This window comes from Eschrichtius robustus, chromosome 3 (assembly GCF_028021215.1).
Source record: "Eschrichtius robustus isolate mEscRob2 chromosome 3, mEscRob2.pri, whole genome shotgun sequence".
Lineage (NCBI taxonomy): Eukaryota > Metazoa > Chordata > Mammalia > Artiodactyla > Eschrichtiidae > Eschrichtius > Eschrichtius robustus.
The window spans coordinates 148,721,377-148,782,324 of record NC_090826.1 but is presented as its reverse complement, the minus strand read 5'-3'; the positions used below and the strand labels follow the sequence as shown (position 1 = coordinate 148,782,324).

The 60,948-nt window shown below is 49.1% G+C and overlaps 2 protein-coding genes across 2 annotated transcripts; one reads left to right on the top strand and one right to left on the bottom strand.

The window, feature by feature from the left end:
* Nucleotides 1-976: 976 nt before the first annotated feature.
* On the bottom strand, nt 977-33,171 carry PACC1 (proton activated chloride channel 1). The gene is made up of 8 exons (XM_068541470.1): nt 33,012-33,171; nt 28,795-28,891; nt 14,067-14,276; nt 12,497-12,648; nt 7,481-7,623; nt 6,126-6,270; nt 3,583-3,690; nt 977-1,922 (listed from the first exon to the last, which is right to left on the bottom strand). The coding sequence occupies exons 1-8, from the start codon at nt 33,045-33,047 to the stop codon at nt 1,761-1,763; spliced, it is 1,053 nt and encodes a 350-aa protein (XP_068397571.1). The 5' UTR covers nt 33,048-33,171; the 3' UTR covers nt 977-1,760.
* A 5,667-nt stretch (nt 33,172-38,838) lies between these two features.
* NENF (neudesin neurotrophic factor) lies at nt 38,839-48,913 on the top strand. Its single transcript, XM_068541469.1, has 4 exons — nt 38,839-39,051; nt 46,496-46,556; nt 47,559-47,662; nt 48,614-48,913. Exons 1-4 carry the CDS (start codon nt 38,875-38,877, stop codon nt 48,788-48,790), a joined length of 519 nt encoding a protein of 172 aa, XP_068397570.1. The 5' UTR covers nt 38,839-38,874; the 3' UTR covers nt 48,791-48,913.
* The last annotated feature ends 12,035 nt before the right edge of the window (nt 48,914-60,948 follow it).

Here is a 60,948-nt window from a genome sequence, read left to right as displayed (position 1 = left end):
TCTAGGCGTACATTTCTTTCACTGAAGAGCAGCCAGAGTAGATTTTGGCAGGCTGCAGCTAATAGTTGTTGTCGAAGAAAGAGCTAGAAATGCCCACTTCCTAATTAATTAATTAGCTACTCACTCAAAAGCACATTCAAGAGGTCTCTCAACTTTCTACAGTACAGGAAGTACAGTTTTAATATGATGTTCATTGGAGCAAATTTTGTTAGCTAATATTAAAGTGGTGTGTCATCTTTAGAATTTAAAAATACACATACCTGTTTTTCAGTGCTGCGGTTAATGTAAGCTTTAATGCCTGGCTTTGCATTTGCCTTACAATAAGACTTTATAGAGACAGGACCTAGGCTAAAGTTTGAATGTACCTGCTTCTGTGCCATAGAAAAATAGCAGGGAATATTTCCTTACACAAAAGTTCACTTTTAATAATTCAACCAAAAACCACAGTTGCTTGCTGCTAAGTTAGACATGAGATGATTGAAACTGCCCCACTCATACATTTGAGCTGTTCTCTTTGAATTATCTGAAACAGGGTTACAGAATTGAAGAAAGGCTACCAAGTCCTCTTTGGAGGCAAAGGGCATGTAAATAATTCAAAACTCTGGAAATAAATAATCTTCATAACCTTAAGTCAGCCAGTGGCTACCATGTGAAAAATACCCAGAGGGTACTCATCTCTGTCACAGGCTGGGCTGAAAGCTCTGAGGGCCCCTTTCTCAGATGGGTGGGGGGGTCTGTAGGACAGGAAGAGCTAACACAGCTTATTCATGGGGCTTTATTGTCACTTCCTGACCACCTGCCATCTATCGCCTGCCCACCTTGCCCTTCCCTGGACGTGGTCATGATGTACCTCGGGAGTCCAGACCCGTCCATCGTGGAAGTCCAGGCTCACACTCCCCTTTATTTGGAGGTCACGGAATGAAAGCATACTGGTGCCTATTGATTTAGCAGATATGCATACTGGCACACTGATTCCTTTTGTATTAACCTAACTTTTATTCACCTATTAATGAAATCATCAAAATACACTGAGTAGGCACCTACTATGTACACATGTCCTAGTGTTTTTGTATGTTAATCAGTCCGAACTCATACCTGCATCAACCAGTATTCTAGCCAGACAGGTAGGTGGCTAGTCAGTCCACAAGAGATCTAATTACTAGTTTTTCTAGTAGCTTTAAAAAAAAGTCTCATTTAATATTTAACAAACAAGAGAGCGTGTCAGGGGCTGGCAGGTGGCGCCAGAGACATGAGGGGTTTTGCGTTTCTCACATACCGTACACCGGTTCCACAGCATGACCTCCACACCTGAAGAATCACTGGTGGGGGAGAAGAAAATCACACTCTCCTCTGTCCATTTAAAAACATCTCAAGAAAAAAACCTAAGGTCAGAGCCTTAATCATCCTGTTAGACCTTAACTATACACCAAACCGAGAAAGGAGGCAGCTTCCAAAAACCTTCAGGAAACTGGATTATATCTAATTCCATCTTCCACAAACCCTATTCATGTCATATGTCAAAAAATGTTCATTAATAATTTAAATACTTAAATAACGGTTAGGTCATCCATTGGATCTCTTCCATTGGGCTCTAGACAGTCTCTCTGAGGACCAGTTAGAAGCTGCAGTGTGACAGGCAGGCCCCCAGCAAGGCTCGTTTCTTCAAGTGAGGACAGGATTGCTGGCAGCGAGGTTTACCAAAGCAGAAGTGATGAGAACTTCCATGAACTCGGGCAGTCCTACGAACAACGCAGGCGACTTCAGCTTATGTGGTTCGTTGCCTGACCTCTTTTTTTAAGGTATCTCTTCCTAATTTTGATCATCCACTTCACACTCAGTTTGGCAAATTCTGCAGCTTTAAATAATGCCAAGAAGGCCCCACAGAGAAGAGCGATCGTGTTCCAAGGATTGGCGGTGATTATCTGCAAAACAGAAACAAACACAAGCTTCTCTGTTGGTTTCCATTTTTGATTTTCAGTGTTATTGTCAAAGAGCCCCTCCAATTATTGAGGCAACAAGAAAAACAACTGGTTTCTAAAACTGCCGTAACTCCATACTTTGTCCATAGCTCAGTTTGAGGAGAAAAATACTAATCCCTCCCTACAATAAAGTGATCCTGAAAGAAAAAAAAATTTTTTCAAAAAGCTCTGCACATATAAGGTACTCAGTCCTGAGCTTTAAATTTCTGGCCTAACTCACAATGTGACTGACCTTGCTTTGAGACAGATCTCCCCCCCAGCTATACACCCCATCTGTACGGTCAGTTCCTGTTTGCTTCCCATCTCACAGTGACTCCCACCTCCCCTCCCATCCAGTCCAGCGACTGCCCGTCCTCCACTCACCTCAGGGACTCCTGCCTGCAGGTGGGCCCCTCCAGTGTGCCCTGCCCGGGACGCTTTCCTCCCACCTCGAGTTACTAATCCTTCCAGGCCCCTCACAGCTTCCTCTAACCACTGAGCCAAAACTCTCTCGACTTGAGCAGAGAGATTTATCCCACAAACCCCTCTGGCAGGTCCTTACTGTCTGGAATTACTACCTTTACAGCCCAGATTGTCTTCTCACTGACTGCAACTCCTTCAGGCCGAGGTCATGGCTTGTATGTCTGAGTTCCCCGCTTGGTAAACACACAGCACTTCTAAGACCCAGTTCAGCAGGGTGACCTCAGGCTCACATATGAAAGTTACACCACCACCACCATTTAGGACAGTTGTGAAGCTGAGGGACGATGCAAGTCAGTCGGCCTCGAGCTCAGGGCTTTACTTGGCCCATAATAAGACTTCATACTGAACACAGTAGGTTAAAAAACGTTGGATCACACGTTTTACGTGTGGAGCTGAAGGCGCTCATTCTTCCACGTGGAGTCTTGATTCAGGGAGTCTGCACACGCCTACGTGTACACGGCCCAGCCAGGCCACCACTAACAGCGGTGGTGGGATCATGGGGCACATCCACATCACAGAGACACTCCCTGTTTGAGCCTCAGGTTTGAAATGTCTTCCCCCAACCCACAAGCACATCAGGACATTTTGTGATGATCTAAACAACAATCAGTATCAGATCTGGGACTGGCTCTGGTAAATGGCGTCTCACGAATGTTCTTTTGGCAAAGCCGTCCCATCACCCCTCCCCTTCTGAGATGGTGAGTCTGGGATCTGGCATTAATTGATGCTCTCAATTTCTGATTAGTACCTTTCTGCTCTGATTTATGACAAATAAAAAATGACTCTCATCCTACAGAGAACCAATAAAGAAGAATGGCTTCCAACATTGGTAATCTAGATTATTACCTTAATGCTTTCTACTTAGTTCATTCACTATCACTACACAGCGGCTACGCTGGACTAAGCACCGGGCCGGACGCCAGGTAAATGGTGAACAAAGACAAAGCCCGCACATTCACAGCGACGACAGTCCGGGGTTAAAGACGAGATCAATTAAACACAAATGATATAGAAAATGAATGTCATAAATACAAAAGACACAGAGATCTGCGCTATGACAGAAGATGAGGATGGCCCGCAAGGATGCACCAAAACGCCTCGGGGTGGGAAGTTCCCTCTCAAGGTCGGAGATAATACTCACGTCTTGGACTTTCTGGATGAAAGGATCTTTCCACTCAAAGACCACAAAAAACAACTGAGCACTTTTCTCGGCCGCTGGCCTCTGGTCAATGTAGTTAACCACGCTGGTCTAGGTAGAGAGGAGAGAAAACAGTGTTACAGCGCTTCTGCGTCCCTTCCTGGCCAGGGCCACGGGCAAGGAGAGGGCAGTGAGCGGAGCTGAGACCTCAGCTCTCCTCACACCATCTTCTGGAGGGAGAGAGCCAAAAACCTCTACACGATATCCCGAGACTGGTCGCAGAGCCAAGGCTTTACTCTGGTTTCCATCGTTCTTGGAGGAAATGGATAGGATCTGAGGTGCACAATAGGTGTTTTGGATTGTCACTGAAATCTGTCGCTAGGTATCTGTACTCCTGATTAAACCATTTTCAAAGTACTGTGTAAGACTCACAACTAAAAGCCATAAAAATCCCAAATTTCAAAATACTTGACCTGAAGAGCTGAGTATTTCAACCCTTCCGGTCTGCAGGGACCAAGTACAGCCTCGCAGTTCTGCCCAGCTGAGCACTCCCTGTAAACACACGGTGAGCAGGCGTGCTTGGTGAGGCCTGTTTACAGTTTCTACAGGGGCTGCGAGGTGAAATGGAGAGCAGACGGGTTCCAGAAGTCTGGCTGGGCCATCAAATGGTCTGAGCCTCTGCTTTGCTCTCATAAAATGGGGGGACAAAATGCCATTTTGGGGGACACTTTTTGTCTACTGAGTTGTAGAGAGGCTCTCATGAAACAACACAAAGGAAAAGCATTTTAAACTTTAAAACATGATATAAAAACATGAAAAAAATATTTTTTAATTTTTGTCCAGAAGAGTTCACATCCCCCACCAAAGACTTCCAATGCAGATGACGCTGAGTGGCACACAAACATTCGACAGTGCACAGGCTCTCGGGGGTCTGGCCCTCTGGTTTCAGATCACAGCTGGAGCTACCAGGAGAGCCGGGGTAGCCTGGGGAGACCTAACTGTAAGGTGAACACACTGAGTCTCCTTTCTCCGCTGATTTGGGGGCCGGATGAGAAAGAACTTGGAGAAAAGTGTGGCGTAAAAGTCCAGGAGATGACAGTTACCTTACAAAATACGAATATTTTAAGGATCTATTGCCAGGGGGTCGTCACTGCCTAAGGCAGGAAAAAAAGCCCCGTCCCCTTGAAGAAAACTGGCTTCAAGCCTTTCGCAAAGGCCTCCAATCTGGAATCGTCCTAGGAGCGCGGCGTGGGGAGGGGCAGACCCGGACGAGAGTCCGGCTTCCATCCGCCCTGTCGGTTGGAGTGGGTCCTTCTCCAAGCCAGCCCCTTCCTAAAGCTGCCCCTCGGAGTCCAGCCCAGATGGAAAACCTCCAAGGAGGAGCAGGGGATGCGAGAACAGAGCTGTCTCCCCGCTGCCTCTGCAGGCACCCAGCCACCGACACGCGGGATGGCCGGGCCCCGGGCAGGGATGCTGGCAGGATGGCAGCACCCCTGCGGAGGCGGAAGCCCCACAGGCAGGGGAGCGGCCTTGCTTTGGGTGGTGGCTGCCTGCCAGCCCTGCTGAGGCAACCAAAGGTCCCGCCCCTCCACCCCCCCAGCCCCGGTGCCACGCCTTCTTCCAACGTCCTCTCCAGCTGCCCCAGGATCACGGCCTATCTCCCGGCCCCAGGTCAGGGGGCTGAAAGCTTTTTGATCACGCTTCCCATTAGTAAAGAATTCTGAGCACGTCCCAACATATTTATAACTTTCTTATAAGTGACATAATATTACTATTATCGTTCTAATGTTACATGCATTTTAAAACATTCAAAAATAGAGAAAGGATGAGGTTTTAAAAATTAGTACAAAAAGAGGGGCTTCCCTGGTGGCGCAGTGGTTGAGAGTCTGCCTGCCAACGCAGGGGACACGGGTTCGAGCCCCGGTCCGCGAAGATCCCACATGCCGCGGAGCAACTAAGCCCGTGTGTCACAACTACTGAAGCCTGCACGCCTAGAGCCCGTGCTCCGCAACAAGAGAAGCCACCGCTCATGCAACTAGAGAAAGCCTGCGTGCAGCAACGAAGACCCAACGCAGCCAAAGATAATTAATTAATTTTTTAAAATTAATACAAAAAGAAAGCTAGTATTTTCCTCCTGCGTCCCAGTGGATCACCATGCACCCCGCACTCCAGAGGCTACCATATCCAGTCTCTGCCCTGCAAATAATCAACGTTTGTATGCAGCCGCCAGCCTCTCAGGGCGCGGCGGGCTAGGGGAGTAGAGCCAAACTGAAAACAGGCATCAGATTCAGCCGCGTGAGGCGCCACTCTGTAAAACGCTCCACCGTGTGCACTGTGAGGGCTGCAGCGACAAAGGGAAAGGGCCTGGGGTGTGCCCTGCCTGAAGAACACGCAGACTCCCGGGCACCGGGTCCGCTCTCATCCTAGCGAAGGCCTCCTCACCCCAAAGACCCTGTGCACCGGTCACCCCCTCTGCGAAGCTTCCCTCCACCCTGCACTCAAGGGTGGAGTCAGTGGCCGTGCAAAGCGAGCCCAGCGCCACCTACCTCCTGCCGGAACTCCACCGCCTCCCGCCCGTCCTCCTCCTCGGTCTTCACCAGGGACATCTTGACCCAGGTGCGGAAGCCCCCCGAGAACTTCCAGCCGGAATACGCGCTCTCGCAGGCCTGCATGAAGCCTACCCTGTCTGGGCTTGGAGGGCAGAGAAGAAAGGTCCACGTTAATCAGGCAGGATTCGAACGTGGCCAGACTCCAACTCCAGCCCCTACGTCAAGCCGGTTTCTCTGCTGGTACCACCAGGATGCTCCCACTGCCCACTCCCCCCTTCCTCAAAGGCCTGCTTTTTGGCTTCCAGACGGAGGGGGAGCTGTCAGCTGCCTCAGGGCACGAGCACTGTCGCTGAGGCTCCCGGCAGGAGAAGCCCTCCCCACTCCCACCCCCGCCTCACAGCACCTGCTCCCGGAGCAGCCGGCACCGTGTTCTGCAGACGCGCCCCCAGCGCCTCAGAGAACTCTGGGTTTCAGCAGCCCTGGGGTGCCCTCACTGGCCCTCAGAGAAGGGAAGAGGCTTCCCCAGGGAGCTCTCAGCCAGGCAGGACACCACAACACCCACTCAGGACGGCGATCATAACGCGCGCACAGGCAAGTGGCAACCGCATGGCGGTACTGAGGACCCACGCAAGAGGAGCAGAAAGGGGCTGGGCAGGCAGGGGACACGGCCAGCTTCAAGCAGGGAAGGGAGAGGGAAGTCTAGGTGGCAGAAGGTGCCGAGGAGGAGGCCCCGGGCTGCAAGATGGGCAGGATTGGGGCGCTGGGGTGTGAACGGCGGTGGCGGCTCACGGCCTCATCAGCTGGGGGAGCGGCCTCCTCTCTGCCCTAGCTGCCGCCCGGCTTCCTTGAAATGGAGCCCCAGGGCCACGCAGGACCTGCAGGGACTGAGTCACCCTCGCTCAGGCCCGTGCCAAAAGCACCCCCACGGCCCACGACATGAGCACTCTAGGCCCCAGAGGTGGCAACACACACGAACAGGAAATTTCATCCTCCTGCTAGAAATGCGTGGCAAACAGGCACTGAGCCCTCACGCAGGGCTGGACCCAGTTCCCGGACACCGTGGGGAGCCAGGCCCAGGGGAGGGGCTGCCCTCCAGGGGCTCACAAAACCCCGTCCTTGGCAGCCCCGGCCGGAAGCGGCGGGCCCCACCAACCTCCCTCCAGGACTCAACCAGCGCTGCATGTCGGAACCCCTCCAGCGGACTCGCCTGACCTTGTGTAGAGGCCCTCCTCCAGGCCAGTGGCTCATCCACAGCCCTGCTTCCCTGCACCCTCTGCCCCAGCCCAGCGATGGGCACGGCCGGAATGAGAGAATGAGTGTCGAGCAAGCCCGCCCTGAGCTCTAAAGGCCACCTTTGCAGGAACTCCTGGAAAGAAGAGAAGAGGAGGTAATCGATGGCGCTGAAGTCCTCGCTGCTCTGGTTCAGGCGGAACTGGAGGAAGACCAGCTCCCGCTTCTTCACCTCCCGGGGCCCCTTCACAATCAGGGCGGATTTCTGTGGAGACAAAGGCCAGAGTCTCAGCCGGGAGAGCCGCGTGGGTGCTGACCTCGCCTCGGGCACACAGGGCTCCTCGCCCCACCCCACGCCCAGGAACAGCGTCTGGACCAGGCCCGACGGCAACCTGTCCTCCCGCCACGAGCCTCACTGGCTGGCCGTGCCGGGGAAGCTCTTTATTTAGAAAGGGTACTAACTTCCATCTGGTATAGGTACAAGTGTTTTTTTTCCAGTCTGTCACTTTCCCATTAACTCTGTTCTAATGCCATTTGTTATATGAAGTTCTAAAGGTGATGTAGTGAAATTTGTCAATCTTCTTCATGGCTTCTAGATTTTGCTTGCTAAGGGAAACCAAAATTATACCAATATTCTCCTGTATTTCTTCACAGCACTTTTTAAAAAACTTTTTTACATTTAGATACACAATATGCCTGCCATTCAGTTTTGTCTACGGTATGAAATAGGGATCTCACTCTCACTACCCAAACAGTGGGCAGACGCAGGTTTGACCCCTGAATGTTTACTCATTCTGGTATCTGACTGGGCAGGTCCCCTCCACATCACTGCCCACCCCATCCACAAACCTGGCAGGGTTATTTTGTATACATGCTCTTCTCTTTTTTTTAATATATTTATTTATTTTTATTTTTGGCTGCGTTGGGGTCTTCGTTGCTGCGCACGGGCTTTCTCTAATTGCGGCGAGCAGGGGCTACCCTTCGTTGTGGTGCGCAGGCTACTCATTGCAGTGGCTTCTCTTGTTGCAGAGCATGGGCTCCAGGCGTGCAGGCTTCAGTAGTTGTGGCTCATGGGCTCTAGAGAGCAGGCTCAGTAGTTGTGGCGCACGGGCTTAGTTGCTCCACAGCATGTGGGATCTTCCCGGGCCAGGGCTCGAACTCATGTCCCCTGCATTGGCAGGCGGATTCCTGACCACTGCACCACCAGGGAAGTCCCCACATGCTCTTCTAAATGTACTTTAAAACCAGCTTGTTAAGTTCCATGAAAAAATTCAACTAGGACTTTTAACTGTGATGATACTGGATTTACAGATTAACTGGGGAGAAACATCTTTACATCTACTTTTATAAATACTCTACCGAGATTTGAAAAGAGTATTCTGACAGGTACAGTGTTATAACATGCACTTACTCTAAGTTTATTAATTGTGCCAATTCAATGCTCACTTCTTATCCTTACTACTTTCTGTCTGTTTGAACTGTGAATTTGAGAGAGGTGTTAGTAACACTCTAAGGTGATAGTATTTTTTATTTCTAACAGGTTTTGCCTGAGGAATACAAAGGGTATGCTGTTTTGCACATAAAAATTTATGACTGTTAAGTCTTAGTGGGGAGAAGTGGAGTTTGAACCTCTTGTCCACAAAAACAGCCCTCTTTTAACCCTTTGCATCTGGAATTCCATTTTAACTGACAGTAAAACTGCCACTCCACTTCTTCTGGTTACGGCTGCATTTTCCCAAGAGATCTCTGTCCATCTGTTTATTTTCAACCTTTCCATGACAGGTTAAGTGGCAGCAGAGAATGCTAACTGTCCCCAGTTTCCATTATCCACTTCCTCCTGCAGAACCGGTGCTGCTTCCCCAGTTGCAGATTTTAGCAGGATATAGTCGCCCACTGGAGGTGCATTTCTGGCCTCAGATGTGGCCATGGGACGAAGTTCCTGGAATGAGCACAAAAGTGACTCACACAGTCCCACGCCAGGCCCTCAGCGGGGAACTGCCCGCCCTCACTGCTCACCTTCCCGAGATCGGGCAGTGCACACGTGCTGGTGGATCAGCCCTGACCCCGAGGACCGAGACAGCGCCCGGGGATGGCAGAGTGACAGACAGAAGCCTTCACTGGCCATCCTGTGAGGCAGCCCTGCCCGCACACACAGACGTCCCCCGAGAAAGAAACAGACCTCTCTTATCTCAGCCGCTGTGTTTGTCTGGAGTGTTTGCTTTTGTACAGGAGCTTAGCCTGTACTCTGACCAACATAAGTTGTTTTCCAGAACTGGAGTGCTGAAGGAACAACCACCTGAAGTTAAGGCATCAACTTCACATTTGGACACCGGGAATATGGCAGGCGGTGAGGAAACAGACATGGGTCCTACAGGCTGGAAAGGTGGTGACCCTAATTGCGCCAGAGTAAGGCATTTGGTAAAAACTAACGAGATTTAATTGAGGGCACAAGAAATAAAGACTAGAAAATAAATGAGAATCTGAAGATTGATGAAGCAGGACCAGATGAGCCCCTTGGCTGGGATGCTTTCACGTGGACTCAACAGGATGTAAACAGCCAGCAGCTCACGTTTCTGCAGACATCTCACTGCAAATAAAGGGGCTGCGGGCAGCAGAAGGATAAGGACTGTTCAGCCCCCCAACCTATACAGCCCAAAGCCGCGGGGCCCAAGGAGTGCCTGTTTTCTAGTGTCCACTCCAGACGTGGGCCCAGAAGATCACAGCCAAGGCAGGCTCTCCCAGTGGACAAGGCCAGGGCAATCCAGGACACAGGAGTCTCTGCCAAGGTGCAGGCCCTGCCACCCGCCTCTACCTTCCTCCCAGGGGCCGAGGCAGGACACCTCACAGGTCCCACCCAAGGGGCTCCATCAGGCTTCGGGGGGCGGCTATGCTTCCCGCTCTTCCCTTTCCCTCAGGAGCTCCACTGAGCCCCTCTGCTCCTCCTCCACGGCTCTGCACTGTGTAGGGAGGGGACCCGGTACCCAGGGAGCGGGTAAGCTCTCTCTAGTTTGCGGCTGTGGACGGCAAGGAGCCCCAGTGGTGAAGACTGCCCGTCACCCAGGGCTGGAGGCAGGTAACTGCAGTCAACTTAAGTTTTCATGGAAATGACTCCCCTTTTGTGCCCTTACTTCATGGGTTTCTATAATACTTAGTTAAAGTATGTAACTATTATAACAGATACAACTGGCATGAACAGGTTTGGGACACAGGGACTCCTAGGTAGCGTACTACTCAATGGGGAGCCGAGAGGAAAGACGGCCGGAGAGCCTGTACCTGCAGTGCCATCTAAGCGCGCACGGGCATCCAGTCGGTACACAGGGAACGGAGAGAGCGGGGAATCCAGACAGACGGCGTTTGTACTGTATTATCTAGCTCTTCATTAAAATTTTTAAAAGTTCTTTTCCTTTTCATTTAAATTAGCTTCCGTTTCCCCGGAGTCCTTTCTGTTTTTTCCTCTCCATCCTTTTATGTGGTTGGTTTCATGTAAAAGTCTAGTGGCCCTTAATTCTCCATTCTTCTTTCTGAGTGAAGGGTTAGGCTGACTAGTACAGGTCTGGGCTGTGGGTTTCTTCCTAAAAGGCCCTCTCCCAGGCTCGCCCTTGCCTGGGGCTGACTGTAAGGGCGCTCAGAGGCAGCGAGCAGAGAAGGCCAGCAGGCCAGGCACTCTGCGTACTTCTCTCCTGGGAAGAGATTCCTTTCTGATGGCTCTCTCCTCCTTCCATTGTGGACGTCCCAGCTCAAGTTCTGCTCTGTTTCTCTCTGCTGGCCCAGTGCCCAAGCAGGGAACCTCCCCTTAGCTTAGGTAGAGAATGGCCCCAGAGCCTTTTCCCCAGAGCAAACACTGTCCCCAGCAGCTCTGCGTGCCCCGGGAGGGCTAAAAGCCTGGCAGGCGGTCCTGTAATTATTATCCTGACCTGCCCTACAGCAGCCCGGCTCTTTAGTGTGCTGACACAGAGCCAGCAGTTGGAAGGAAAGCTTTCACCTCTACAGCAGTCCTCTCCGGCGTCTGTTTTAGGGCATGGGTTTTCTCTGATTTTGCTCCATCAATCTGACCCAATGTGCTATTTATATTTTACACCAGTTCCTCAAAATTTCTGGTCCTCAGATGATACCCGTCCTTGGTTTGCAGGGCTGTTATCGATATTTTATCTTATTCTATTTTTTGCAGGAGTGAGAATCATTTCAGCAGGATTTTAGAGGAGGAGGTCTAGAATAAATATTAACGAAAAAGTCTTAGTGGGATTCTTTCATCTCAAGGCCCACCTGTAGCTCCTCATCACCCAAAGGAGCAGGTCCTGCTCCACGGCAGACACACACGCTTTCCTCATTTGGCCGGTACTTCTGTCCACAACTTCACCGCCCACTGCCCTTCTGGGGGCACCTGGCCCTCCAGCAACACCCACCTGTGGAATTTTGCTCAGAGGCACAAACAAACATGCTGTTTCCTCCCTTTATGCCTTGGTTCAGAGTTCCTCTGCCTAGAAAACCTTTCCTTCCTCTCTTTGAGCTGGAAAACTTACTCAGCCCTGTTCAATCTTTTTGGAAACAAGGATATGGGATGAAAAGGAGAAGATGTAAATATACACGAAATTCCTTCCCTGCCTCCAGAACCGTGCAGATGCTGCTTCCCCGCCGCCGTCCACCCCCCGGCTGAGCGGAGCCGTGGGTGACGGCAGGGCGGGGGTCCTTGTTCCCGGACCAGCGCTCCTTCTTACACTGGCATAGTTATTCCAAAATACGGATGCCTAGGCCCTGCCCCCAGGAACAGTGATTCAGGTGGGCCCACATGGAACCCAGAAACTTTGCTTTCAGAAGGGATCCTGGCAATTCTGTCAGGCAGTCAGCTATGGGACCCACTTGGCTGTGTCACACCAGCCTCACCCTGCAGCCCGCCACCCTTCCATCCAGGACAGGATCTTATCACTTTGTCGGGAATCCCGGAGGGTCACTCAGAGGAGGCCGAAGGCCCCACTGCCCTCCCTGAAAGCAGGTGAGCCAGCCGCGGCCAGACTCCACTTAGGAGTGTTTGCCAGGGGCCGAGGGCCCGCACCGCGGCGGGGGGAGGCCACCTGGGGTCCTCAGGGTGCGAGGCCGACGGAGCACGCTGCCCAGACCCAGCTCGGGGAGACGAGAGTTACCAGGGTCTGATTGGAGAAGGGGTCTGTGTAGTTGATCCTCTGGGTGGTGCAGTTCATGTCTCCTGGCTGGCCGGGGCTCCTCAGAGGTGGAATGACCTCGTAATGGTGCTTACAGCTGAGCAGCTGGGCCTGACCGGGGTACAGGGCAATGCCTGGGGGACAAACAGGGAAAAGTGAACGGTCACAGTCCCTCACCACACCCCTAAAATCATGTCACATATATTTTTTCGCACCCGCCAACCACCTAAGTTTAGGACTCCCTGGATGACTGCAGACGAGAGAGAAGAAAAGTGTCACAGAGGATGGGGAGCTACACACCCTGCCCTCAGAAAGCCCTGCTCTAATGGAGGAGACAACTGCCCTCTCTGTAAGCCCCTCCCGGCCGGGGATGCAGCCTCCCCAGTGCCTGCACCAAAACCCGCCCCGCTTCAGAACCCTGCTCCACACCCTCCAAGGAGGCCTCCGAGACCAAGCCAGGCACTGCCAGGCCCCCCGCACCGCCGCCCACCCACAGACCCACTGGGCAGCCCTCGGCTGCGGGAATCCCCAGGTCTCATTCCGTCTCGCCTCTCCTGCCCAGACTGGGAGCTCCAAGTGTGCAAGTCGCAGCCCCAAATCCCTCCCCCTCCCCCAGCCAAGGCACCTCGTTCAAAGCTCTAAGGACAGCAGCTGTTCAAACCTCAATGGCAGAAACACTGAGAGCAGCACGTGGCCCCAGACACAGGCAGAGTCAGACCAAGAGACCAGATAGAGAGAGTAAAACCCACAGATAAAGAGACAAAAGCAGACAGAGAAGAGAAACAATCACGAAACAGGCAAAGACAGGCAAGAGCACTGGGACCAGCACACCTGTCGAGAAGCCCCAGGCAGAGGGACCTGAGACTCCGGCTCTGCCCTGTGAACAGGCCATCCGAGGTCACTCGGGGGCATCCTGTGGGCAGAGCCTGAGCTCACAGAGCTCACACCTCCCGGTCCACTCCACGCTGCCAGAGCCCAGTGCCAGCCCCACCGGCCTGGAGCAGACAGCCCGCTCTACGGCAGAGACAGCCCCTCACAGGGACAGGAGAGGTACGGATGATGTGGCCTGGGAGCCCCTCTCCAGGCAGGGCCCCGCCCACCTCTGGATGGCCTCGCGTCCCTGCCACCTGTAACTCCCACTTCTCCTCAGCACTGGCCTCTGGCTCCAGCCAGGCTAGACTCATCCTCTCCAGAGAAGCCCTCCGCCTCCCTACGCTCCCCTTTGCTCCTGTGGACCCCCCTCCCAGAGAAGCTCTCTTCCATTTGTCAAAGGCCAGCTCATATCCTGCCACTGAGCATAAGCATTCCTTGCCCACCCCAGTCCTGCAGCGACCACTCCAGGCTCGGTCCACCTCCCTCCTCGGCACGTGACACTCTGCTGGGTACCAACAGCAGCTCTTGGGGTGCATAACCCGCACCTAGACTGTGCTCGGACTCCTCTGCCCTGTCCGTGGTGCCCAGCACGACGCCAGCGGTGCAATGGCAGCTCAGGGAGTATTTGCAAGTCGATGCCCCAGACCTGGGCCTGATGTCTGCCTGGGGCAGGCTCTACCTGGGGCGTCGTAGCGATCCACCTCCTTGTAAGACACCGACATGACAGGGTGCTTGAGTTTCTCACGAAAGTCCGTGATGGTCTGGTAGACCAGGAAGACGGCCACGGCCATGAGCAGCAGGTAGATGAAGATGAGCAGCACCGAGAAGACGTTCTTCAGGCAGGCCTTGCTAAAGCGGATGCTGCTGCAGGCGGACTCGCTGTCCAGGGCTGAAGGACAATGACACACACGTGATCCAGAGGAGGTGGGCAACCTCCAGGCCCACGACCTGCTTTACCAAGGAGGCGAGGTCGCCCACACCCCCAACCTCCCCACCTCAGCCCTCACATCCGAATCACAACACGCGGCCCCTTTCGACCTTCACCACACACCTGCTCTGCCAGGAGGGGGACCCTGAGCTGAAGGAGGCGCCCCTCTAGAGGGACAGACAGTTACAACCCAGCAAGGGAGACGGCCCCAGCCTACCTCTCTGGCCCCATCCCCTGACCACTCCACTCCCCCAGGACCAGCTGCACTAAACAACTGTTCCCAGTGTGCCCTCCTCAGCCCTGGAGCCCCTCACACCCCAAGCCTGGCCTGAGGCACTGCTACTGCTGACTCCGAACTCATCCTTCAGGGTCAGTTTAGAAAGGTACTTCCTCAAGGAAGCCTTCCCTTACCCCATAACTTGATTTGGGCACCCCTTCCTCAGTGCTCCCAGGGCACCCTATGTCCACTGTCATCACTCTGCAATGTTACTGTCTACATGTCTTTTTATCCCCCTAGGCTGTGAGCTCCATGAGAGCAGCAACAGGGCCAGTCTTGTCCATACTGAACCCCTAGCCCTTCACGCTGTGCCTGGAATAGAGCAGGCATTCTGCAATTAGATGGTAAATGACTGAATGTGTCCCGATGCCAGCCCCTCCCCAAAAGTCCTATGTTGAAGCCCCAACCCCCAATGTGACAATATTTGGAGACAGGGCAGTTAAGTAGGTAATTGGGTTAAACAAGGTCATAAGGATGGGCCCTAATCCAATAGGACTAGTATCCTTATAAGAAGAGGAAGAGCCCAATGGCATTTTTCACAGAACCTGAACAAAAAATTTTTTACTTTGTATAGAAACACGAAACAACCTGAATAGCCACAACAATTTTGAGAAAGAAGAGTGGAGCTGGAGGAATCATGCTCCCTGACTTCAGACTATACTACAAAGCTACAGTCATCAAAACAGTATGGTAGGGGCACAAAAACAGAAATACAGATCAATGGAACAGGATAGAAAGCCCAGAAATAAACCCACACACTCATGGTCACCTAATCTATGATGAAGGTGGTAAGAATATACAATGGAGAAAAGACAGTCTCTTCAATAAGTGGTGCTGTGAAAACTGGACAGCTACATGTAAAAGAATGAAATTAGAACATTCTCTGACACCATACACAAAAATAAACTCAAAATGGATTAAAGACCCAAATGTAAGACTGGATACTATAAAACTCCTAGAGGAAAACATAGGCAGAACACTCCTGGCCATAAATCACTGCAATATTTTTTCTGATCCATCTCCTAGAGTAATGGTGTAAAAAAAAAAAAAAAAAAAAAAAAAAAATGGGACCCAATTAAACTGAAAAGCTTTTGCACAGCAAAGGAAACCATAAACAAAATGAAAAGATAACCTATGGTCTGGGAGAAAATATTTGCAAACTACGTGACCGACAAGGGATTAATTTCCAAAATATACAAACAGCCCATACAGCTTAATATCCAAAAAACAAACAACCCAATAAAAAATGGGCAGAAGACCTAGAGACATTTCTCCAAAGAAGACATACAGATGGCCAAAAGGCACATGAAAAGATGCTCAATATCGCTAATTATTAGAAAAATGCAAATCAAAACTCCAATGAGGTTACCACTTCACACCAGTCAGAATGGCCATCATTAAAAAGTCTACAAATAATAAATGCTGGAGAGGGTGTAGAGAAAAGGGATTCCTCCTACACTATTGGTAGGAATGTAAATTGGTGCAGCCACTATGGAGAACAGTATGGAGGTTCCTTAAAAAACTAAAAATAGAGTTACCATATGATCCTGCAATTCCACTCCTGGGCATATATCTGGAGAAAACTCTAATTCGAAAAGATATATGCCTCCCAATGTTCACAGCAGCACTATTTACAATAGCCAAGACATGGAAGCAACCTAAGTGTCCAATCAACAGATGAATGGATAAAGAAGATGTGGTAAATATATTTATACAATGGAATACTACTCAGCCATAAAGAAGAATGAAATAATGCCATCTGCAGCAACATGAATGAATCTAGAGATTATCATATTAAGTGAAGTAAATCAGAGAAAGACAAATATCATGGTATATCACTTATATGTGGAATCTAAAAAAACAATACAAATGAACTTATTTACAAAACAGAAATAGAGCCACAGACACAGAAAACAAACTTAGGTTACCAAAGGGGATACTGGAGGGGGTGTGGGGTGAGATAAACTAGAAGTTTGGGATTAACATATACACACTACTATATATAAAATAGGCAAACAACAAGGACCTACTGTATAGCACAGGGAACTATACTCAATATCTTGTAATAATGGCAAAGAATCTGAAAAAGAATAAATAAAAAATATATGTATATATAAAACTGAATCACTCTGCTGCACACTCGAAACTAACACAACATTGTAAATTAACTATATTCCACCCCCCCAAAAAAAAAGAAGAAGAAGAGACACCAACGATGCATACACACAGAGAAAAAGTCACATGAGGGCGTGACAGTGGACAGAGTTCAAGGCTGGCAGAGCAGTCAGAGAAGGTTAGGGGGAAACCTGAAAGGGAGGGAGCCACATAGGGTAGTCAACTCCCAAATCTGCAAATGAAATATGCTCAAATTCTTGACTGGAGACCTCAGGAGGGCCAGCAAAAAAGCAGCAGCTGGAAACCGAAAGATTTGAGTGGAGATTTCAGCTGCTGCTAATGCAAGGAACACAGGAGATTAGAACTTGAGTCTTGTCATTTTAACTACCTGCTAAGACAAAAATTCTTCAGAGGATCATAAGAGAATCCAGAACCTCTATAACGTGTCATTGATAACGTCTAGTGTTCAATAAAAAAAATCACTAGACATGCAGAGAAACAAGAAAATGTGACCCATACTCAAGGAAAAAAGCAGTATATAGAAACCAATGCCAAGATGACCCCAAATGTTGCAATTAGCAGACAGGAATTTTACAGCACTTTAAGGATTTAAAAGAAAATGTAAGGATAAGGAATGAACAGAGGGGAAATAGAGAAACTGAAACTGTAGAAAAGAACCAATGGGAATTCTAGACCTGAAAAGAAAAATAAATAAAATGAAAAACTCACAGCATAGTCTTCAAAAGCAAAAGATGACAAGAAAAAAAAGTCAGTGTAGTTGAAGTTAAATGATCCAATCTAAAAAAAAAAAAAGATTGAAGAAAAAAACTAACAGAGCCTAGACAACTGTGGGACAATATCTAGCAGTCTAACAACATGTAACTGAAGAGAGAAAATGGATCGCAAAAAGTATTTGAAAAAATAATGGCCCAAACTTCCCAAAACTGGAGAAAAAACATCAATTTATAGATCCAAGAAGCTCAATACATGCCAAGCAGGATAAATAAGAAAACCAATCCTACACAAATCATAGTCAAACAGCCAATGCAAAGGTTAAGAGAAAAATCTTGAAAGCAGCTAGGAAAAAAAAAAGGCATATTACATACAGGAAATTATATCTAACGATAGGTTAACTTTTGATCAGAAATAATGAAGGCCAAAAGACAATGGAACATCTTTAAAGTACTGAAAGAAAAAAAATTCTGTCAACTGAGAATTTTAAAATTCCAGCAAAACTAACCTTCAAAAATGAAGGGGATAAGGTTATTTTCAAACACAAAAGCTGAGAGAATTCATCATCAATAGACTTGCACTACAATGCACGCTAAAGAAAATTCTGAAATGACACTAGATGGTAACACTCAGATGTATAGGAAGGAATAAAGATCCCTGGAAATGTTAAATAGGTAGGTAAATATAAAAAGCTATTTATATATTTTTAAAATTTTAGGCTATCTAAAGCAAAAATTATACAACGATATTGTAAGGTTTTCTAACTCTTGGGAAAGAAGGAACAGAGAAACAACATATAAGACAAATAGAAAATAGCAAAATGGTAGAACCAAATGCAACCATATCAATAATTACTGTAAACGTAAATGGACTAAACACTCCAATTAAAAGGCAGAGACTGTCAGCCTGGATTAAAAACTAGATCCAACCAAATGATGTCTGTAAGAGATGGACTTTAAATACAAAGACACAAGAGTATTTGCTCATAATTATTTCATTTTCTTTTATTTAAAAGCACAAAAGCAAGAGGAGCACAGAACTTTTAAATGTCCTAGGTTGACAGAGAGAAGGAAACCATTCATTCTTTACTTCTACAAACATACAACAAGCGTCAACTCTACATGCAACACTTTGTGCTAGGTGCTTCAGAGAGATACCAAGAGAGAAGGATTGATGGTTTGTGCTACAAGTGCTACAGGATTCAGAAGAATGTGAAGATGTAAAATGTGAGATTTCCTTTTCTTGGAGGGATGAATGGGGAGTGCAGGGCTAAGGGCAGAGATCAGCAAAGGCTTTGTGGAGGAGGTTGCATTAGCCCTGTCCCTAAAGCACCAGAGGATTTTGAGGAAGAAATAATTTGGTGTTCATTATTCACTTGTTTTGCGAACTGAAAGATCAGATATCTAGGCCAGTGGTAGAGTAAGAGCTTGGTCTCCAGCCCCAGCTCTGCTACTAAATATAACTACTCTGTGACCCAGGACAGTTACTTAATGCTCCTAAGGCTCACTTTCTTCATGTGAAAAGGAAATAATCATTTCAATTTTCTAGGATTTCTGAGAGAAGCAAATGAGAGATTGTTGTAAAATGCACTATAGAGTGCCTGCTCAATGAATTACTGTTATTGGAGACCCAGAACGTACCCTCTACCCCTCAAAAATTGAAGCCCTCAATGATGAAGATAACAAAGATGAAGAGCATGGAACGACAATGTCATAATAATTAACTAGAAAAAATATATGCTGAAGATAAAATGGAGGTGGGGCAGAATACAGTGTCTTTCATATAGTAGTCATGTAATGTTTCCATGTCTGTTAAATGAATGAATAACCCAAATAACAGATGAACTAAGTCTTACAATGCTTACTAGCTACCCTCAATTGGTCAGAGAATACTAGTGTATTTCAGGCACAGAAAACTATAAACCAACTGGTGTGCCTTATTATTTCTGGTAAAATAGTTTAGAAAATTCTTACTTTACAGGAATGTCAATTCCCAGAAGTGTCTGTGTGGTTCCTTCAGGCTGTGAAGAACAGGTTACTGTTGACAATGGATGTTTACTCTAAGAGGAACCGGGAAGCCCCAAGGAAATCCCTTGGGCAGCTGAGAGTGAAGCCAAGGTACCAAGCAGCTCTAGCTCTCCAAAAGGAATTAAAGCAATTCACTTTTTCAACTTCCTTTGTCTCTGATTCCACTTTGGCTGCTTATTGTTTAGTAAGTCCCTAGTGGGACTGTGTCAATTTCTGCTCCCTCACAGCTCTGCCACCTGCCTTCCCGCTGTGTTCCTCCCATGACCCTGTTCCACTTTACTCTTGAAGTCCCTCTCTCTGAGTTTTACATGCAGACCCCCTCCTGGAGAGTATCCTGCATAGGTTACCCCATTAGGCACATCTCAAGACACTGCCCGTCTCCACACCCAGCCTGTAGATGGCTTCCCTTAGCTCAGGTGCTGATCCCTGATCAGTCACATGTAGCTTGGCTGCAGGGCCACAGGACCCAAAGTACGGTGGTTTGTGCACAGGCACCTACCCACAGCTGTTTTGCTTGGAAGGCACTCCCAGCCCCCATGGTCCATGTGAGACCACAGGTTCACTTCAAAACATGGCAGGTAAAAGCATATTCACTGTCATGAGCTGCTCATAACTGCAGTGGCAACAGGTTTCAGGTTGCTACATTCTAAGGGGGCTTGAAAAGATCACAAGATAAAAGTGAAGGAACTTCAAATGACTGAATTGGGGTGTAACATCTGAATAGAATTTTTAAGAGTTGGTAGGGACCTGAAAGGCTATCTGGTCCAACCCCATTCCGTGTGCAGTGATCCTGGTCCCACAGTCAACAACTGGCACAGAATGAGGGTCCTAGAGTCCTGACTCCTAGCGCATGCTCTTCCACCACATGACAGTAAACATTACTCCTTAAGATTCAGTTACTAATGATGACAAAAGAAGACCTGATTGAAAAAACATAACTTCAAAACAAGCAGAACATTTTTAAGGTAAACTGCATATTATGTCTAGGCTGTACAACATGATGAAGATGAACAATGACAGGCATCTGTGGGCAGGGATCTCCTCTATCACAGCCAGAACAACATGATTTGAAATGTTCTGCCTTCATGATGCCTTTGGTTAGGGAAAGAGATGACTTTCTCCCTACTTATTCTCGAAACTTCAAAAAAAAAACCTAACTTAAGGCAAAAAGGCAAAAAATTTAAGGCAAAAAACTAATTTAACAAAAAGGTCACATGACAACTGCACCACCTGCATTTGTTTGGCAGGGGTACCTGGACAAATTGCTCTCATGGGAACACGGGCCCAGAGTCTCTTCTGTTTCATTCACAGAAGCCAGGTTTAGCCTCTTCACAGGCCCTTCACTGATCCACAAATTGGCATGTAACGTAAATAAAACACTGTAGAATTGTTTATCATCCACACGTGCTATATGTGACACTCCGATTCTAAAAGTAGACACCGTTTCATTTTACCATTTTTTTAGAAAGGTGCTGGATATTTGAGAAAATGTCCCACGCACTCTGCAGTCAGAAAAACCAAACTCTGGCTTTTTTTGTGGCAAGCAGGATGAATGTATTTTAAAAGTATATGTCCTTTATATATATGCAAAGTCACAGTAGTAGAAGAGAAAAATAATGCACAAGATTTTCTGGGGAAAGGTAATTTATGAGTTTTGTAAAACCCATGACAGAATAGTTTCAAAAACCCAAACTTGCCCCAGAATGTAAGTCAGGCCATTAAGAGGATATGTAAAACATTGTGGGACCTTTATTTACAGGAAAGGAAACTGGCTGATTACCGCAACCCTGCAAAACTCCACCTTGCAGAGAGCACTGGGCTAAGATGCATTCAGATTGTGAAGAAGAAATGACTTCTTTATCTTTTTTTCTTTTTAGTGATGTGGTGGGTTTGTTGTTTTAATTTTGTTTTGGTTTTTCTGTGAGATATAATTTACATACCATAAAATTTACCTTTTTAAAGTGAATATATTTAGTAGTTTTAAAAATATTCACAAGGTGTATAACCATAACCACTATCTAATTACAGAACGTTGTCATTACCCAAAAAGAAACTCCACACCCATTAGCAGTCACTCCACCTTCCTCCTAGTCCCTGGTAACCAATAATCTATTGGGTAGGCCAAAAGTTTCCTTCAGTTTTTTCCGTAAGATGGCTCTGGTAGCACTTAGTTGTCTTTAACTTCGTTCAAAACAATTTTGTTAGATTGTATGTGAGAGCTGTCATATCAGCGTGCATTTAAAAAAAGACTTATCAAAATTTGTGAATTTCTGTGTAGTCATTTTAATATTGAAGATGGAAGAAAAAGAGCAATATTTTCAGCATATTATGCTTTATTATTTCAAGAAAGGTAAAAACACAACCGAAATGCAAAAAAAGATTTGTGCAGTGTATGAGAAGGTGCTGTGACTGATTGAACATGTCAAAAGTGGTTTGCAAAGTTTTGTGTTGGAGATTTCTTGCTGGAGGATTCTCCACAGTTCGGTGGACCAGTTGAAGTTGATAGCAATCAAATTGAGACATTAATTGAGAACAATCAACGTTATACCACGCTGAAGATAGCCGACATACTCAAAATATCCAAATCAAGCACTGAAAATCATTTGCACCAGCTTGGTTATGTTAATCGCTTTGATGTTTGGGTTCCACATAAGTTAATCCAAAAAAACCTTCTTGACCATATTTCCACACGCGATTCTCTAACGTAATGAAAACGTTCCGCTGTTTTTTTTTTTTTTAAGATTTATTATTTATTTATTTATTTATTTTTGGCTGCATCAGGTCTTAGTTGTGGCATGCGGGCTCTTCGTTGCAGTGCGTGGGCTTCTCTCTAGTTGTGGCGTGCGGGTTTTCTCTTCTCTAGTTGTGGCATATAAGCTCCAGGGCGCGAGGCCTTTGTAGTTGTGCTGCACGGGTTCCAGAGCGCACGGGCTCTGTAGTTTGCAGCACGCAGGCTCTAGTTGAGGCGCGCCAGCTCAGTAGTTGCAGTGCACGGGTGTAGCTGCCCCGCAGCCATGTGGGATCTTAGTTCCCTGACCAGGGATCGAACACGCGTCCCCTGTATTGTAAGGCGGATTCTTTGCCACTGGACCATGAGGGAAGTCCCAAATGTTCCGTTTTTAAAACAAACTGTGACGGGCGATGAAAAGTGGATACTGTACAATAATGTGGAATGGAAGAGATCATGGGGCAAGCGAAATGAACCACCACCAACCATACCAAAGGCCGGTCTTCAGACAAATAAGGTGATGTTGTGTATACAGTGCGATTGGAAGGGAGTCCTCTATTATGAGCTCCTTCTGGAAAACCAAACGAATAATTCCAACAACTACTGCTCCCAATTAGACCAACTGAAAGCACAACTCGTGGAAAAGCATCTGGAATTAGTCAACAGAAAACACATAATCTTCCAACAGGATAACGCAAGACGGCATGTTTCTTTGATGACCAAGCAAAAATTGTTACAGTTTGGCTGGGAAGTTCTGATTCATGTGCCGTATTCATCAGACATTGCACCTTCGAATTTCCATTTATTTCCATCTTTACAAAATTCTCTTAATGGAAAAATTTTCAATTCCCTGGAAGACTGTAAAAGGCACCTAGAACAGTTCCTTGCTCAAAAAGATAAAAAGTTTTGGGAATGTGGAATTATGAAGTTGCCTGAAAAATGGCAGAAGGTAGTGGCACAAAAGGGTGAATACATTGTTCAATAAAGTTCTTGGTGAAAATGAAAAATGTGTCTTTTATTTTTACTTAAAAACCGAAGGCATTTTCTGGCCAACCCAATACTTTCTCTTTCTATGGATTTACCTATTCTAGGCAAGTCACATAAATGGAATCATATAATATGTAACCTTTTGTGTCTGACTTCTTTCACTTCACATGTTTTCAAGATTCGTCCATGTTGTAGCATGTACCAGCTCTTCATTCCTTTTTATTGCACAATAATATTCCATTCTGTGAACATACTATTTTAATTATCCATTCATCAGTTGATGGACATTTGTGTTGTTTCTATGTTTTGTCTATTATGAGTAATGCTGCTATGAACATTCATTACAAGTTTTTGTGTGGACATAAGTTTTCATTTCTCTTGGGTATATACCTAGGAGTAGAACTGCTGGGTCATATGGTAACTCTATATTTAACCTTCTGAGGAACTGCTGTGACTATTTTTCACAGTAGCTGTACCATTTTACATTCCCACAAGCAACGTACGGGGGTTCTAATTTCTCTGTATCCTCACCAAAACTTGTTAATCATCATCTTATTGATTGTAGCCATCCTTGTAGGTATGAAGTGGTATCTCACCGTGGTTTAGATTTGCCTTTCCCTGACGACTAATGATGTTGAGCATCTCTTCATGTGTTTATCGGTCATTCAGATATCTTCTTTGAAGAAACATTACTCAGATTCTTTGCCCATTTTTTAATTGGGTTGTCTTTTTATTATTGAGTGTAAGAGTTCTTTATATATTCTAAATACAAGTCCCTTATCAGATATATGATTTGAAAATTTCTCCCATCCTGTGGGCTATCTTTTCACTTTCTTGATAGTATCCTTTGATGCACAAAAGTTTTTCATTTCGATGAGGTCCAATTTACCTATTTTTCCTTTGGTTGCTTATCTTTGTCTATTCTATTAATATACAACTGTTTCCATGGAGAACTGATTGTAATGACTAATTAACTGTTTTCCTCAATGTGATTACATCTCTGATGTAATAAACTGCTTATTCAATTAGCATGTCTGGTCTCATCTCTCCCTTTGAAAAGAATAATAAGTGGTTGTGCTTCCCCTGATAGAGAGGCAACGAACAGACTGAGGCTTTTACCACATTATGGTAAGGAATCCTTTATCTCAGAGAGTAACAGTGGGAACATAACCCTGGGCGCTAGGTGCTTAACTCGAACCTCAGCTGCTAAATGCTCGGCAGCCTCATACTGTCTTCCTGTCTTGCTACTCTTAGTTCCAGGCCTTGCATTCAACTCCAGCTCCACCTCCTCTTCTGGCCTCCCAAGTGTGGACATCCTCTGAGGCTCAGTCTCCATGGCCCTCTCCTGCTCATTCCACATTGTGTCCCTGGCTTTCTTCCAGGCCCCTAAACCACCCACTACGGGTCCTGTCTCCTGTCAATCCTATACCTCTCACTGCCTCTAGGCCATCTCTAACCAGGCAAACCACATCGACTGAAGCGTGGTGTGTGCACCACAGATGAGCATCTTGTCTTCCAGCCACTTGCCCCTCCGGACTCTATCTCTGTATGGTATCAGTCTCCCACTCACCTGGCTTCAAACCTCAGAGTCTTCTTTGGTTCTTTCTTCTCCCCTTCCCCCCACATCAAAGCAGCCTATCACATCAGCCTTCAGCCTTTGACGTGGCACAGTTGTCTCGCTTCACCTTAATCCAGGCCCACAACCTGCCACACTGATCTTCCTAACATGCCCACTCCACTCCTTTTACTGCTCTGCTCCAATCCCTTTAAGTACTGCCTGCCCCCTAGAGAAAGTCCAAACCCCGACACTCAAAACCACCCCCAGTCCGACCCAGCTGAGCTTTCCTACCTCACCTCCCTCTGCTTCTCCTACCAACCCTCTGCTCCAACCACTGTGCCACCCACCGATTCTGAAACACCCTATTGTCATTCCCATCTCTACGTGTTTGTGCACACACCCCTCCTCCCTGGCCAGCCCTTCTTTTTCACGCATATATCACCCTCCTTCAGATTCATCCCACTTCCTTCACCAACCAGCCCTTCTTCATTCACTCCTGAGGCACCTGTCTCTAGCATTTCTTTGGCCCTCATTCATTCATTCAAGCTGGCTTACATGAGATGCCTCCCTGCTCCAAATCCCCACCTCCCTCTCCCGGGGTACCAATACACACTGAGCACCTACAGAGGGCCAGGCACTCTACCAGGCACTGGAGTTACAATGGGGGTAGTGAGGGGACAAACCTTTGTGCCTCACAGAACTCAGAGGCAGGGCCTAGGGGCTGACACAATTAAAGAAAGAATTATAGTCAATAAATGGACACTCTCAGCTGTGCTAAATGCTACAAAGGAAAAGTACTGAATGCTAGAAAGCAGGTAACAGGGAGAAAAAGACCCCATTAGGTAGCTCAGGGCAGGCTGTGTAGAAGGAGGGCAAGTTCTTCTTTGGGTAACCTGCCTTCTCTCTCCACATGGCCTGAGTTCCCGGAAGTAGGCCATGCCTCACTCACCTTCTTCGTGGTGTTAGCATTGGGCATAGAGGTGAAGAAATCCATGAGTGACTCTGGTGGAGGAAGGGGAGGATTTTGGAACAAGAAAGCATCTCATCCAGGAACAACTGAGCCAGAGTCAGAATACGTTCAGAGACAGCCCTGGGTTCAGTTTGAGCCCTGCTACTCATTAACTCTGAGCACAGTACTTAACCTTTCTGTGCCCCAGGTTTCCATCTATAAACTAGGACTAACCGCCTCCCTCAGAGGGTGGCTGGGAAGATTACGGGATAAAGTATATAGAAAAAGCCCTACCCAGGCCTAGTAGAGGAAAGCACCTCATCAATGGTGGCTGATGTCATTACCATTATTTTTATTATTCTTAGGGGACTCAGAGGCAGGAAATGAGCTCTGAAAGTTGTATACCAGGTCATCAAATTCGGGCCAAGTCACTACTGAGACCAGCCAAGTGGGCTTCTGAGCACTGGATTGTCTATGGTCTGAACAGGAGATGCGCCCAGGAGAGTTTCCCCAAAAGCAGGGAAGGCTCTTTGCCAGCCAAAGGAACTACCCAAAATTTGCTCTACCTGAGGTCTGGCTGCCTGCTCTGACTGACCTCAGGCTTTGAGGCCCCAGGAAGCTGAGGCAAAAGAGAGGCTGCCAAGGTCGAAGGTCATCATGGCCACTTCCTAATTTGCCTGGCATTTATCTATAAAAGGAAACACAACAGGAAACTTCATCTTTCCAAGTCTGGCCTCCCCTCCTCTTCCTGCTGTCACCATCTATTCTCTTCTGATTGGGGGCAAGAGGGCAGTGCAGGGTGCAGTAGGCAGAATAATGGCCCACAAAAGATGTCCACGTCCTAAATCTTGAAGCCTATAAATATGTCAAGTTACATGGCAAAGATGGGATCAAAGTTGCTAATCATCTGACCTTAAAACAGGGAAATTATTCTGGATTATCTGGATGGGCCCAATGTAATCACAAGGGCGCTTTAAACATGGAAGAGGGAGGCAGAACGAGGAGATGTGAGAAAGACCTGAAGATGGAAGAATAGACATGAGCCAAGGAAGGCAGGCAGCCTCGAGAAGCTGGAAAAGGCACTAAAATGGATTTTTTCCTGGAGACTCCAGATAGGAATTCGCCTGCCGACACCTTAATTTTAGCCCAGTGAGACCCATTTTGGACTTCTGATCTCCAGGACTCTCAGATAATAAATCTGAGCTGTTTAAGTCACTAAGTTTGTGGTAACTTGTTACACACACAATAGAAACTAACATACAGGGCTTTCCAACAGTTCTCCCTGGGACCTTAGGGCTTCAGGGGCAATGCCTAGAGTGAGAGTGAGGGTAGTCATGCTACGACCTTTTACACATTGGGCTTTAATAGAAGGATGTTTAAGATATTTTTTAAAAATCATGGGTGCAGTAGAAAGAGTCTGGGGTCAGACAGAGCTTGATCCAGTCTGTCTGTTGACCAGCTACATGATCTTCCCACACTTCATTCAGCCTCTCTGAGCCTCAGGGCCTCATCTGGAATCATGAGGATGACAGCCTCCCAGGGTTGTTTTGAGAATTAAATGGGCAATGGGGATGACAGAGCCTGGCAGTCAGTAAACATTAGCTGCCCTTCCTGCCTCCTTCCTTCTACAAAGTCCTCTCTAAGGATTAGGCACAATCACAGAATTTCCTATCCCATTCCCCTCCCCTACAAATACGGGAATCCAGAGGAGCAGAAGCCCACCTCCCTCAATCCACCCAAGAAGCTGGAGTCAGGCTGGGACTCCATTCATTCACTCACTCACTCAATGAATCCTTATTGCATGGCCAGGGCTGAATGGGGGGCAAAAGGGACTGTCTCCACCCTGGTGGAGTTTACGGTCTAGTAGAACAGACAGACACTAATCAAACAGTCAGGCAAACACATATACCATTCCATTGGCGACAGCTGCAAGGGAGAGATGTGTAGGCTACAAGTGACGGGGGAGGTGATCTAGCCAGGAGGTCAGAGAAGGCTTCGCAGGGAAAAAATGAGTGAGCTGAGAGCTGAAGAATGATTACGCATTAACAAGGTGACAAACGGAAGAGAATTCCAGGCAGAGGAATAAAACTGCAAAAAGGCACAATGGTGGGAGGGAGGCCCGAAGTAAAAGAAGGCCAGCATGGCTGAGGGGCAGGGAAAAAGGGGAAGTAGGGAAGGAAGGAAAAACGAATGACTTTTGGGTTCAACTGGGTGGTGATGGTACCATTCCTGGAAACAGGAGACACTGGAAGAGGGCGAAGCTGGCAGTGGGGAGACCATGAGGTCAATTCTGGACATGTGGAGTTCAGGGGACCTTTGGGACATCCTGGCAGAGCCACCATCTGGGAATCTGGATATACAGGATATGCGAACAGGTAACCTCTGGGCCAGAGATATAACCACGGCAGTCACGTGTGAGCAAACAGTGACTAAGGCAGGGGAGGGGGCCTGAGTGAGGTCACCTGCCAGAGACTGAGAGAAGGGGGCCTCTGAGAAACATTTAACACCCAAGAGCTGGAGGGTGACTGCAAAGGAGGCTGGCAGGAGTGACCTGAGAAGTAAAGTGTCGCATCATGGAAGCTAAGGGAGCAGAGCGTATCCGGGATGAAGAAGTGGTTGACAGTATCAAACATTCCTGCAAGGCTCTACAAGACGCCACCTTACTGATGGGACCACCCAGTTGGGCGACAAAACCGGGGAGGCCTGATGTCCGGGGATGAAGCCTATCGGATAATCACCCAGAGTGCCCTGGGAAGCGACCCAGCTATTAGAGGCTCAACTGCTGACAGCGTCCCTGGGAAAAAGGAACACAAAAACAGAGACCCAAAGTTCTTGTCATTGTATCCAATGGCCTGGCCTCAGGATCTGGCTCAAACTACAGGACAGAAAAGAGCAGATGCCGGCTTGGACACATCCTCTGTCCAAAGGCTGGTTAAATATGTATAGCTCTAAAACGAGGGCAGTACTTGAGATCCGACACCAGGCAGGGGCTGCGCCTCCGACACAGGTCCCCAGCTGGCGAGGAGCCTGGACCGGGGCCTCCAGCTGCAGCAGTGGCTCAGCACCGTTTGCTGGCACTTCCACCCCCAGCGCTGAACCCACTTACCTGGTAAGATCCCTGGACCCTGGACTTTGACCGCCTCCTTTTCCCGCTCGTCCGCCCGCTCTGAGTTCTCAACCACCTGATCCAACTCCTCACTCAGCTAAAGGGAGAAACAAAGAGGGCAAGGAAGTCAGCTACATCAGCTTTGCTTTTCTGGACTAGAATAAGAAAGCAGAAGCTGTTTCTCACTTAACTGTCATCAAAAAGAAATCACATGATATAGGGTATGTTATACCAATTCTACAGATTAGCACACTGAAGCTCAGAAAATTCAAATAACTTCTATGTGTTAGTTTCCCAGGCTGCGGGAACAAAGCACCACAAACTGGGTGGCTTAAAATAACAGGAATTTATTCCCTCACAGTTAGGGAGGCTAGAAAGCTGAAATCAAGGTGATGGCAAGGTTGGTTCCTTCCGAGGGCTGTGAGGAAGAACCTTTTCCATGCCTCTCTTCCAGCTCCAGATAATGGCCAGCAACCCTTGGTGTTCCTTGCTTGTAGATGCACCCCATCTCCGATCTCTGCCTCCATCTTCACATGGAGTCTCTGTGTCTCCACATGGTCAATCTTCTTATAAGGACATCATTCATACTGGGTTAGGGCCCATTCTATTTCAGCATGACTGCGTCTTAACTAAATACATCTGCAATGACCCTATTTCCAAATAAGGTCACTTTCTGAGGTGCTGGGGGTTAGGACTTCAACATACCTTTTTGGGGAAGACAATTCAACCCACAATACTTTCCATGGCCATAGAGCCAAGAGCAAAATCCAAGTTAGCCTAGTTCCAAAACCCATGCTCTTAATCACTTCCCAAAGGAGGAGGAAATGCAAGCTTAGAGTCTGCTGAGGGAGCAGAGAGAACAGAAGTTGGTGTCAGAGCTAAAGTCCACCAACTCAGGCTGCAAACGGCAGAACAAAGTGGGGAGGGCAGACCATCCAGAGACAGGTGCTGATTAGCAGCCTAATAGCAGGCAACCTCCACCTCACTTCATCAGAGTTCTCACCTGTCAAAGGGGGACAATGATACCATGATAACCAACAAGGTTCCACAGCATTAAGGAGAAAAGCAAGAAACACCAAGACCAGAGTTCAGAGGAGGACCTATCACTGGATCGGGAGGTGAGGGAGGGGATAGACTTCCCAAGTATTTTCTTAGGCTCACAGTGTCAACACTTAAGGTCGCAGGACATCGTTAAAAATTCATCTCTAAGAAACTTGAGTTAAAACAAAGCTCTTACGTATCTAATATTCTTCCATCTCCTTCTCCGTGCCTCTGCTCCTGTCCTTCATTTATTTATTTTTAACATCTTTATTGGCGTATAATTGCTTTACATTGTTGTGTTAATTTCTGCTATATAACAAAGTCAATCAGCCATATGTGTACATATATCCCCATATCCCCTCCCTCTTGCGTCTCCCTCCCACCCTCCCTATCCCACCCCTCTAGGTGGTCACAAAGCACCGAGCTGATCTCCCTGTGCTATGCAGCTGTTTCCCACTAGCTATCTATTTTACATTTGGTAGTGTATATATGTCCATGCCACTGTCTCACTTCGTCCCAGCTTACCCTTCCCTCTCCCCGTGTCCTCAAGTCCATTCTCTACGTCTGCGTCTTTATTGCTCCTTCCCTTTAGAATCAGGTAAAGCCCCTGGTTTAAAGCCCTGAAGCCCAAAAGAAAAGAAAACCAACATGTGAAAGATGGCTAGGAGGTTAGAGAAGACACCATGAAACGCAGGCCCACAGTGGGAAGGAACACAGATCAAGAGGTCCCCAGGGCTCTTTCCCTTTTGCTGGCCAAAGGGCAAGGAGGATGTTAGTCCTGGGAAGGCCCAGTGTTCTCTGATCCAAGCCTCGCACAGGTTCAGCCTAACCCTAACACACTCCTAACCCAGTTCCCCTCCTGACTACCTGCAGCCATAATAAACACACCTCCTTGCCCGGCCCTGGCCAAATTCTCAAATGCCCCATCCTGCAAAACCAAAATCTACCCCCAGCAAAGAAACCTAACTCGGAGCTAGGTCCACTCTCAGAATGACCCATACAAGAAAGATTCAGGAGGCCTCCTTCTTCTGAAGAAGGTGAGAGACAGGGACTTCAGAATGGGCCACTAAAGAAAGTAAGGGGAGGGGTCCTTCCAGTGTCTTCCACCAACGGAAACTGAATCCACCCTTGGCCTTACCCCTGCAAGCAGGAAAACTGCCTATATTTTAATAAACATTTTAGGAGCCCTGCTAGGTAAGGAGATAATGCAGGTTGCGTGTGAATGGTGAGGGACATGGTCCTGTAAACAAGGACCTCAAAGCTCCCCAGAAGCAGGAGCAGCCCACATCCTGTTAATAAGAACTAGCATTCACGGAGGGGTCACGACTGCCAGGCACTGAGCTGAGCACTTTCACAGACCAACTCATCTAATCCTGTGAGATAGGGACTATCATTACCTTCATTTTGCAGATGAAGAAACTTGAGGCTCAGAGAAGTTAAGTAACTTGACAAAAGTCACACAAATGGCAAGAGGCGAGGCAGGATAGGAATGCGAGCTTTTTGACTTAAAAGTCCTAGTATCAAAAAAAAAAAAAAAAAAAAACAGTCCTAGTATCTACCCACTATGCTCTATTCCCTACAAACCTGAAAACTTTCAGAGTCAAGGAAAGACACAACTCATTTCCCAGGATTCCCCCACTGCCTTGGGTACAGAATCTAGGGGCCACAGAATCCACAGCACTGGTTAAAATCCATCAGGCTCCTTTTGGACAAAGGAAATGGTAGGAGAAATACAGAAATTTGTCCCCAAGTCAGATTCTAGCCCAGATCCCACACTACAAAATGGCAAGCCTCAGGCAAATCTTATCTGTCTTCAACTTGGCTTCCCCTTCTACTACAGGGCTAAGGCATCTGCTTTATATACTCCACACAGTATCATTTACAAAGGGAGAAATGTACATCAGTATTGATCAGTATTGATCAAGACAGCAGCAGTTCACATGAGAAGGACTGGCAGAATGATAGACTCGTCTGGGAAGTGAGACCCCTATGGAGCATGTGAGATTTGAGATCCCTCCTTGCACAATAGGGGGAATTTTAACCAAAGGAGTTTGAGAAGGGGTTAAAGAAGAAGAAATGGTGTGAGCATAGGCATAGCAGGAGCACGTTTTTAATCGGTGAATTTCCAGTGTGGCCAGAACCTAGGTGGGTGAGGAGATGACGAAGGTAACAGAAGATATGGCTGCAGGGCTGTGAAAGCTTGTAAGAAGTTTGGACTGTTCTGGGTAGACCAACGGCAGCATCAGGTGTATGTAAAAAGGAATGCTCGGGGATCAAGGCAGGGCCCCCGAAAGAATCTGCCCAGCATGGGAGACACCAAAGGGAGAGTTGGTTAGAGCAGACTTGGGGACACAAACCTGAGGATTGAGGATATGGAACTGCCTGAACTTGCCAAGGGAGGGGAGCACGGTGTGGGACACAGGGGAGGGAAGAGAACTAGAGATGACCAAGGTTTGGGACCCTAGAGGAGGAGAAGGAGAGCAGTTCACTAGTGTCAGTAAGAGTCAGCAGGAGGAGCTGGTCTGAGGGAAGAGCTGGAACTGCAGCCTGCAGCTCAGGACAGACAAGAAGGAGACAAAGAAGTGGAAAGTGAGAGTTACAGTCGTGGGAGGAGGTGAAAGTGGAGACAGAAACGGAACGGGGCGAGAAGCAGCTCTGTTGGTGAAAGCACATTTTCAAAGTTGGTTGGCCATCAAAACGAGCTGTAATTATCGCTATCGTTAGCAGCTGCAGGGCCCACGAGGCCTTGGGCGTGGAGGGGGCTGATGCCCACGCGCCTCTGCCCAGCTGGGAGGAAGGCGCGGGTGCTTCCACTTGTTGCAAAGAACCTCGGCATGGGGGGCGGGGGGCGGGGTGGAGTCCGCCCGGCGGACCGCGCTGCTGCCTGGATCGGACGAGGCTTTAATCATTCACCTGATGGTTAAGGGTCGAGACTCCGGGGCCCCGGCTCCATCCTTCTGCCAAGCGAAGGCAGCATCCGGAGGAGGCTCGGCGTCCCGCTTCCTTCCTGCTCCGCCGCAACTCAGCACGCGGGGACCCCTCCTCCGAAGCACTCACCGCTACTTGGAGGCGGGCTCTGCCCGCCCGGACGCCCCCCACAGCCCAGCCGCCCGGACCCCCGGGACCCGCTCTGCCTCACAGGAAAATTTGCTTTCGCCCCCGCCCCTGCCTTGTACCTCTTGGTAGGATGTGGAGAGCTCCTGGCGGATCATGGCACTGACCGGACCTAAGGCAAACCTGAGCCCGCTGCGATCCCCGGGAAGCAGCTAGGCGAGCACCGCAACTGCAACGCCGAGATCTGCCGGCTCTCCGAGGCGAAACCGGTTCGCAGGAGCGGCTTCGAGACAAGGCGGGGCGGACTCGGCGCATGCGCCTCGCCCTCGCCGCAGCTGGAGCCGCGAAAGGGTTGCTGGGAAATGTAGTTCTGGGCGTGAGGGCCCCACTCAGCCTTCCCGGGGTAGCGAAGCCTTTGAGTTACCCAGAGCCAGGCTTAACCCGCGCGTTAGACGCACGTGCTTTCCTCTTCTCTTACTTACTCTCTTTATTGAAGGGGGAAGGACGGAGAAAATGAGTGGAAAGTGGAACAAGGGGGCCAAGTCAGACAGGTAGGAGATCCTAATCTATAATTGAAAGAGGAAGCTTGGCCTTGTAGTTTATAACCATAGTAAGTATCTGGAGAGCACTTTATATGTTACGAAGCACGTTCATGCCCATTATGCCTTTCATCCTGCGAGGAACCCTGTAAAGAGGGCATTTTTCTCTCTGTTTTACAGATGAGGAAACTGAGGTACCTTGTTTCAGAAGGGATGGGGAGAAAGCCATGAACAAGTGAAGATTATTTAATCCAGGAACAGACGACAGAATCCAAGTTCTTTCCATTATTCCTGGGGCAGACACTTGGAGTCAGGACCTCTAGATTCTTGTCCTGGCTCTGCCCCTCTCCCACAGGTCTTGTAATACTCTGAGCCATCCTCTGTTCAACTTAGAATGCAACTGCTAAACCCTGCCCTGCTTCACAGGTCCTTATTTGAGCCAAAACAGGTCATGCAGCAAAACCCAAAGGTGCTGTTCACAGTAGCAAAAGCCTCCTGCCGTGAATGGGGTGGAAAATTGGGTGTTTGCCCTGTGGCAGGGTGGACCCACATCGTCCCCTCTTCCCGCTGCCTGAACAGCTGTTCTGTGTGGCTGCCCTGGGCTGCTTAGTAGTGAAGCAGATAGAGGTTGCCTATGCCTTGGTGAATGCTGCTCTGTGTTCCGGGCAGCTGCAACTCTGCAAACCCCTGCACTCAGGGCCTCTTCCCTCCTCAGTGGCAACCACAGTAGCACCAACCACATCAGAGCAGGCTGGACCTTCAGAGAGTTGGTACTGGGAGGCCTCCACCACCTCTTCTGACCACCCTACCCCAGCCCAGACCCTCTGCTCTCACATCTATTAAATGGGACAATATATATAGCACCTAACACATAGTAGGCATTCAGCAAATGTTTGTTAAATTTATGAATGGAACACTTATTCCATCCATTTCAGTTAACAGTTGCTTACCAAAACAAATAAACAACAACAAACAACTCATTAAATTACTTACTGCTTTACTACAAGGGAGGTTGATAGAACAAGTCACACAATCATAGAAATTTAGAACTAGAAGGAACCAGAGAAATCTAGTCCAGCTCTATCGTTCCTCTCTACTCTTTGTTGGTATGACCAAACTGGAAAATTACGGGCTCCCACATTTGAAGGAGATACTGACGAATACAATATCTGACATGGTTTAACAAATACAATGTGCCAGGCACTGGGATATAGACATGAATAGGGTACTCCAAGGTCCTTGCCCTTGTGACTCTTCCATGCTAGAGTCGAGAAACAGACCTTGAACGTGTTAATAGAATTTTTCTGTACTTGCTGTCCCCAAGTCCTCTCCTCCCCTTTCCACGTGAGCACACACCAATCAGGCTTTTATGTTCTCCACTCCACTGAAACAGTGCTTATTAAGGTTACAAATGACCTCTGCGTTGTCCAATCAGATGGCCATTTCCCCATCCTCCTCTCTCTTGATCTATCAGCAGCCCTGGACTCAGGTCATCCTCCCTCTTCCTTGTACACTTTCCTCCCCTGACTTCAGGACACCACACGCTCCCACTTTGCTTCCCACCTCACTTGCTGCTCCTTCTCCAGTCTCCTTTGCTGGTTTCTCCTCATCCCCTCAACTCTACAGGGTGGCCTTCCTCAAGCTAGGTCTTTGATCTTTCTAGTCACTGCCTAGGGACTAATAAAGTGGTCTCCTCTAGTCTCATGGCTTGAATTACCATCTATATCCTAAGGATTCCCGTCATGGGTTGAATTGTGTTCCCCAAAAAGATATGTTGAAGTCCCAAGCCCTGGTACCTCCGAATGTGACCTTCCTTGGAAACAGAATTGTGGCAGATGTCATTAGTTAAGATGAGGTCACACTAAGCAAGGTGATCCCTTCGTCTATTATAACCTGTGAATTTACAGGAAGATGGAAGACAATAGGAAGGTAGACACACAGGGTGAATGCCCTGTGATGACAGAAGCAGAGATTGCAGTGATGCAGCTGTAGGCCACTCACTTCCTCACCATCTTCAGGTCTTTCTCGCAACATCACCTTATCAGCAATGCCTCCTCTGAAGCACCCTGTTAAAACTGCAAACCCCATTGCCAGCTTGTGCCCCTACACTGCTTTATATTTCTCTCTAGCGTGTACCACCTTCTGACTTTCATTTTCAGTCTCCCTGCACTAGAATAGAAGGTCCGTGAAGGCAGGGTGCTTATGTGTCTTGTTCATTGCCATATCCCAGTGCCTCCAACAGTGCCTGGCAGTTACTGGTACTCAACGAGTAGTTTAGTAAATAAACGAACAAAATAATTTCACATAGTGACAAGAGTTCTAAAGAAAGGAAAAGAGACCACGTGATAGCACAGCTGTGGAGGGAGGTGCTGATTGTGGGGAGTCAAGAGAGGCCTCAAGATGGTAGTTACTTGTGAGTTGAGACCTGAGTGACAAGAGGGTCATGACGACCTGCACCCCAGGCCCATGATGACCTGCACCCCAGGCCCATGATTACCTACACCCCAGGAAGAGGGCACCGGTACAGTACAGAGGCCCAGGCTGGGTCCCAAGCAGAAGGCAGTGTGGCTGGAGGGGACCGATGGAGGGGCACTTAGGAGACAGAGTCAGAGGGGCAGGCAGAGATCAGATCCTGGAGACTGGGTTGTGCTGATCCTGGGCTTGTTTGCTCTCAGATCCCATTCTCGCCTCTCCCGCTCAGCTCTCGGTTACCGGGACTGGCCCTGAAGGCTGGGTTTCCACTGGGTTCAGTCGAAGCACTGCTCGGAGACTGGAGGGGATCTGGGCCAGGGGGAAGCCAGGGTTTTTCCTTCCCTTGCTCTCTGCCCCTGGCAGCTTCCCTTCCATAGGTCTAGCCCCTGATGCAAAGGTTTTTTTTGTGGTTGTAGCTTCGGTCAGGTGACCCAGGCTCCTAAACTCTAAAAACACCAGGATGTTGCCAATCTTCCTGCTTTGCTAATCTCTAGGCTCCCTCTGGGTTGCTTCTCAGCCTCTTGCATCACCAACTCCCTGCATTACAGCCATTCTGTTTTACTTAGAGTAGTTTCTGTTTTCCTTGCAGGTAACTTACTGATTCATTTGGAAAAATGAATCTGGGTTCAAGTAGGGAAGGGCAATCAGGGGGATGCCTGGAGAAACCCAAGGGCATATGAGCACGCTATTAAATTATAGACTCACACTCAGTGTCTCAGGGACAGGGAAGCTAGATCTGATCAGTAGAAATTATAGGGAGTTTCTTTTGGCTCAGAGCAGTTCCTAACAAATCCAGCTGCAGGGAGAGAAAGGGCTCAAGCAGAGAAGCAGCAGCCTGTATGCCGAGGAACAGGATGCATCAGGAAGAGGGTGATATTCTAAGGGTTTAGAAGAGGTTCTTCTAATCTGGAGACCCTGTGACATGGTGTAATGTGGATACTGCACAGCTTACACAGCTTTTCACATCCGTACCATTTTTACTTTTGACACAGTCCTATCCAGGAGGCAGGCTGGTATGTTACTGATGTGGAAATTCAGATTCAGACGATTTGTGGACAGACCCTGTTTAGGCTGCTCTGCTCTAGAAGCCCATTCTGTTGAAGAAGTACATGGATGAGAACTTGGTGCAGTCACTGAGGGGAGGTGTAGCCTGGCGGTCAGGGGCAGCCTCAGGGACACACGGCCTGTGCTCGAGTCTTGGCTCTGCCACCTACTGTGTGACCTTGAGCACGGCACTTAAGGTCTGTGCACCTCAGCTTCATCATCTGTAAAATGGGTGATAATAATACTTCTTACTTCATAGAGATACAGTGAGGATTAAATGAGTTAATACACGTAAAAGTGCTTGGCACACAGCAAGCCTATCTTTGGTGGCTGGTTCTCCCAACCACAAAATGTTGGCAAACCCCAACAACTCAGTCCTTGGTCCTCCCTTCTTCCGATCCACGTGCCGTTCCTCGACAATCTCATCCATTCTGTGGCTTTAAATACAACCTATATGCCAAGGATTCCAAAATGTATATCTCTAGCCTGGAACTCTTCCTCTAATTCCAGACTCATATAGCCAACTGTCTACTTGATACTTCCACTTGGCTATCTAAGTGTTCTCAAACTGAACAAGCCTGATCTTGATCTTCCCCAAGACCTGCTCCTCCTACCGTCTCTCCTTATCTCAGTAAGTGGCAACTCCATCCTTCCAGCTGCCCAGGCCAAAACCCTCAGGGTCATCCTTGGTTCCTCTCTGTCTCTCAGACCCCATGTCTTGTCTGTCAGCAAATCCTGCCAGCTACACCTTCAAAACAAATCCGTGATCCACCCACTTCTTGCCACCTCCCTTGCTACCACCTGGGGCCAAACCATCATCATCTCTCGCCTGGATTATAACAGTAGCTCCCTGCTTCAGTCTCTTCTCAACACAACAGCCAGAGTCATTCCGTGAATATTTTAACACACTCCTCTGTTCCATTCACTCAGCCTAAAAGTCAAAGTCATTCAAAAATAAGCTGTGAGGCCCCACAAGATCTGCCCCCCACCTCCATTCCCCTTAACCCCCTTACCTCCTTGACCTCCCCTCCTACCCCTCTTCCCTCCTCGCTGTTCCTCCAACAAGCCGGGCACTGTCCTTCCTCAGCATTTAAGCAGTTTTCTCTTTGCAGGGATTGTCCTCCCCCAGGTTACCTCCCTCATGTCCTGTAGATGTTCATACAAATACTGCCTTCTCATTGGGGCCTTCCCTGGTCAGCCTATTTAAAATTGCAACTCCCAATGCTCGCTATCCCTTTGCCCACTTTATTTTTCTCCCTAGCATTCATCACCATCTAACATACTACTTATGTATCGTGTTTGTCTATTTTGCCCATAGAATGTAAGCTCCATGGGGCGTGGATCTGTCTTGTTCAGCGATGTGCCTCCAGTGACCTGGTACATGGAGGCCCTGAAAAAGTATTTGCTGAATAAATCAGTGAAGAAATCCTTGCACAAATGTTAGCTATAATTATTTCAGTGCATGTCTTGTCCCCTACCCTCTGCAAAAATCCTTTGGGGACTCGAAATTTAAACACAACTGGGAAGAAAAAAAAATCAGCCAAAAGTAAAAGTGAATTAATAAAGTTGGGGTCCTAGGTTATCAATCTCTCTTCCTAGTTGCTGGAATGTTGGCTGTGTCAACTCTGTACCTAATCAAGGAACTGCTGTTAACAGACGCCACTGTTCGCCACTGTTCGGCGCAACACTCAGTCCGCAGTTTGGAGTCGGGAACCCTCGGAATCTTAGCTCCAAGTTTCCGGCTTCGGCGTCCCAACGGCCGAGCGCGCCCCGCAGCGCGTGGAAGGCGCGGAGTCCGGCTCCTGGCTCCCGGCCCCGGGGCCTCCGGGCGCCGGGCGGGCGCGCGCGGGGTGGGGTTCCGAGGCCGCGGGGCGCGCGCGCGCGGGCTCCGCCGCCCAGGCCGCCCCAGGCCCGATTCGGTGCGCTCACCATGGCGGGCCCCGCGCCCGGGCGGCGGCTGCGGTGGCTGGCCGCGCTGGCCCTGGTCCTGGCGCTGGCCGCGGGGCTCCTCGCAGCCGGGGCCGGGCAGGCGCCGCGCCCTGCCGAGCGGGGTCCCCCGGTGCGGCTCTTCACGGAGGAGGAGCTGGCCCGCTACGGCGGGGAGGAGGTGAGCGGGGAAGCGCGGGTCCAGGGACCGGGCCGAGTCCGGCCTCGCGGAGAGGGAGGCGGGGACCCCGGGAAGCCGCGGCGCCGAGGGGCGGCCTCGGGCAGAGGCGCGGGCCTCGGCGGGCGCCCCCTCCCGGAGCCCCGGCTTCGAGCTGGGCGCGAAGCCTGCCGGGCTCCTCTCTCCAGGCCTGGATCGCCGCCTGGGGACAGGCGGGCAGTCCCCAGCACTCGGGGCTCCCTGCTTCCCCCTTCCCCAGCCAGAGCACCCCCACCCCGCGCTTCTCCCTCTCTTCCCGCGAGCTGTTTCCTAGAGAAGCATTTTGGCTGGAGGTCTGTACACGAACCTCAGAACTTTTTTGTTTTCAATGTAAGCATCAGCTGGGGGCACACACTTCTGCCTGCTCCTGGGGGCAGTGGCGGGAGAGGGAGAGAGGGACGCAAGGCCTGCTCCCTGGGTTAGGCGGGAATGGCGACAGGTCCAGGGTTGACCCAGACTTTCCCTGCACTTTGCCTTCCTCATTTGCCGGGCCTCCTCTGCAGCTGACTCCTCACACTGGCTCTTAATGCCTGTGCTCTTGAGGCTGAGCCAGAGCTGGGGGAGATCGGAGGTTAGAGACAAAGATGACCCCCACCCCCAGACGCACCCACTTCGGTCCACATCGGTCAGCAGTCTGGACGTGTCTAGGATATTCCTCACAGCCATCTGACATTGGGGTTGTTGGGGCCCAGTGTGATGGCCGTGGAGTGTGGGAACAGGATGCTGCACATGGGAAGGGCCGTGGAGCTGATACTAGATCAGGAGGTGGGGGGAACAGTTTGGTGGGGAAATCAGGGAACTACAGCATTTCAGAGTTGATAGGAATCAACCTCCTGCTTTTACAGGTGAGGAAACTGAGGCATGCCACCAGTTAGTGGTAGAACAAGGAAGGAACCTAATATTCTCTTGTTAAAACCCTCTGGTGTGGGCTCCCTAACCCCCAAGTTAAGTAGCCTTAGCTGGACTAGTTTCTCCAGGGGGATTTAGAAACCTGGCCCTTAGGCAGTGGTGCTAGTTTGGGCATCACTGTAAAGAGAGGTTGGTTAGAAGCCTGAGTCACTGAGAACACAGAAGGAGGGAGACAGGCATGTGACTGGATGTTAAGGGGCCCTGTCTTTTGGAGCAGCAGGGAACCAGATGGTACCGGGTCAGGGAACCTGTGCAGAAAAGAGTTAACATAACAGGCCCGCAGTCCTTAGAAAGACCTTGGCTGATGTCTGGATTTCCAGGGTGTTCTGCATTTCCCTAACAGATAAAGGTGGCTCAGTCTGGGCTCTTCGTACAAACCGTGCATTCATGTTGAACACTGCTAGGCGGAGAGGGCCTGCATGGCCGGTCCCCAGTAAAAACGTTGGGCTCTGAGTCTCTCATGGGCTTCCCTGGGCAAAAACATTGCACACGTGTTGCTGCATTTTGTTGCCGGGGAAAGAATGTGCTCTGTGTGGCCCCTCATGGGAGGCAGACAGTGTAAGGAAGTCCACAGGTAGATAGATTCCTCTAGACTCTACCTGTGTCCTTTCCCCTATGACCCTTACTACATCACTGTAATAAATCATAGCTCTGAGTACAATTACATGCTAAGTTCTATGAGTCCTCGTGAATCTCCAAATGTGGGGGTGATCTTGGGGGCCCCCAGCACAGAGTCCAAGGGAAGAGAGAATTCCTAGGGGAGATTACATGCAGGAACCATGCCCAGGGTTCAGGATGAGGACTGAGAAAAGACTCTTGGTTTTTTTATGCTGATATTGTTGATTGATACTCAACTGCCGGAAGGAGAGAGGGAGGCTTGAGATGGAAGCAGGTTAAGGAAAGAATTGTTTGGGGTGTGGTGCCCAGAGGATGTCTGCAGGCAGAGAGAGTAAGAGAGGAGAGAGGCAGTTGAGCGCAGCTGGTTAGAGCTGCCCTGTGCTGAGGTTTGCCCTAGATGGTTCTGGTTTATGCCTATTGTACTGGGATAATTATTAATAGCACCACCTTTCACTCTCAGAAGTGTTACCGTTTGTATAATACATTATACAAATAGTATAGTTAGAGCATTATACCTTTGAATCATATCTGGATTTGAGTCCCTTTGGGCAAATAGCTAAACCTCTTGGAGTCTTAATTTTCTTTTATCATCTGTGGTACTTGTTATCGGTCAGGGTTCCACCAGAAACAGAACCAGTGAAAAAATATATATATATAGGTATGTTTTTAATTACAAGAATTGGTTTATGTGATCATGCAGACTGGCTAGGTAAGTCTGAAATGCATAGGGCAGGCTGTCAGGAAGGGCAGGCCGGAAACCTTTGGCAGGAGCAGTGCTGCAGCCCACAGGTGGAATTTCTTCCTCCTCGGGGAAACCTCAATTCTGTTCTTAAGGCCTTTCAACTGATGGCGATCGGGCTCACCTAGATTATCCAGGATAATCTCCTTTACACAGAGTCAACTGATTGTAGATGTTAATCACATCTACAAAATACCTCCACAGCAATACCTAGATAAGTGCTGAATAACTGGATACTGTCGCCTATCCAAATTGACACATAAAACTGACCGTGATAATGGCTACGGGATAAGAGTTCCTACTCTACATGGGGGTTTTGTGAGGATTAAATGAGATGGCGATATGCAAAGTGCATAGCGTAGGAGGCCTAGTGTAGTCTTAGCATAGTAAGCCTTAATCAATCTTAGCTGCTATTATTCTTATTAGCTTATTATTAAAGATACAAACAAGAGGCACTATAACAGGCCCATAATCCTCCTATGCAATTCAGAAATCAAATAAGCTCTGAAAAGCAGAAGGTTTTTTGTTTTTGGCCGCACCGTGCATCAGGCCGGTTCTTAGTTCCCCAACAAGGGATCGAACCCGTGCCCCCTGCATTGGGAGCGCAGAGTCTTAATCACTGGAACGCCAGGGAAGTCCCAGAAGGTTTTTTTTTTTTTTTTTTACATCATTTGACAGCAGAACCCTGCCTGATCTGAACTCCTTTGGTGATGGAACCCTGTTGGAGCTACGCGAGTCTAAATATAGTCTTTATTTATCCTACTTAGTGTGAATATTCATGTTTATGCTTTACTGCGGAAATATTGATATAGATGATGATGGGGTGCTGCCTCAGACCCCGGTAGGTGCTCTGGCATGTGCCCCATAACACCTTTCTAAAATCTGACAAATTCTGCATTCCAAAACACATCTGACCCCCAAGGGTTTCTGCTATGGGATTGTGGACCTTGTATAACAAGTCATTCTGAAACATCTAGCTATGAATTCTCATTCCTGTTATAATCCTTTTGGATGAGAGCCAAGGCAGACCCACCAGTTCCACATTCTGCTGCCTGGTTTGTGGTGAGAGCTCGGGCACCCCGGCAGGAAGCTGCATAGTATCTTCAGTGGACGCTTCAGATTGGAAATCACGAAAGACAGGGGTCCCGGCTGCTGGTGTCTTTCACAGAACCTACTGTGTTCTGGATCTACTGCACGAGGCCCTGTGCTACTTTATCCCTTTGGGGCAGTTTAGGTTGTCAGAGTGATCCACAGTGTGGCTCCCTGAATCATTCCCACGTGGGAGTGTGAAGATAGCTACACGTGTGCTTCCGGCATGAATTAGTCCTCTTGGAATACCTGCTGAAATCCAGCCTCCCCGGTGCCTCTTCAAAGCCCATTCTCCCAGTAATCCTAGTAAGGCTTGCAAAGAGGAGGTCATTTTAGGGACCTTTCCTGTAGATAACACATAGATCACAGAGTAAGCATGTTGAACAAAAATGAACGTAGGTTGAGAAAGGTCACATGTGTCCAGAGGGCCTTCCTGTGGTCCCTGATTTCTTCAGCTGCCCTTATAACTGGGGATATTGATCACACGCTTTCATTGACAGCTTTCGCCGTGTCACATCAGCTGTTCTTTTAGCAGGGCTTCACTGTTTACAAATTATAGGTCAAAGATTGGCGTTCAAGTTTTCGACAAGGATGAATGTCGCAGGAAGGGCTTTAGAATCAAACAGGTGTGAGTCTGAATTCTGGCTATTTATTTACCAGCAGAGAAACTGTTGGCAAGTTATTTAAACTCTAAGCCTCAGTTTCTCCATCTACAAAACAGGTATAGTAATACCTTTTTCAGAAGGTCATTGTGAAAATTGACCTAAGTGACATACGTTAGTATAAGTAAACATGTATAACATATGGAGAGAACCTAGCACGGTAGAATCTCAGTAAATATGAATTTCTCTGCCCTCCCTTTGATCACACCTGAAATATATTAATTGCCCTGAATTATAGGCCTCTAGTAACCAGCATGAGTGGCTGATGGCCCAGCCCAGGCAACATGATCAAAATAATATTCTTGTATGACTTACCCTCACATCGAGCTTTTAGAATAGAAAAACAGCATAAATCACAAGCCATTCATGAGTTTGGTCATCGTTCTTCCTCGGGAAATAAATGTGTGGCAGGACTGGGGGTGAGAGGTGTATATATACCTTCTTTGCTGCTGGCGTTCTAACCTGTATGTTAGACGCTGGAATCTGCAGAATTTTCCCCAACGGAGACGGGTCAATGGCACGTGAATGTTATTTTCCCCTGCCTTAGCGATGGAGGAAAAAGGCGGGGGAGGATTGGTTTATTAAGGAAAGCAGATGTCATGAAGCAGTTAGCTTTGGGGCGGGGCGGCTGGGGTGACTTCGAGGATTCTCTTTGGTCCCGAGCGAATGTCATCCTCCACCCTCCAAGAGCGAAACTGACTTTTGCTACCCTCAGAAAATATGTTTTCTGCCTTACTTGCACCGTAGGATACCAAATGCAGGGAGGGGAGGGCCGCCTGCCCCCATACCTCCAGCATGACTTCTGGGCCTGGGACCAGATGTCTGTATTTAACAAACACTTACTATAGAGCCAACTCTGCCACGCACCGTCCTAACCACTTTAAAGCATTAAATCATTTAATGATGACCCGTGAGGAAGGAGCTATTATCATCATCTCATTTTTCAGGTGAGGAAGGAGCCATAGGGCGGTTGAGTAACTTGCCCAAGGTTACACAGCTAGTGAGTAAAAGAGGTGGACCAAGCTGTGCTTTCTCCAGTTTGTACAAATGAAATGAACCACCAAGAGCCTCCCTTTCCATCACTCAGGCAGTGACCTGTTTGGGGGTATATTGGTTCAGCTAAGAAGAAGGTATCAGAGGGCAAGCATGACCAGAAATGTTGTTTACCTTCTGAGTTTATTTAGGGCAACCCTGGACCCTGAGCTTGCCCAAGGCCCCTCTAGGCTTTAGGGTTATTCTTTGTAAATGGAATTTGTCTGTGCTCACTCACCAGCTCTCCCTGGAGTCTGTACTAAGGGGGGATGGGGTGACATTTGTTTTCTGCTTTTCTAAAACTTAATAGTGAAGAGTAGGACTTGTACTTCTTCTGAAAGAATCATCCTGGACAGACAATAAAGAATATACAGACAGTGAAGGCTGTTGGATAGAGGCAGGTGAGTAAAGAGGTGAAACCACCCTCTCTAATTATACAATAAAATGACGGCTTGCAGACGTTTTGGCTGTGTTAAGGAATCTATTTTGCATCCTACCCTGGTGTACACACACACACAACTGAAACAAAAGTGCCGTGAAACTATGCTCATTCTTACTATGTGTGAGGCACTCTGATGTTTTCTAGTTTCTGCTCTATTTTGAACTTTTTTTCCCCTATTTCATCTTTTTTTAAATCTGTTGATAAATCACTAAATTGATTCCATGACCCACTAATATGTTACCAATGCCAATTGCAGTTAGAAAAACATGGCCTTAGACCATTGGAGGGCCCAGGTATTTCTGCAGAAGAAAACATCTGTAGTAGTTTCTCTCTGTTTCAAGAAGAGTCACCAGTGAGGAACTTCTGCTCTGTCCCCAGCCTCTGCTGCAGGGTCTGAGGGTGCTGGAGGCCCAGGAGTTCCCGCCTTCCTGCCTGCACCCAGGCTCCAGGGCTCTCCCAGGTGTGGAAGAGGCCCTCCTTCCTCTGCCACACCGCTCTGGTATCCCTTTGTCATGGTAGCTCACGTGGCACTCCCTCCTGGCCCTGCTTGGCCACAGGCAGGGAGGAAGGCCAGATGGCCAAGCAAGCCCAAGACCCAGAGGAAAGATAAAGGCCCTGCCTCATTGATGCAGGTGGCTCCCCTGGTTCCCTAACATCTGGGTACCTCCGACCCACTCCCTGTGTCTTTCTTCGTGGCCCTGGGTCTTTTGAATGAATTTCCCAGGACACCCACCCTCTCCTGGTCCCAGGCAAGTGCACTGTCCTCGTGCTGTGTGCCCTCTGGTGGGGCAGGCCAGAGAGGGGACTGAGCCTTGGATTCCTGGCCTCCAGATTCCAGAAACTGCTTTCCCTCTGATTTGCTCTGTGACTCTGGGTAGGTCTCATAATCTCCCCAGGCCTGGATAATGAAGGTGCATTTGTAAAACGAAGGTGTTAGATAGATTAGCTTCAAGGCCCCTTCTGATTTTAACTTAAAATTCCTCCAGAGTCCTTATCTGTCGCTTGGGAATTACATTTTTTTCTATCTTTCCTTTTGTATACCCATGAATATAGCAAAAAATAAAGTGTAAAGCCCAAGGAACTGCAAGGAAACAGTATTGCTTGTATATTTCTAGCACCACAAATGGCTTTTTGAAGGACAAACTGGTAAAATATAAAAAGTGACTATGTTCATCTACTTATATTCGATATATTGAAATAGGCCTCAAGGAGATAACTCAACAAATTAGAAAGTAACTTGTAGAAAGATATTCGTAATGCTGCCATTTATAGTTCTCAGGAATTGGAAGTGATCCAAAATAGAATAGCTACACAAACAGGTACACAGTATCACTAAAATAAGATAGAACTGTTTAAGTGACAGCTGTTTTGGTTATTTCAATACATGAAAAGGTTTGTATGAACTAATATTACCTGTAGGAAGCAAAATATTGATATAAAATAGATCACTTACACTGATTACCTCCATGTATGTACATCGATGAAGATGAAATTTGGATTGATTTAATTTTTTTTTTTTTCCTGGCCATGCCATGCGGCATGCGGGATCTTAGTTCCCCAGACGGGGATCGAACCCATGCCCCCTGCATTGGGAGCGTGGAGTCTTAATCCCGCCGGGGAAGTCCCATGGACTGATTTAAGTAATTCATTTAATATTCTTTTGAGTTTTTATCTGTACGGAGTTGCTTCAATTCCTGGGAAAGGTATTGCCATAGGCTTGTCATGATGCTTCGTGACTTTTCCAGGTTTTTGTGAGTGGGCATGACATTGCGCAGGTGGGGCGAGCTCCCTGAGGACCGGCTTGTAACTTCACCCGCCGCCCTCTGCACCGGCTGTGATGGGAAGAGATTTTACTCACTTGAACTGGCAGAGCTGGGCTCTTTGTCTCCTCCTCACAGCTTCTCTCCTGCTTCCTAGGAAGATCAGCCCATCTACATGGCAGTCAAAGGGGTGGTGTTCGATGTCACTTCTGGAAAGGGTAAGTGGCTTGGCTTTATGAATCCTTACCTCTGGGGAGTGTGGCAGCCTGAGTGGGTGCTGGAGGTGTGAGGGAAGGGAGGGAATGCTGGGCAGGTCCTTTCCCTCTCCAGCATGAGTTCACAGTCTCTGTCAGTGAGGCACTTCAACCGTGTTTTTCTCATGATGTCACGCTCCTGCTCAAAAGCCTTCCATGGCTGCCTGTTGCCTATAGAATCAAAGTCAAACTGGATGATTTACCCTAGATAAAGCAGTGAGAGGAAAAGTATTACTTAGCAAAGAGTCGTGATCATAGAACATTATAGAACGTTTTAATGCCATCTCATGTTTTCCCTAATGGAAACTACAACTGATATCGTGGAAGTAGTCTTGTAATGGTTCATTGTTTATTTGATACCAAACAAAAGATGTATGGAAGTAGACTTGGCTTCCATGAACATTTAGGAAGACAGAACATTTTTCTTGTTTACATTTTAAAAAAATATTTATTTATTTATTTATTTGGTTGCACTGGGTCTTAGTTGCGGCAGGCGGGCTCCTTAGTTGTGGCTCACGGGCTCCTTAGTTGTGGCTCGCCTGCGGCATGTGAACTCTCAGTTGCAACATGAATGTGGGATCTAGTTCTCTGACCAGGGATGGAACCTGGGCCCCCTGCATTGGGAGCGTGGAGTCTTATCTACTGCACCACCAGTAGGAAGTCCCTCTTGTTTACATTTTAAATATTTTTAAGGGATTATTTTCATTCTGTATTTAAAAAAAAAAAAAAAATCACCTCTCAGCCCAGCATGTGTGACTTATGCCATATTCTGAATTAGTGGAATCCAGTCGGAAGGCTGGGGGCGGCTTATTGGACTTCCCACCCTCACTGATGTGTCTCCCCTCAGCCGAGCCTTTGCAGGATTGGGTGGGGTGGGGTCTCAGAAGCCCCGCCCCCTGCCGTGTACAGGCTCCTGGCTGCTCTGTGCACATCCACTCACATCTTCTTCCTTCCTCCCCACTACAGAGTTTTATGGACGAGGAGCCCCCTACAACGCCTTGACCGGGAAGGACTCCACCAGAGGGGTGGCCAAGATGTCCCTGGATCCTGCAGACCTCACCCACGACACTGTGAGCCAGACAATGAGCCTCTGTCAAAGTGTCCCACCTCCTTGGCCATGGCCTTTTTTCTTCCCCACGCCCCACCTCTGGGCAGTAGCAAAGCTTCCTAACTAGTCTATTTACTGTTCCAGAGGTAGCCAGTTGTTTTCTTAAAGTAGATATCTTCCTGTGCCCCTCCTGCTCAAAAACCTTCTGGGGCTCCCCACTGCCTACAGAGTCAAGTCTGAACTCTTGTGAACTTGAGATCAAACTCAGTTGATCTTCAGAGTTTGGCTCCAGCCTGCCCTGGCTGCCCCATCCCCCTGACCATCTGCACCCGCCACCCCCCAGCCTCTGATAGCTTTGCTGTTAGTCTCTGAGACCCACTTTCCAGGCCACTCCCGGTAGCTCGCGGGAGGAACGGGGTGGGGGAGCAGAGTCTCCGCCGCGCTCATATTTCTGTGAAGGAGAAAATAGCATTAACCAAAACCATTTCGGGGTCTAAGTAATCCCAACAGAAAGGCTGGCATTCACCCCCATTGTGCTCAGGTGAGTCACACTCTTAAGCTGCAACATTACAGAAGCAAATCAAGAAACTACAGAGGGGGGAAGGGCGTGTAAATCTGTGAGGGGACGAGTGTAGAGGGCAGGGGGCTTAATCGGGCAGGAGGAGGTGGTTGCAGACTGCAGAGCGCCCCCCGATGCCGGCCAGGCTGGGGGTTCTCTGGAGTCTAATTCCTACGTCAGTCAGACCACAAACACGGTGCAGCCATTGCTGCCCCCGCGCGTAACCTCCACAACACACACGCACACACAGGGCTGTCTCGAAAAAACTGTCCACGATTTGATTTCTGATATATTTTTTCCCTCGCGTTAGGGGGCGTGGGGCGAGTAAAGTCGGGGTCGGGGCTGGCGAGAAGCCGGTGGCAAGCACGAGTCACTCATTCCTACCCCTGTATTTCTTGGGCTTTTCTCCCCAAGACGGGCCTCACAGCCGAGGAGCTGGAATCCCTGGATGACGTCTTCACCAAAGTGTACAAAGCCAAATATCCCATCGTCGGCTACACAGCCCGAAGAATCCTCAACGAGGACGGCAGCCCCAACCTGGACTTCAAGCCTGAAGACCAGCCCCATTTTGACATAAAGGACGAGTTCTGATCTGCAGGAGACCGTTCTTGGGAGGGTGAGGCAGGGAGACACTCAGATGCAAACTCTCCTGCAAAACAGGCTGCTGGGGCCTCTGGTCACCGGATCTGAATAAAGCAGACGTTTAACCTGGAACACTGAATGCCCTTTATTGCCCTTGGTCAAGTGTTCTACCCACCTAGGTATCCTGCCCGCACACCAGCCAGGGAGGTAATAGTCACTGAGGGGGGGACACCTCCTAGGTGTCAACATGGGCTATGGGGGCAGAGGAATTACGAGTGACCTTTATTTCTTCTTTATATTGCCCTGTACTTGCCAAGTTTTGTACCATGACCATGTGTACTTTAGAATAAGCACCAAAATAAACGTCCTGTTTTCACAAAAGGAGAATTCTTCCACACGTGCCCTCTCCTTGGAGCTTCATGAACACCCCTTGTCTCTGCTGGCCTGCTTTCTGTCTCCCCGGCCTGTGAGGGGGCGGGGGCCGGGCAACAGGGGCATCCGAGAGATGTGGCAGAAATGGGGTGCATTAGGTGGAGGGGTGGAGAATGGGAAAGAAAGCTATTAAAGGGCCTGGCTTTACACCACAACCAGGAGAGTGACGGTATGAACTGGCTTCAGCCCCTTCTGCAGCTGGAAGGTGGTGAGGAGGGCCGGGGTCCAGTGTGGGCAGAGCCTGCCCTGAAGGTCATTCCAAAGATGGTGAAGCACATGCAACACGCTGGACTCAGGTCAGATTTCATAAGGAAATCCCTTCTGAGGGTAGGATTCTTCCCTCCAAGGGACATTTGGCAATGATGTCTGGAGCTATTATTTTTAAAATTTTGGTTGTTAAAACTGTAGGATGCTATCTAGTGGTAGCATGTGTCTAGTGATGGTATCTAGTGTCCAGTGATGTTGTTTTTGTTTTGTTTTAAAGACTTTAAAAAATATATATTTATTTATTTTGGCTGCACCAGATCTTAGTTGTGGCATGCAGGATCTTTTAGTTGAGGCATGTGGGATCTAGTTCCCCAACCAGGGATCGAACCCAGGCGCCCTGCATTGGGAGCGTGGAGTCTTAGCCACTGGACCACCAGGGAAGTCCCCCGGGGATGTTGTTAGACATCCTGCAATGCGCAGGACAGTCCCCACAGCAGAGAATTACCTGGTCCAAAATGTCAATTGTGCCAAGGTTGAGAAATCCTGGAAATTTTACGGTAGAGATAAACTTGACATACAACTTTGTCTTTTATTTAAACAAATAGCAACTACCCCCTAGAGAGACCTTTTACATAGAAGAATTTTAAGCAGAAGAATCTCCTAGGGTGACTGTTCAAAATGCTGATTCCTATGTCCTACCCCCAGGGCTTATGATTTAGTATTTCTAGAACATGGCCTGGGAACTGCATTTGTAATGAGCTCTCCAGGAGATTGTGATACACTTGGGCCCAGATGTACTTTGAGAAACACCACTTACGCTTTACCAGTCACCGCAGGGAGGACTCATCCAGATCCTTTCGGAGGACCACGTTTGACCTTTGCTTTACTCTTTGGTGTGTCCAGACTAATGGTGAACTCCTGGGTCCCACTCCAGAAGCAGGGAGCTTGCTGGCCATCCAAGAAGAATGGATCTAGAATTTATCAGAAGGACTCTTTGGCCTAGAATTCAGGAAGTTGTTCATGTGGCCAAGGTAGTCTGTACTGGGACATTTTGCCCCCAAACAGATGATGTATGAATGAACACAAATGGTTATAAGTCCTTGGGAACCCCCGAGAGATGACTTTTACTTATGTGCCACCCACTTCCCGCATCACCAAGCAATGGATGGGCTAGGATTCCATTCCTTGGAGCCCCGTCTCTGCAAGGTGGGCAAGGTCTCCAAACTCAGATCCCTGGGAACTTTCCAGGACCACTGTTTCCCCCGCTCCCCTCTCCTCCCCTTGCCCCCATCACAGCACATTTTTCCCTCAGGGTCGTAGGATCCCCACTCCTGGGGCAATTCTGCCCAGTTCCCTGCCCTACACTTCAAAGACCACCTCCTACACCCCAGCAAGGGTCTTCTCTGAATAAGAATGTCTCTCATTTCGAGATTCCAAGTCAGCCTTTGCCAGGACAGAGCACACACAAATCTGGGCACCCCAAACAGGCTCCACTCAGGGTAGGTGCAGCTCAGGGGAGGGGGATGCAGGCTGGCAGGGGGGATTTGCATCATTGGTGTCTATGGGACCTAAAGAAAAACACACAGATCCCTGGACCCCAAAGCCTGCTGCCCCATTTACCCCTTCTCCCACATTTGTTTGTCATGTCTTCTTTGCTTTAAAGGTTTATATCCTTAGAAGACTCAGCTTGGATGCACCTCTGCCAGGAAGCCTTCCTCTGAGGTCCCCTATAGCTTAGCAATCACCCACTTTGCTGTAATTGCCTATTGATGAGATTGTCTCATTGTCCCCCAATCACGAAAGCACAGACACTCACCTAGGGTGGCCAACCTTTCCCGACTTGCTGGGTTTTACACTGCAAGTCCTGCATCCCAGGAAACCCTTCAGCAGACCTGAGGGACAGAGCTGCACCAGCCTCACCAGCTGCTGAGGCAAGGCCTCCTCCCAGCGGGGGACCCCAGGCATAGTGGGAAGGTCATGCACCACCTTGGAATGAAGAAGGAAGAAAGGAGCGATGACCTTTACCCAGGAGAAGCGAAGGTGAGGGGAAGGCGATGGGAGAGTGGATGGGGGCTGGGTTCTTAACCACACAGGTTCAAGTTCAACCTCTCAGAAGGGACACTCAATTTCTGGCCTAAGGTAGAGGTGCCCAGCACATTGGAGTGTTGTTGATATTGGTATAATTCACGAAGTCCTTCCCCAAATCTAAGTTCCTCTTGCAAGGTGCATCTCCTCCACCGTCTCCCAGGCAATGCCCAGGCAGCTCCTCCTGCCTCGTGTTTCCCGCAGCCGGGGTACTCACCCCTCCTTCTCTGTGCTCCTGGCGGGCAGCTGCCCGGGCCTCCCCGACAGGTGGAACGGAGCCGGCTCCCTGCCCATAACAGGGATGAAGAGACTTAAAGGTTTAAAGGCAGGAGACAAGGCCTGGGAGCAGGGAGCCTGGTTCTCCATTTGGAAGATAAGACCACTAAGTATTGAGCGTCCCAGAGGGGAGAGCGATGGAGCTGACTGGTCAGCAGGAGAGCGGGCAGAGGGGCCTGACCAGCAAGCCAGCTCCTAGAGGTACAGTCGTGCAGAGGGCATCCTGCCCGGGTCCCAGCCTGGACGGATGACCTCCAGACTCAGACGCCTCATGTCCTTCAGGCATCTGCTCCAGGGGGCTCTGCTCACCACCTCCTTAGCTTCCAGGAGAAACACTAAGGGTCTGAATAAAGCAGCCTTGCCCTCTACACTGGCTTCCTTCAAAAGGCCGCTTCTCAAAGCCCCAGACTCCAACAAGCATGGCCTGCTGGGGCTCTGTCAGCTCCTGGAGGCTTCCAGGCCACGAAGGCCTTGCTCAAGCGGGCCTGGAGGTGCCCAGGCTTCTCTGGAGAGGCACGCCGGGCAGGCTGCCCCATGGCTGGTGGGGAAATTATCCAGGCAGAGGCTAGCCCTGCAGGCGTCTGTTCGGGACATCAGATGTAATTATTGCCTTGATACCGCGATGTGTCGCTCATTTTTTATGCTCCATTTCACAGTCAGCCCAGCACGTGTCGTGTCAGCCCAGCACGTGTCGTGTCATCCCTCAGTGACAGACTCAGCTCTCTTCCCACGGCTCCTCTGCCACGCGAGCTGCTCTGAGCCATTCTGAGGCATTCCCAACAGCAAGTGCAAGGCCTTAACCCCCCGGAGCAACCCTCCACCAACAAGGCTGGAGCCAGTACACCAATCCCACATCCTGAGGCCCATTCTACAGGGGTCCCAGGAGATGCTGAGCCCCAGCCGGGCACAGCCGGAATCAGCTCCATACACACCCTTGAACTGGCCGATCCCATGGCTCACTTCCAAAACGTGAGCCCCTGCTCAGTCTCTGCTTTGGGGGAGAACGCCGGTTAAGACAAAGTTTACTTCCTAAGACACTAACACAATCCCCTTATGCCAAACTCAGTTTTACTAATAACATCTGACACTTGTATAGCACTTTACGGTTCACAAAGCTCTCGTTCCAGTGACCATGGCTTACAAATCACCCCCAGAACCTAGTGGCGTGAAACAGCTATTCTTCGTGCTCAGAGACTGTGTGTGTCAGGAACTCTGTGAGGGAAGAGTGGGAATCACAGGTCCCGTGGTGACTCCGGCTGCCGGCCCGAGCTCCAGCTCTCTCCACGTGTCACTTCTCACAGCGCGAGGTCCGGGCTGTGCCTCCTTTTATGACCCGGCCTCGGCACCAGGCAGCATCACTTCTACTCGCCAAGGCGGCCACGGAGTTCCGCCCAGAGTCAAGGGGCAATGGACCATGCTGGGAAAATACAATCTGCGGTCATTCCTCCCACATGATCTCATTAGATTCTCCGAGAAGAGATGCCATCTTGTCTTTTGGTTTGCAGTACTTAGCTCCGTGCCTGGCACATAGCAGTAAATCACATTTGTCTTGTAGAGAGAGACAGGGTTTGGCATCAGACTGACCTGGTTTGGATCCTGGTTTCATGACTTTCTACCTGTATGATCCTGGAGAAGTTATTTAGCTTCTCTGAGCCTCAGTTTCCTAACCTTTAAAAGGGGGGGGTCAAGGGCTTCCCTGGTGGCACAGTGGTTGAGACTCTGCCTGCCAATGCAGGGGACATGGGTTCGAGCCCTGGTCTGGGAGGATCCCACATGCCGCGGAGCAGCTAGGCCTGTGAGCCACAACTACTGAGCCTGCGCGTCTGGAGCCTGTGCCCCGCAATAAGAGAGGCCCCGACAGTGAAAGGCCCGCGCACCGCGATGAAGAGTGGCCCCCACTTGCCACAACTAGAGAAAGCCCTTGCATAGAAACGAAGACCCAACACAGCCAAAAAAATAAAGTAAAAAAAAGGAATAAAGGCAAACACATTTAAAAAAAAAAAAAAAAGGGGGGGGGGGGTCAAAATACCCATTTCACAAGGCTGGCGCTAGGATTAGGCTCGGTTGTGTATGTAATGTGCATGTAATACACACGCAGTATGCATGTATGTGACAGCAGACTCCTGATACCGGGCAGTGTCGCCTTCTTGTTTCCCCCCCCTTGCACTCCATTCCACCCTCACCTCGAGGACTGGTGGCTTCTTGGACTTCCAGCAGGGTCACGGACCCAGGTGAGAAGAAACATTTAGTTGTTTGTCTGGGGCCTTGGCAAAAGGCTGGGGTTGAAGAAGTCAGGGTGACCAGCTACAGTGCGCTCTCTCTCTCTCTCCCTCTCTCTCTCTCTCTCTCTCTCTCTCTCCCTGGACTCTAGCTGCTCAGCCCAGAACTACGAGTAGTAACCCAGCTCCCCTGATGGAACCTGCCTCTAATAGCTCAGACTCTCTGGTTCCCCAGAAGCCCAGGAGATTCTCCCAGAGTCCCAAGGGCAATGGACAATCGTGCCCCTCTACCCCCAGGGCATTGCCCGGACTGCAGTCCTGCTGCCAGAGGCCTAAGATCAGGTGTGCCTGGGGGTACCCACCGTGGTGCAGCCTGTCCCACCCCTGCCCGCACCTGATGGTCTGGGTCCCTGCCCAGCTTTCACCCTACCCCACACTCCAGAAGTTAAGTGACTTCAGTTCTAGGAGGTGCCTCCCTCACAATCTCCCCTGGCCCCTCTCCCATCCTGTTCCCTCTGCCTGGAATGCTCTTACCCCTTGCCCACATCACCTGCAAAATCTTATCCTGGCTTACATATCACCTCATCAAGGGAGTTTTCCTGGATCCCTTTCTGCCAAGATGGTACCCAGCATACTCCTGTGGAGGCAATTGTGTTTTAATTTTCTGCACCAGGCTGTGAGGCACTTGCCCTGTTCTCAGCTCTCTCCACCACCCAGCACACTGCCCAGCACCTTCTGTGTTGGATGAAATGAATAAATGAGTGAATGGATTGATGCTGCCACACCCAGGGCACCCCTCTTCTTGGCAGCCCCCTGCCTCACCCTACACTGAGGGATGTAGGTCTGAAATCTGGGGCCTCACGACCGCTCCTGCCCTCTGACCAAGGTCGCCAGAGCCCACTGGGCATCGCTGCTTCGGGATCTCTCCTGGACCAAACACGCCTGAGCCTTTGCACAGCCTTGTCATGTGGAAACATATACAAATAGTAAGTGGTTCCCCTGGCAACCACCTCAGCAGATGGTAACCAGCACAGACAGTCCTGGGAAGCCTTCAGTCTGGAGGAAAGAAGCCCTGCCCCAACTGTTGCTGTCCTGTCTGGGCCGGGCAGGGCCCATCTGAGCTGTCTCTTCTCTCAGGACTTCCTGGGACAACCTGCTCTGAAGCCCAAAGGGAAAAAATGGCCAAAGGAGCTGCGCATCTGCCCAGACTATCCACCCCGTCAGTCCCTGCGCTACTGGACCGTCCCCACCCTGTGGGGTCACTGGGGTCCTCCACTGGCTGCCCCGCCCTGCCCAGTGCCTCACTTCAGAGGCTGCCAGCTGGAGACTCAGTCCTGCTGCCAGAGGCCTAATGTTACAGGTGCCCATTGTGCTGAGCTTGGCCCAGGCCTCACCTGCAGGGTCTCTGCCCAGGTCTTCAGTGCCCACCCTGCAGCCAGGCCCACGGCCTTGCTCTTGCCAAGCCTCCGCCCGGCTCAGCCTAGGCCCTGCTGTGACCCCAGTCTCGGCACCACCCCAGCTCCCCTCCAGAGTGACTAGAGGACTTGGGGCTCCCGCAGGCTGAGGTTCTGGAGGCCCATGGGGTATGGGAGTCAGAGGCATGAGCTGCAGAGGGTGCTAGAAGAGGTCTAAAAAAGCACCGGTAGGGACTTCCCTGGTGGCGCAGTGGTTAAGAATCCGCCTGCCAACGTAGGGGACAGGGGTTCGAGCCCTGGTCTGGGAAGATCCCACCTGCCATGGAGAAACTAAGCCCATGCGCCACAACTACTGAAGTCTGCGAGCCACAACTACTGAGCCTGCGTGCCACAACTACTGAAGCCCACGCGCCCAGAGCCCGTGCTCTGCTACAAAGAGAAGCCACCACAATGAGAAGCCCGCGTACCACAACGTAGAGTAGCCCCCGCTCACCGCAACTAGAGAAAGCCCGCGTGCAACAATGAAAACCCAACGCAGCCAAAAATCAAATAAAAATATTAAAAAATAATAAAATAAAATAAAATTAAAAAGCACCGGCAAAGGGTGAAGCCGCGTGAGCTGCAGATCACCTGAGGGAAGCCGGGCTCCGGTAGAACTGAGAGAAGGGAGAAGTGGCAGCTGAGAGGGGAGGGTTAGAGGCAGAGTCTGCGGTGTGGCCTTGAGGTGTCTGGGAAGTGGACGCCCCGGGCCTGCAGGGGGTGGCTGGTGGGTGTGACCTGTCAACCATGCTGCTGCCGGCTTCTCCCCATTCCTGAGCGAGACTCCTGCTCTCCTCTCACTCCCCTTCCTCCTGGGGTACTGAGTTTACTGCACCTTCGGGGCTGCAGTCGCCGCCACCCAGGCAAGCCCACCCTGTTGCACACCCCTCCCAGTTGGACCCGGCTTCCTGCCCCTCTACACACCCATGCCGTTAGTCAGCGTTGCTGTGGGCTCTGTGGACCTCTTGTCTAAGTTCACTGCTGTGTCAGGGACGATTACAGGCATGAGCCCTGTGCCCTAGGTATTTGCTCCTTCATCAGCTCCTCTGCAAGGAGGTAGTAACATATTACAGATGACAAACTGGTCTCAGGGAAAACACACCTCTGACACCTAACAGGTCTAGAGCTGGGATTCCAACACAAGACTTATTCCCTTCCTATGTTCTTTCCACTCGGCCTCATTATACTGCACCTGAAAATCAAGTCTTCTGGGGGAGGCTAACCTCCGGGCAGGTGGAATTAGGATGCGATATGCTAGGCTCGTGGCAGAGACTCTGAAATCCTTGAGGGTCTCTTGAGGGAGACTTTTGGACTAAGGACATGTGATACAGGTTCAGGGTGCTGAGCCCTGGGGCCTCACGCAGAAGGAGGCAGTGGGATCCAAGCCCACCCGTGGGAGCTCCCCGCCTGATGGTGGCAGCTGCAAACCACCCCAAAGACAGGAGAGACTACAATGGCCTTGGGGCCAGCAATGCCCACCTGGAGGTCAGCTGAGCAGTGCTGGGCTGCTTGGGCTCATCACCCCCATAATATCCTGGCGCTGCCGCCCAGGACCCTGAGGTAAGGATTCGACCTGGAGGTGGAGCAGTTTCTCATTACCCAGATCTCTGAAATACACCTGCTGCCTCCCTGTTGGAGTCTCCTCACCCTGCTTTCCCATTTAGCCATGACCCTCCCCTTGACCATCAGCCTTAACCCTCTTTCTGATCCGTATTGCTCCACACTCTCACCATTCCCCCAAGGCACAGGCAACCTCCTCTCCACAATGTCTTAATTACATCGGACTTCACATAGCCATCTACCAACCAGCACATGCCTGCTGTGTATCCAGTGCTGTGCTAGTCCTGGGGGTGGGGTGGAGGGAAGAAGCCAGGAAAATAGATGCAAGAACTGTCCTGGCTCTTAAGGGTCCCCGAGGAGGAGAGCAGGGGGCTGAGTTGCGAAGAGGTATCTCTAGGACCAGGAACTGGTGATCTGTGGGGACCCGAGCCACAGGATCCTGAGCAGGACAGGCTGGGGCATGAGGTTGTGGAAGGGTGTTGGGATTTTCATGGAAACTTCTGACCGGTTCCGGCTCACCAGCAACCACTTGCATGGGACAGTAGTGCCCCCCGGTGGTTGGTTCATGGAACTCTCCAGCAGCTGTTTCGTAAAGCCCAGAGGGTTAAGCTCCCCTTAAGAGCATCTATTTTTGGTTCCCAATATTTCCATAATGAAATGCTAACAGGAGAAGCCAAAGGGCTTCCCAAAGGACCCAAAACCTGCCTGCTGAACTCCCATGTTCTCCAGCTGCCTGTTCCCCAGGGGTCAGAGCTGCCCTTCATTCTCAGGTGCAGTTCTCTCTTCCATTCAGTTTGACTAAAGTGTCCCAGGGCAGCGGCCATATGTCCTCTTTGCCGAGTACGAGCCTGGCCTCAGAGGGAGGGCTGTGTGCACATTCAGAGTGACGTGTTGGAAAGAACACTAGATCCGGGATCAGGAGGCTTGGATGCTCGCCCCACGTCAGCCGCTAACTAGTGGTGAGATAATCATTACAATAATAGCTCCATTTATTCAGTATTTACTGAGTCAGGCATTGCACCAAGAGCTTTAGGTACATTGTTGACTTTGATCCTTACAATAAATCTCTGAGGTTGGGATTGTTATTATTTCCATTTTACAGGTGAAGACATCAAGGCACAGAGAGGTTAAGTAACTTTCCCAAGCTCACACAGTATGTGCCACAGTCAGGACTTAAGCTCCTAGCAGGGTCCACAAATTGGTGTTTTTAAATGTACCCCAGTGATTGTGACATGGAGGCATCTTTGGGATCTATGGGGTCCCACCAGCTCTAACACCTAATGAGCCCAGTGCCTTCGGAGGGTCAGGAGTGAAAGTTGTGCCGAGGGAGAAGCCTGGGTTAGGCCCTAACCCCCATGGGTGTACAGGACCACAATCCCAGCAGAAATGCCACAGAGGGCAGAACAATTCTCCTGCCCACCGTCCTCTCAATCTGGAAACGGTTTGTGGGAGAGGAGAGTAATTGCCCTCCACAGCATTCTTCTCAGAGTTGGTTATGCCACACCCACCGCTAATTCATAGCTCCATCATCCATCAATTTATCACAACTCATCTAGAACCATTTTATATTGTTAAGTTGATTCATTTGACAAACCCTTACAGAGATCTACTATGAGGTGGGCACTGGGCCAGATCCTGAGTCTGCAGTGGTGAAGGAGGCCGGCATGGCCCTGCCCTGTGGGTCTGCTGTCTAGAGGAGACCGGCAATAAACCAGCTGCAAAAGAATAGAATTGCCCACCATGACAAGTGCTCTGAAGGAAATGGCAACACACAAGGGTGGAGAACAGTGTGGTGGCAGAGGCACCTAATCAGAGCGGGCTGGGAAGATCTCTCCGAGAAAGTGACATTTAAAAGGAGCCCAGAAGAACGTTTTTAGCCCATACCTTCTATTGGTAAAGGAGTTTCATCGTGTTTCCTGCGTGACGAGCAATTTAGTGCAGAGTTGACTTTATCTCAGCTCCTGGGACTCTCTTCCAGGACAGGGGTGGGCACCGCCGACGTTGCCTACCCCCCAGGCCCAGATGATCCTCCAGAGATGTAGAATTTTGAGCTTCCTTTTGATACAGGATCTCAAACCATGGGGCTATTTCGGGGTGTAGCGGAAATGGGCCCAGGGGCTGGTGGTTCAGAATCAGAGAAGTTCCCCCAAGTCAAGGCCATGAGGTTTGCTGACTTAGCTCTGACACTCAAGGGGCAGGACCCACAATCCAGCCTGCAGGGAGGGAGCTTGTGGTTTCAGTGTGTGTGTACATCTTTGTGTGTGTATCTGTGTGTGTGTGTGTATTTGTGTATCTGTGTGTCTGTGTATACCTGTGTGTGTGTGTGTGTGGTGTGTATCTGTGTGTCTGTGTATACCTGTGTGTGGTGGTGTGGTGTGTATTTGTGGGTACCTGTCTGTATCTGTGTGTATGTCTGTATGTGTGTATCTGTGTGTGTATATCTGTGTGTGTATCTGTGTGTGTGTCTGTGTGTCTATCTCTGTGTGTGTGTCTGTGTGTGTATCTGTGTGTGTGTCTGTGTGTCTATCTCTGTGTATCTGTGTGTGTGTGTGTCTATCTGTATGTATCTGTGTGTCTATCTGTGTGTGTGTGTGTATGTATTGGTGTGTATGTCTGTGTATATCTGTGTGTGTATCTGTGTGTGTGTCTGTGTGTCTATCTCTGTGTGTGTGTCTGTGTGTGTATCTGTGTGTGTGTCTGTGTGTCTATCTCTGTGTATCTGTGTGTGTGTGTGTGTGTCTATCTGTATGTATCTGTGTGTCTATCTGTGTGTGTGTGTGTATGTATTGGTGTGTATATCTGTGTGTGTATCTGTGTGTATATCTCTGTGTGTGTCTGTGTGTGTGTACCTGTGTGTGTATATCTGTGTGTGTGGTGTGTGTGTATATCTGTGTGTGTGTCTGTGTGTCTATCTCTGTGTGTGTATCTGTGTGTGTGTCTGTGTGTGTGTCTATCTGTATGTATCTGTGTGTCTATCTGTGTGTGTGTCTGTGTGTATGTATCGGTGTGTATATCTGTGTGTGTGTCTGTGTCTGTGTGTGTGTCTGTGTGTATGGATCAGTGTGTAATCTGTGTGTGTGTATCTGTGTGTGTGTGTATTATAGGTGTGTATATCTGTGTGTGTGTATCTGTGTGTTTGTGTGTGCATCTGTGTATATCTGTGTGTGTGTCTTTGTGTGTATATCTGTGTGTGTGTCTGTGTGTATGTATCGGTGTGTATATCTGTGTGTGTATATCTGTGTGTGTGTGTCTGTGTGTGTATCTGTGTGTATATCTGTGTGTGTCTGTGTGTGTATATCTGTGTGTGTCTGTATATGTGTGTATATCTCTGTGTGTGTCTGTGTATTATTGGTGTGTATATCTGTGTGTGTGTCTGTGTGTGTGTCTGTGTATTATCGGTGTGTATATCTGTGTGTGTGTCTCTGTGTGTGTGTCTATCTGTGTGTGTGTCTGTGTATTATTGGTGTGTATATCTGTGTGTGTCTCTGTGTGTGTGTCTGTGTGTGTATCTGTGTGTATATCTGTGTGTGTGTCTGTGTGTATGTGTGTGTATATCTGTGTGTGTGTCTGTGTGTATATGTGTGTGTGTCTCTGTGTGTGTGTCTGTGTATTATCAGTGTGTATATCTGTGTGTGTGTCTCTGTGTGTGTGTCTGTGTGTATATCTGTGTGTGTGTCTGTGTGTATGTATCGGTGTGTATATCTGTGTGTGTGTGTATATGTGTGTATATCTCTGTGTGTGTCTGTGTATTATCGGTGTGTATATCTGTGTGTGTGTCTCTGTGTGTATATCTGTGTGTGTGTTTGTGTGTGTATCTGTGTGTGTGGTATTATTGGTGTGTATATCTGTGTGTGTGTGTCTGTGTATTATCAGTGTGTATATCTGTGTGTGTGTTTGTGTGTGTATCTGTGTGTGTGGTATTATTGGTGTGTAT

Bases quoted from the DNA above. Each gene is read 5' to 3' on its own strand.
- PACC1 (XM_068541470.1), bottom strand. From the start codon at position 33,047: ATGATCCGCCAGGAGCTCTCCACATCCTACCAAGAG. The intron at 6,271-7,480 runs GTGGCCTTTAGA...CTGCCCTCCAAG, and splicing joins TTCCAGGAGTTCCTGCAAAG to CCCAGACAGGGTAGGCTTCA. The intron at 3,691-6,125 runs GTAGGTGGCGCT...CTCTCTACCTAG, and splicing joins CGGTGGAGTTCCGGCAGGAG to ACCAGCGTGGTTAACTACAT.
- NENF (XM_068541469.1), top strand. From the start codon at position 38,875: ATGGCGGGCCCCGCGCCCGGGCGGCGGCTGCGGTGGCTGGCCGCGCTG. The intron at 46,557-47,558 runs GTAAGTGGCTTG...TCCCCACTACAG, and splicing joins CGATGTCACTTCTGGAAAGG to AGTTTTATGGACGAGGAGCC. The intron at 47,663-48,613 runs GTGAGCCAGACA...TTTCTCCCCAAG, and splicing joins CAGACCTCACCCACGACACT to ACGGGCCTCACAGCCGAGGA.